This window comes from Dermacentor silvarum, chromosome 5 (assembly GCF_013339745.2).
Source record: "Dermacentor silvarum isolate Dsil-2018 chromosome 5, BIME_Dsil_1.4, whole genome shotgun sequence".
In the NCBI taxonomy this organism is placed as follows: Eukaryota; Metazoa; Arthropoda; class Arachnida; order Ixodida; family Ixodidae; genus Dermacentor; species Dermacentor silvarum.
The window spans coordinates 48,999,170-49,071,258 of NC_051158.1; the positions used below are offsets into that span (position 1 = coordinate 48,999,170).

General features: G+C 46.1%; 2 long non-coding RNA genes across 2 annotated transcripts; one reads left to right on the forward strand and one right to left on the reverse strand.

Annotated features, from left to right (window-relative positions):
• Positions 1-31,358: 31,358 nt before the first annotated feature.
• On the forward strand, positions 31,359-35,586 carry LOC125945629 (uncharacterized). The gene is made up of 3 exons (XR_007467095.1): positions 31,359-31,445; positions 33,346-33,411; positions 35,346-35,586. It is a non-coding gene; the product is annotated as an uncharacterized LOC125945629 (long non-coding RNA).
• A 31,823-nt stretch (positions 35,587-67,409) lies between these two features.
• On the reverse strand, positions 67,410-68,601 carry LOC125945628 (uncharacterized). Its single transcript, XR_007467094.1, has 3 exons — positions 68,569-68,601; positions 68,168-68,245; positions 67,410-67,504 (listed from the first exon to the last, which is right to left on the reverse strand). It is a non-coding gene; the product is annotated as an uncharacterized LOC125945628 (long non-coding RNA).
• Positions 68,602-72,089: the final 3,488 nt, after the last annotated feature.

Sequence of the window (72,089 nt, forward strand, 5' to 3'; positions counted from 1 at the left end):
TTCTCAACATTGTTGAACAAGTTACCTTGAAGAAGTAACCCAAACATGCCTTATGTGTAGTCGACAAGGAGGCGAAAATGAAAACGGAGCCTTACAATACGGGTCCCCATATCCAAGCTGTGTCATCCGTATATGTTAACCCAATTAGTAAATAATTAATTGTCCTCTAATTACAGTGTCAAACAGTAAGTAGCGCCAATTGAAACACATCGATCTTACATCATCCTAAAAATGGCCCTCCAATAATGCACCTACAGTATGTTCTCAGTATCTTACTTGGCCCGGACAAATGGACCTGATCAGGAGCCTTTTAGAAATAGTACAGGACATCCATAGGACGTGTGAATAGCTTAATGCCGACATCGCGGTGACTAACTGAGGGTGCCTGCGCGTTGTCTGGGTACGTGATGTCGCAGATTTTCCAGGAGAGATGGGTAGCGTATGCATATTGCGGTGTTGATCCCACGTACGGTGCATGTGGGTTGCTTCTCTAGACTTCCCAGACATCATTTCCGTTTCTATATTGCATGAGTAATTAAAGGAAAACTTAGACATCCACCCAATCGCGGAAATTACTACGAAGGAAACCCATACGAGTTCCTCGAAAGAAAAACCTCGCAGTTCAGGAAACATTCGTCCTGATCCGGGACTCGAACCCGGGACCATCGCCTTTCCGGGGCAGCCGCTCTACCATCTGAGCTAACCAGGCGGCTAGTAGATGGCAGGGCCAAGTCGAATTTATCAACAACTCAAAGCAAAGAGAAGTGTTTGACGTAATAGTTCAGCGGGGAGTTCCGCAACGGTTATTGTGTGGCGAAGGCCAGCGTGCGACGGCGCAAGGTCAATATCAAATTTAAGTGGTACGCGCAACATGTCTCGGAGCGACGAATTTGCTTCGGAACGTAATGTTTAATAATTATAAAAGTTACCTCGCGGTATATCTCATTGGAATAGATAACAACTCATGGCGCGCAATTTTTTCTAGAACCAATTAAATATTCCGTAATTGATATTGTTTCTCGCGTCGCCTATCGATTCAATAGGGATGCCAATATATCGTCGCATCAAAAATGGATTTACCCGCTCTTTGCTCGTGCTTAATTGAAAATCAGTCCGTGAGGGATAAAACCCCGCAAGTCTTCTGGTCCATTCGATTCACGCTTGTACACTTAATTGCTGACCAGGCTCGTAGCTCTCGATGACACTTGCCGACATAGCGGGCGCTTTCAGTGAGCGTGGAACGTTCCGAAACCTCTTCGACGAGATTTCAACGCAGCCGGAATAGAGTGGCACATTTTCTTTTTCACACCTACTGTCGCATTTTCTTGATTATTCGCACTACCAAACATGACCTTTGTTCACCCACCCCATCAGAGGACCAGGAAGCGTTCAGTGAAATGCAAATTAAAAGCCTGCGAGGTCTGTTGGCCCCGTCCCTGGAACCCACAGTGAGACGAACGGCGGAGTCCACGAAGCGGGCACCGCGGTAGGTTGACACTTCGACTGCATCGACAACGGTGCATATAGACTATTCCCTAGTTGCCGTTCGATCGCGATGATGCTCAGCCCAGTGCGATGTTGGCTGTCTGAGGTATACTGAAAGTACCGCTACACGCTGCCTCTTTGATAAAATTACGAACACTGCATTCGGCAAACAAAAATCGTATCCCAGGAATTTTGTAACATTGCCCCTGCAGGCCGTCTGCCGAGCTTCACTGAAGTGCACCAGCATAGCTGTATAGGCAGCATTTTCAAAAATAAAAGAAGAAAAAAATCGTTACAAAAACACCGCCACAACGAAGCAAGAACGATGCCACTAAGCGCCGTAAATACGCTTGGTAATAAACGGGGCGTATCCTCTCGGCGTTGCCAACTGCGAGTTGTTGAAATTCGGCCGGCCTTCCGAAATACGATTTTGTGAAAATGCTGCCCATTGGGTAATGCTGCTGTGCTACGTTCTGTCGCTGCGCGATTTGCGGTTCCTCTCCTGGAACGCGCTTGAATGTCATCACCCCGCAATTTCTTTCCTCTTTCGTCCCCAGGTAGCGAGCTAGCCTAGGGACGCGTCGGCGTGAGGTTGTTCACCTCGCCACTGGCGCTGATGTTAGAGCAGAGGTTTCTGGGAAATCTAAGAATCACGCCACTTCGGCTTCCCGGCTCCCAAAGGACCCTGTCTAGGGATAATTGGACACCCATTGAAACTGCCAAGCGCTGCGGCTTCGGGCCGCCATGCATGCAGGTGCCAGTTTGGGATTGTTGTCATGTGTGGGGCGAATACATATGGAATCGCGCACTCTTTCGCGCGTGCGTCACTCGAAGTTGTTCGACTGGCACGTTTGAAGACGTTTGGGCGGTGAAGTGACCGAGACGGTTCGGGCGGTGAAGTGGCCGAGACGGTTCGTCGTGGTTGAGAGACTCTTCGGAAGCGCGCGGAAGCTGTCGAGCGCCCGAAATTTACCGACGATGGGCCGTACTAGCCAGCCCCGATTAGCGGCGGACATTGTGACGCTGAGATCGAGCTGTGGGCCGGAGAGGCCCGAAATCTCAAGAAAAAGAAGAAGAAAAACGGACGGAGTTTTGGCGGGAAATACCAGGCGCGCGCTGAGCGATTGACTTCGACACAATGAAATCCCGCGCGCGCGTCGTTTGAAAGTGTGCTGGCCTGTTGGATATCGTTTTTCAATGAAGTTGCGTTCGTGAACAAGGACAGAGGCGAAGACGTGGGCCCGGCTGCGAGCTTCAACGCAGCCTAACGCGCAGGTGAGAGTGATCGAGCTGCGTTCGATGTTACCGCAGCTGGCATTTACTGGGTATCATCAATACACTTGCACACTACACGTGCTTAATTTGTGCGTCGAGCTATTTAATCACGCGCAAATGCGGTATTTCGTAGCGCGTCTAAAAAAAATTCGCGAGGTCTGGGAAAAAAGGAACGAAAGTCAAAGGAATTTTGAAAAAATAAAAAATAAATAACGGTTCAATAGTTCGGTCGTGTGTACGGATAAGCGCGTTATGCTAGTTGCTTGTCGTTATCAGCTGTTATGTACAGCCCCCCCCCCCCCCCCCTCCCCGCATTTTTAACTATATCGCGGGAGCGTCCATCACGCGCCATTTTAGCGCCTTTAAGCTGCGATAATTAGCGAGACCGGCAGAAGTGCTCTCACGTGCACTAAGCACTCTCCTGTGCAAGCGTCGTCTAATGCGATGTTCCCTTCAGGACGACGTACGACCATATTATAGTGTCCTCGCGCGATATCGTTAAAAATGCGGGAGGCTGTACGTGTATCACGTATTAATTGGCGTCTGCGCTAAAGTAGTTTGACGTACAACGGTTCAGTCGTGGGTTCGGATGAGCGCGTTATGCTAGTTGTTTGTCGTGATCAGCTGCTGAACGTACGTGTATTGCGTATTAATTAACGTCTGCGCTAGTGTAGTTTGTTTACTGCATGTTTTGTGTCGGCGCTTCGTGAAATCGGCTGCATTGCGCGATCGCCGACCAAGATGGCGGGCCTTCGGCGACGGCTCGCTCACACAATGGCTTCGTGCCTTGCACGTTCGGACACGGGCGCGCTAGATCGCGAGCGCCGTGGCTCGAATAACGCTTGTCAGTTAGTGAAATTGTGCGAACTTGACTCGTCGTCACTAATGTTCGAACATTTCGAGTTGTTTCATCGCGGTTTCAAAAAATGGTGGTCGGTCTCTTCAAGAGCCCTGTCGGCTTTCGCCATCTTGTATTTTTTTTTGCCGAGGGTCCTGCTTGCTCGTGATCAACGTAACCACGCCGCGTCTATCCGTGTCAAATGCAATCGAGTTTGCCGGCGTAAATATTTGCGCTGTCGCTTTGAGTCCAAATATGGGGGAACATTTGTGAATCTGTGACCAGCCGCGATTGCTTGTCGTTTATTACTGAACAATGTCCTTTCACCCGTAATAACTGCAGATCTGCATCATTCTCATAAAATCGCGCTCGCTTCCGAGTAAGGAAATCGCCGCCCGAATCCCGAAAAGCTTACCATCGTACTAAATTCGCGAGAAAGTTTAATTCGAGTGCTCGGAAAAATTCCGTTGCTCGGAAAATCACTAACGGACGCGCTGCTCTCCTGGGAACCTGTCGGCGTCAAGAGCTACTCGTCTGGGCACAAGCGCGCCCCAAGCTTTACACGATTCGAATCCGCGCCTTGGCATTGGCGGAGTTCAAAATCTCTGGTACCTATAACTGTCTGTCCTAGGGAGACACGCTTAAAAACCCGGCAAACGGGGGCCTCAGAGCGCCAGTTCACCGTTTACTTTTGTGGTGTGCAGACGTCGAGACGGACCGAACTTTTGTTGGCGGGAAAAGCTGGCTCCGTGCAACGAACTTTGTTCGAGACACCGTGATCGCTGGGCCCGTAAGGAACCCTGCTGGCCCGTTGACTGCCTGCGCGGAGAGATTCGAGCGATGAGCGGCTTCGACTCAGCGTAACGCAGGTGAGACGGCGAGCTCTGTTTTCGGGGGAACCGGTGTGTTGAAGTTTACTGCAGTTGGGCATTTATTCAGTATCTTCCGAAGCACTTATTAGCGTACTTGTATGTTTCTCAGCGTGAGCGCGAGGCTTTTTGAGTTCTCATTTTAGCTGATGAGTGACGGAAGCGTTGGAAGAATTGCTGCGCGTTGTTAGCGGAAGGTGTTTAGTGAAAAAATGTGATCTTCGGCGAGTGAAACGATAATGGATGGGCCGAGTTGGTTAACGGCATCGTGCGCGCTTTGCACTCGCGCTGTTGCGATAGGTAGAACAAACCGTTAGCGTTCCTGCTGCCGCATATCTTGGCGCGCCGGAGTTGTGAAGAGAGCGAATGGTCATCGAGTGACTTGTTCGTAGGTCGCAGTGTGGGGCGCGTATGTGACTCCGTGGTTGGTTAATTTATTTACTTTAACGATTTTTTACTGCGATTTACGCGACGTTTACGGAAGCTTGTTAATGCTTAGTGAAATTATAGAACTACGAACCGTACTTTGTGTAGATGTCTACTTTGCCGTCGCTAACGATTGATGCTCCGCCTTTCGTGCTAAACTCCGGCTTTTAGAGCGCTCTGTAAAGACAGCTGTCTTAATTCTCATGTCATGGTTTTAATGATGAATTACTTTATTTTTATTAGATGTTTTTTTGTGTAGCTCGCGGTTTGACGTCGTTAGAGTGACGTTGGCGTCAAGAGCCTCGAGTGCTTGTGGGACGATGAATATTCATATTTGAGTAACGAATTAGAGATTTTGGGATAGCCGGTTTTGACGTAGCCTATACGTCCCGATGCTTCTAAATGCTGTTTAGTTTTGAGAGTATCCTTGCTGCTTTTCATTTGTTATTTGTTTATTTGTTTATTAATTTGTTTATCGACCGCGATAGTATTTCTTCGTTATGCTATCAAAACTGACTTCATGTCTCCTTGATTATGGAGGCCGAGGGCGCATGTCATCTGTTACGATTTCCCTCATGTATTGTCTTTACTGCTTGTAATATATTAATACCGAAGCTGCCTAGGGTCGAGGTTGAAATCCCTACGGAGCGATGGTGTTCGCAGTTTCGAGTGAAGTGGAGCGAGTGGCTTGAGCGGTTACAGTGGCGTAGCCCGAAATTTTGTTCGGGGGGGGGGGGGGGGGGGTCACGTTGCAGCGCGGCTTCCTCCTTATAGAATTTGTCGAGGGATTAAATACATGAATAATAACTGCATTGCCACTGTCATTGTATATTAGATGCTGCAAACAAAATATTGAACGCTACGCACTGTCATGTAAAATGTGCATTTTTTTCATAAAAGAATATGTTCGTATGTCCCAAAAATTGTGGCAGAAATACCTGATTGTGTTAAAACGATCGAGACCGATGTCTTCTTGGAACATGAACGGTTTATTGAAGTGAAGTAGCGCTCGCTCGCGCCAAGGAGCCGTTCTCTTGCTCTTCGTCTTCGAGTATCTTGATGATATTTTACAAGCTCCCGCCCGCCCAACTGGCACCGAGATAGGCTTTGGCGGGTTATTTGAAGCACTCTTCAAGAGGGTAGATGTTCACAGATTTCCTGAGAAACACTTTGTTGCCTGTCCGAAGTAGGCGAGCTCTTGTTACTTCGTCGCGTCCAGGGTAACTTTTTTCAATTCGGCCCATTTTCCAAATTGTTCTTGTACCCCGGTCTTCAATTGAAACCACATCGCCTTGTGACAATGGTTTCGCTTGTCGTGTCTTGGCTTTGACAGTAGCTTCTATTTCTTTGAGATATTTGTGGTGCAATCTCTTCCACCAAGCTTTCACTAGTTTGCATCTACTTCGCCATGCTTCTTCAACGTCTCCGTTGTATGGTCTTGTTTGTCTTGAAACTGTTGGCGACCGCCTATGTCTGCAGGAGTCAGTGGCATAGGCCCATTAAGTTCACCATACACGTAAGTTAAGGGTCGATTGTTAAGCGCTCCTTCAACTTCTGTGTAGCTCCTCCTGTACGTAGCTCCTCCACCGGAAGTTGTTTTTTCGCATCGATGTCTTCGGGCTTCGTATGAGGCGTTCGTAGAATCCTCCCCACCACGGGGCGCCCTCGGCTATTGTTTTCCATTGTATTTGGAGTATACTGCAGTAATCCTTCACCCGTTCGTGCCCAACAGCATCAAGCATTCCGTTGATTTCCTTCTCGGCCTTTGTAAAGGTCCTGGCGTTGTCCGAGCAGATTACGTAGATCACGACAGGTATACCACGTTGTGCGGTGAATCGCCGGAAAGCTTGTAAAAAACTGGATGTCGACATGTCGTTAGTCATCCCTAAGTGTACTCCTCTCGTTACCGCGCAGGTGAAAATTACTGCGTATTGTTTTACAATCTCGTGTTTTCTTTTGGCATAAAGTGTTCCGGTGAAGTCAACTCCTGTGACTTGAAATGGTCCCTATTCGTTCACTCTGTCCGCCGGGAGGGGAGGCGTAGTTTGAGTGGCTGGTCGTGTGTTATGCTTGTTGCATACTATGCATTTGTTTAAAGCTCTTTTTGCAGCTTGGCGCCCTTGCAATATTCAGAACGTAGCCCGCAGTTGCGCTAGCGTGGCTTGAACTCCGCTGTGCAATATTATTTGATGAACGCGACGTATCAGTAGTTCCGTGAAATACTCGTCCTTTGGAAGTACGATGACGTGCCGGCTTGATTCTTGGCTGTAGTGCAAGCGTCCTTTCTGTCTTATGGGTACTTTGTCGTCACAGTATATACTTCTTGTCCATTTATTTTAAAGGGTTTAGTGCTTGACTTAGCATCGTCACTTGTCTTCCAGATACCTATTGGATACGACTTGTGTTTGTCGTATCCATTAGTTATCTGCAGTTATAATCTCTTTCCCTGTTAACGGCCCTTCGTGATGTTCTTTTCTCGCGTTTATAATATCCATGCTGTTACTCTGTTGATTCGGTGCAGCTTTGATATTGAGCTTCGTGTTGATCGTCCATCTGTATCTTCATGCGAATCACGCTTGCTCTTTCTGGCTTCACGGAGGTAACCCATTCGGGTCCATGCCACCCCATTTTCGAGTTCATTAACGTCCTTGCGCTGTGACCCCGTGTGAGTAAATCTGCCGGATTGTCTTCGCCTTAAATGAATGAGTAGCCCGTTTGCAGTGTTTTCTCTCTTATTTCTGCGACTGTGTTGGTAACAAATTAATCGCTTTTGCTTGTTCCTTTGATAAAACGAAGTAAAATCATTGAGTCGGTCCAGCAGGCAGCTTTTTGAATTTTTTCGGTGAATTGGCTTTTGATGCATTCATTTAGTCTTGATGCTATAACCGGTGTCATTAGCTCAAGACTTGCTAAACTTAGCTCTTTGATTGGAGCTACACGACTTTCCACTGTCAGTAGCCTTGACTCTTGTTCCATCGTTGTACACTAGTACTAAGTATGCTGCAGTTCCGTATGCTGTTGGACTCGCGTCTGCAAACACATGCAGCTTGTATGCCTGTACTACTTGATCCTTGCTTGCGTAGCATCGTAGAATTTCTAGAACTCGCCGCTCCTCCGCTTCGGACATCAGGTCCCTACACTTGTCGCATTCTTCATTAAGGAGTGGGTCATCCCACGTGACGTTCGTTTTCCAGTCTTTGAAAGCCTATTTTTACGCGTATCGTAAAATGTGACAGCAAACCAAGCGTATCAAATATCCTTGCTGCTGCTTGCAACACTGTCCTTTTGGTTAAGCACGTTTCTGCTGCTAAGGACGCCCACTTGTCCGCAGGGAAGGATAGCACGTCTTTTGAGTGCTTCCATATTATGCCGAGAAGCATTGTGGATCCTTTCGATCGAATCTCCATGTGAGCGCCGTCCTTTTCATTTTCATCTATTATTTTGTCTAATCTTTCTTCATTCGATGTCCGTTTTCTCAAGTTCATCGCCGCCTCTTTGAACACTTGTTTTGCCTCTATGTACGGCTTGGCAGCTCCATCAAACGTTGCTGATCCTAGGATTACGTCATCCACGTAAATTGCTTTCTGTAGTTTTTCTGTTGTATCGGGAAATCGCTCAGCCACTTCTTTCAAATGGTGCTTGATTGTAGCTGCCAGAAGAAACGTGCTCGGTGTTGCACCAAAAGTAACTCTAGTCATGCGCCAGGTTTGTACTTCATTTAACAGCTTTCCGTCAGCGTCATGCTTCCACCACAGAAATCTCATGACATCTCTCTCCTCTTTATGGATTGAAATTTGTAGGAATGCCTTCTCAACGTCTCCTACTAAGGCCACGTTTTCATTTCGAAAGTTGATTAGCAGCGACAGCATGTCTTCGTTTAAATTAGGTCGTGCCTTCAGATTGTCGTTTAATGACATGCCTTTCCGCGTGTGTGAAGAGGCGTCCAATACTACATGAACTTTTGTCGTCGCTCGGTCCTCTCGAATAACCGCGTGATGTGGCACGTAGTAACACAACGTAGTCAGTGGTTCTTCGGATTCCTGAACCTCTTCCGCGACTCCCAAGGTCATATAATCTGAGATAGCTTGATCGTGGCGACGCAGCATGTCTTCGTTTTTCTTTAACCTTTTCGTCAGTGGGAGGAGTCTCTTCATTGCATTGCCCTTGTTGATTTCCAAGTTGTTTTCTTTCCCGGGCAAGCTGACTTGATAACGACCGTTTAGTTGTACTATCTCATTCTCTAATTCTTCTACAATTTCAGCTTCTGTAGTAGTGCACGTATGTTGTTTATTCCCATTGATTCCAAGCTCCAAAACCTCTGCTCTTGCTGTAGTTTTGTTTCCGCAGCTTCAACCTTCAGAACCATGACTGCCTGACATGACATCGACTTGTTGAGCTTCGATCAACATGGCTGACTTGTTTTCTCGCGTCACTATAGTTACTTATAGTTCATTTGTTTGAATTTTTCGTCTTCTCCGAACGAACCAATTGTCAGCCTTTCCTTTCGTATTATCTTCGCACCTACTTCTTTTGCTAATCCAGCTTCAATAAATGTCCGCTGGCTTCCGCTGTCCATTACCAAACGGCCATGACGGCCACCTTCTTCGCCCCCTATCCAAGGTGCAGCTGTCTGCAAAAGCACAAAATTTTGCTTTAGGTTCTCAGTTGCATGTAGAGTAGACGTCGTCGCTTCCGCTTGCTTTGTTGTCACCTGATCTGCCTTGCCTCACCGTTCTACACAGTGATGTGACATGTCGTCCTTTGCATTGCTTGCATGTCACTCTTGCTCTACAAATTCGTGCGGTGTGTTTTGCCCGGACGCATCTGAAACATGCTCGGTTCTCGGTGAGAATGGCCTTGTTGTCTGTCATTGGAATGCTCCAACGACAGCCCGCAGTTGCGTGGTTGTTCTGCTGAGCTATAAAAGCGGGAAACTGTTCTAAGCTGTCTGCTGTTATCACTTGGCTTCTCAGTTATCCTCTCCTGTTCACTCTGCGTTTCTTCCCGAAACGATATTTGCTCTCGCAGAAATGACATAAACCTGTTCAGCTTTCCCTCACATTCTTTTCCTGTTGTGTTGCTTTGTGCGCTAGCTTCCATGTCTGAGCCGTTTCTCATTGCTTCTTTTTATTTGAACTGTAGCGATAACTCCGGTGGAACTGCTCTTTTCAACGCTGCCAATAACATCGTCGCGAAACTCTCGCTCTCCACCTTCAATGATTTGAGTGCCAATGTGTTGACCTGCACTCTGTTCACTAGCTTGCGTAGTTCATCAGTTTCTTGCACCGCCCTCACTTTCTCTAGGCTCAATAGCTCGGTCATGTGCAGCTCCACTGATTGTTCACGATTTCCGAACGTGTATTGTAGAATTTTTATCGATTCATCACAATTTTCTTCTACTTCAGAGTACTGAAGCCCTTCTATCGTATAGACGCTGCTTTTCCGGTTAGAGATGCTAATAAATAATTAAACTTTTGACCCTTGCTCAAATTAAGTCTGAGGTGAACTGCTGACTCGTATTGAGCCCAGAAGCTGTTCCACTCCAAACCTCTTCCGCCAAACTTTGTCATTTCTTGCTTAGGTAGTTTAACTAGTTCCTTTGCCTCTTGTTCTGTACTTGATGCGGTCTGCCTTGTTCCGTTATTCAAATTCTCTAATTCTGAACTCTATGGTAGACATCTTCGTTATTTTCATGTCATGCTTTGTTATTCTCTCGAATTCAGCTTCAGCAGTCTCCTATGTTAAAAATTTCCCCATTTGTTCGTTGGCGTTCTTGAGGCTTGCGCTTATTGCCTTAATCTGCGCAAGCGTTCAGAGCAACTCTTATGTGTTAGCTCCTTCATTAATTTGTTGTTCGGCAGAGTTGATGAGCTGCGTTATCTGGAAACGAAGTGCTTTCCTCTTCGTTACTACTTCTTTGCTCATTGCTAGGCGTGTAACAATGACGTCTTACTTGCCAGTCAGCCGTTCCGATGCTTAAGGTTTTCACTTCGGTCTCGTCGCTCGATCCAGGTCGATTCGCTGCTCCACCGCTGTTTTCTTCCCTGCTGCTTCTTTGCAAGTTCACCTTTTGTGGGCGGGGAGGTAGTAGTCCTGGTCACGGAAATATTGTTAAAACGATCGAGACCGGTGATTGCTTCGAACTTGAACGGTTTATTGAAGAAGTGAAGTAGCACGCGCTCAAACCAAGGAGCCGTTGCCTTGCTCTTCGTCTTCGAGTGTCTTGATGATAATTTACAGTTATCAATGGTTCCGCTTTTTTTGTCTATTTAATAATTAAAGAAAATAGCACACGAACTTAATAACTATATCAGTTCGAAACCAGCAAAGCAGTGAATGCAGCTGATAAGAAAAACGTAAAGTCCATGAAATGAACAAGTTGAGGACAAATATTTTGATGAATCTTGGTCATTCAAGAACCTTGTCTACATTTTTGGACAATACATATGCAACGCCCAGCGAAAAACCTCAATGACGCTGTCATTCTTTGGAATAGATTAAGCAGGAGCAGCTGTTACGGGTCGTGTATTGTAATTGCACCGAGCTTGTAGTCGCAAGAGTGCGTACATATAAGACGCAGTTCGGCGAAATATAAGTTAGAAATGCGAAGATACAACTTGCTAAAGGGCAAAAAAGTCGCTGGAAACAAAGTTCACTGCTTTGTAGATGTGGCTGGGTAGCCACATCTGTGGCTACCCAATATCCGAATCTGTTGGAAAACGCCTCGTGGACCGGGTTTTCAATGAGCAAGGTCGGTGAAAATTTGGGTTTTGATATCCTGGTAATTTTCGTATTCGCATGATAATTTTGATCATGATGCTAACTGTTACAATAAACGGCGAAAATTCCTGCGGTTTTAAAAGCTAATGAAGTCATGCGTTTTCATAATTACGAGTTTATGGACCTGAAGGAACAGAGGCTTTTTGCTTGAATTCATTTTTGCTGCTTCACTGGGCGGGGAAGTTTAGCGAAGTGGTCATTGACTTCGGACACATTGATGCCGACGTCTCTGTGGGCGTATAGTAGCGTCCAGCCTAACAGTGCGTTCCTCAGACATTGTAGAGCGCAAGTAGTTTTTTAGTAATCTCATGTTGAAAAATATTCTATCTGCGCTGGCAGTGGTCACTGGAAGGGTGATTAGAATCTGCAGCAGTTTGTACACATTTACATAGAACCTGCAGTCACTAATGAGAGAGGGCATCTATTCCGGTGCTAAAACTTAAAAACAATCCTTCGATGTCGTTGACATCCTTGTTTAGGTACCTTGCATGAACAGCAAGCAGTTCGATTCCAGCAATATCCGTCGTTTCTTCAGCAAGTATGGAGAAGCAGCCTGCAGCGTTTACTTTTGGATCTAGGCTTTCTTTGATAATTTTACCACAAATTTCTATAATTTGGTTTTGTACATCTGGGCTAACTTTCCATATGGTTCTTCAGATATGTATCTCCACAATCAGCTCGCATGCGAAGAAGCGCTCTGAAAGGACCAGTATTCTCAGCGGGGGCTTCGCTTAAATCCATAGGACCACTATCTCTATGGCCACGGAGAGCCAGACCTTGTCGGCCGCAAAAAAGAACTGCCTCAATAATAGGCCGTTAACTGTCTTCTGTTTTCTCTTATTAGGGGCGAAGCAACTTATGGCCGAGCCTTGTCCCTCGTCGTCTGTTGTCCGTAGCTCTGGTTTGCATGGAGACCGCTAGGGGGGCTGCGGTGCACAAGGGCTATATAAGTGCTGTATATAGTGTACACATGGTCAGTATGTGCGTATATATATATATATATATATATATAGCCCAGCGGTGGCGTGGAGCAGAGGTAGAATACACGGCCTCAAATCTGAAGGTCGTAAGTTCGAATCCTGCTCCTGTCCACTACATTTTCAGGCATGGCGTGGTGAGCAAAAATTATATTGCCGAGAGCTGGTGGGGCTATACTAGTTCAGGTGTAGCCAAACTAGGAAGGCCCACTAAGCTTCACCCATGGCCCTCAGTCCCCAGTGGCTGCGGAGCACCTGACCAAGGCGGCCGTCAGACCTGCTACGCGGCAGAGGGTGCTAAGGCCTCATTCACACAGCCGTCAAACGCTCCGTCACGTCATCGTCACGGCATCCGTTTTCGTCAAGGGAGAGGGTTTCCGAGAGGGTTTCCGTCACCGTGCTGGCGACGGAAACGTAGAGCACCGCTCTGCGTCGCCGGCGAGCCGCTTTTGAGGGGAAAACGACTCGGAAACCTTCTCCCCTGACGAAAACGGATGCCGTGACGGTGACGTGACGTGGCGTTTGACGGCTGTGTGAATGAGGCCTAAGAATCTCTGGGTCCGGACAAGGCCGCCAGTGGAAACTGAACCTGACAACGTTCAACACGCGCACCCTCTCGAGTGAGGTTAGCTTAGCAGGACTATTTGAAGAATTATCAGGCATTGCCTGGGATATTATTGACCTTAGTGAGGTTAGAACTGGTGAGGCTTACACAATGCTGACTAACGGCCACGTCCTCTGCTACAGAGGTCTCCCAGATAAGAGAGAATCAGGGGTAGGATTTCTAGTCCATAACAACATAGCGGGCAACATTGATGAACTCTACAGCATTAATGAGAGGGTAGCAGTCATCGTAATAAAGCTGAATAGAGGTACAAAGTGAAGGTAGTACAAGCCTACGCCCCAACCTCTAGTCACGATGATGAAGAAATAGAACAGTTTTATGAAGATGTTGAATTAGCAATGAGAAAGGTGCAAACTCAGTATACTGTAGTCATGGGCGACTTCAATGCAAAAGTGGGGAAAAAGCAGGTTGGTGAGCAAGCAATTGGCAACTACGGCATCGATTCTAGGAATGCAAGAGGAGAGATGTTAGTAGAATTCACCGAAAGGAATAGGCTCCGTATAATGAATACCTTCTTCGGGAAGCGCAGCAACAGGAAGTGCACCTGGAAAAGCCCTAATGGAGAAACAAGGAATGAAATAGACTTCATACTCTCTGCCGATCCAGGCATAGTGCAGGATGTAGAAGTGTTAGGTAAGGTTAAGTGCAGTGATCATAGGCTAGTGAGGTCTAGGATTTCTCTCAATTTGAAGAGAGAAAGAGCGAAATTGGTCAAGAGGAAACAGGCCAACCTAGAGGCACTAAGGGTAAAAGCAGACCAATTCAGGCTGGTGCTCGCAAACAAATATGCAGCTTTAGAAAAGGAAGATAAAGACAACATAGAGGTAATGAATCAAACTGTAACTAGGTTGATCTCAGAAGCAGCAGTTGAAGTGGGAGGTAATGCACCAAGGCAACCAGTAGGTAAGCTCTCCCAAGAAACAAAGGACCTAATAAAGAAACGACAAAACATGAAAATGTCCAACTCAAGAGATCAGATAGTATTCGCTGAACTGTGAAAACTGACCAAGAAGAAGAAAGTAAGGGATATTCGAAATTATAACGTGGGAAAGATTGAGGACGCAACATTAAATCAGTAAGAAAGCTTGGCATAGGACAAGGCAAGATGTACGCACTGAAAGATAAGCATGGTAATGTCATTAGTAATTTCGATGACATGTAAAAGCAGCAGAATTCTATACTGATTGGTACAGTGCCAAAAACAGCCAAGCTTTCATTCGAAATAGTGATGAACCGGATACAGAGGCTCCTTCTATAACTAGTGATGGAAGTTAGGAGGGCCTTGAAAGACATGACCAGGAAAAAAGCTGCTGTAGAAGATTCAATAACAGTAGATTTAATCAATAATGGAGGAGATATCATGCTTGAAAAGCTTGCTGCCCTTTATACTCAATGCCTCACAACTTCAAGTGTACCAGAGAGCTGGAAGAACGAACATTATAGTAATCCATAAGAAGGGAGACGTTAAATAATTGAATAATTATAGACCCATTAGATTGCTTTAACTATTGTAGAATATATTCACCAAGACAATTTCCAATAGAATCAGGGCAACACAGGCTGCCTTCAGGAAGGGATATTCTACGATGGATCATATCCTTGTCGTCAATCAGGTAATATAGAAATCTGCGGACTACAATGAACCTCTCTATATGGCTTTCATAGATTATGAAAAGGCATTTGATTCAGTAGAGATACCCACAGCCATAGAGGCATTGCGTAATCAAGGAGTACAGGAGGCATACGTAAATGTCTTAACAAACATCTACAAAGCTTCCACAGCTACCTTGGTTCTTCACAAGAAAAGTAGAAAGTTACCTATCAAGAAAGGGGTCAGGCAAGGAGACACAATCTCTCCAACATGTCGCATGTCAGCATGTCGAGCATACGCGAACGGCCATCTACATAAAATCGCATGCGATATTCTACAACGCCTCAACGAAATACCCCGCACCACGATAATTTGGACACTGGGACATGAAGGCGTCAGCGGAAACCATCGTGCACACACGATAGCCCGAGGTCACTGCAACCGGGCACTGCAAGAGACGCCAGAAGACCCAAGTCCAGACACACTACAAACTTACTACGATATAGTGCAGCACTACCGCCTTTCGAGAAGAACGATGCCGCCACCCCACCCATCCCTCACCAGAGCTGAAGCCACTACCTGGAGGCAACTCCAGACCAACACCTATCCTCACCTCACGCTCCTTCACGCGATCTTTATCAGCCCCTTTGTCCTTTCTGTACAGAGCGAGCTACCCTCTACCACACCACATGGGCTTGCCAAAATATCCCCAATAACTCCTCAAATCGAAACGCAACGCACGAGCAGTGGGAAATGGTGCTGACCAGCTCGGCACTGGAGGATCAGCGAAAGCTTATCGCCAGAGCCGAAAGTGCTGCCACCGCCGCTGGGGCCCTGGACTGAAGGCTCCACCCACCACGGAGATGGACGCTTCTCCGTGCCTCATCAAAATAAAGTTTTCTCTCTCTCTCTCCAATGCTATTCACTGCATGCTTAGAAGTATTCAAGCTCTTGGACTGGGAGGGACTTAGGAGTGAGGATCAACGGCGAATATCTCAGCAACCTTCGGTTTGCAGATGACATTGTCCTATTCAGCAACAATGGAGACGAATTACAACAAATTATTGAGGACCTTAATCGAGAAAGTGTAAGAATTGGGTTGAATATGAATATGCAGAATACAGAGATAATGTTCAATAGCCTGGCAAGGGAACAAGAATTCAGGATCGCCAGTCAGCCTCTAGAGTCTGTAAAGGATTACGTTTATCTAGGTCAATTACTCACAGGGGACCCTGATCACGAGAAAGAAATTTACAGAAGAATAAAATTGGGTTGGAGTGCATTACGGCAGGCATTACCAAATCCCGACTGGGAGCTTACCACTGTCGTTGAAAAGAAAAGTGTACAATCATCGCATTCTACCGGGGCCAACATATGGGGCAGAAACTTTGAGATTAACAAAGAAGCTCGAGAACAAGTTAAAGATCGCACAAAGAGCGATGGAACGCAAAATCGTAGGACTAACGTTAAGAGACAGGAAGAGAGCGGTGTGGATCAGAGAACAAACGGGGATAGCCGATATTCTAGTTGACATTAAGCGGAAGATATGGAGCTGGGCAGGCCATGTAATGCGTAGGATGGATCACCGGTGGACCATTAGGGTTACAGAATGGATACCAAGAGAAGGGAAGCGCAGTCGAGGTCGGCAGAAAACCAGATAGGATGTGAAGTTAGGAAATTTGCAGGCGCAAGTTGGAATACGCTAGCACAAGACGGGTAATTGGAGATCGCAGGGAGAGGCCTTCTTCCTACAGTGGACATAAAAAATATAGGCTGATGATATATATATATATATATATATATATATATATATATATATATATATATATATATACGTACATAGATGGGGGATTCACGGTTACCCGAGTGATCCCCCAGTGCTTCGCCCACTCATCATTCACTTCGTGGATATGCGGTGATTTTTTTTTACTTTGCCTGCCATGGCCCCGCTGATGAATCACACTGAGCGGGCTTCCTGAAAATGTTTGGAGAAAATTACCGGCTGCCAGCTGACAGTCACCGTTATATTTATTATTTTTCGTGTGTGTGGATGATTGTGAGCGCGTGCTTCCATTTCTAGGATGCCTTGGACACTAGGGCTCCAGTGCGCGCACGTTGGCCCAAGGTTATAAGAACATTAAACCCATAAAGTTGCAGAATTGAAAATGTAAAGCACGCCTTTGGAAATGTCAGTGCACCTTTCGCGTCAAAAGTTTACTACGAGAACTTTATACCCGTGAAGTTTCGGAATTATAATCCATGCGCTCCATAGATTCCGCGGCCACTGCGAGATGCCGCAACGCGCCCGCTTGCTATCGAAAAGCCCGTGAAAGTTTGTGCTCGGATGGGGCTCCTTGCGTTACGTGACTCCAGGTGCAAGGGCGTTGCCACGAAATCCAGTCCGAGTTCGCAATGTTCGTGGCGAAATGTCTTTTCGAGCGTGAAAAAGACATTGTAGACAAAATCCAGAATGATTCCCTGCGCAGGTGGTTGTTGGCCGGCCGTGCATGCCGGCACGAAAATATTTCGGGTGGGGGGCGCTGAAGCCCCATCAGCCCCCTGGCTGCGCCCCTGAGCGGTTCATAAGTGAACGTCATAACCACTGCCCTATACACCCACGCTTGCAGTGCATGCATTGCAACAAAACTTGCTGTGGGCGCGATAAAGAAAATGAGAGCGAGACAGAAAAAAAGAGAAAAAAGAGAAAGTGAAAGGTAACAGAAAGAGAGAAACACAAAGAGAGAGAGAGAGAGCTACAGAGAAAGAGACAGTCTTTATTACTGGCCATTTTGCTCCTCCACCTCTATTATTGCGATTCACAATGCGTTTTCTTTCGGCCGTTTTGTTAATCTCGCTCTTTCTGTTCTTGCGATGACATAGGCGCCGACTACGGAGGGGGGGGGGGGGGGGGCGGGCTCCGGGGCTCGAGCCCCCTCCGGAGTTTTCCGGGAGGGGGGGGGGAGGCCCGCACATAAAATGTCAGTACCAGAGTCCTGTTACCTAAACCGTTTATGGTTTCTTGAGTTGCCTCTACATTTTCCGTTAAAATGTTATTGTGGCTAAAAGCTCACTGCATCATTCTTGACGCGGATGTGCATGGCTTTTATTCCTACTTTCGCTTTATTTCTGACAATCCTGGCAATAGGAAAACAAGCGCATTAGAAGCACCAAGGGCGGCGTCCCTCATCCGTTTTTTAACTTCTTTTAAACTTTAAAATGTTATTTTAATTTCCAGTGTGAACACCATGCACAGACACATTATATTTCAATGTGTACACAGGACAAAATTATATTTTGAAAGAGAATATGGTAGCCAACTAACAGTTTCTAATGATATGGATAGCCTATGTCTAGGGAATCAATATGTTGCTGTATGTTCAACTCGCTACAGAGTGCACACTGAAAAAGACCTGCAGACTTCAGTGCCCCCTTCGGCAGAGTCTTTTATCAACGATGTGTGACGTACACGTGAATGATATGTGTCTCAGCATTGCTTCTCTTTTCAGTAGGTAATGCTAGCGACTCATGAAAAATAACTTATAATAATTTACAACATATATTGAGGATGGAAATATGGCAACGTGCATGCAGAGGCTATATATATATATATATATATATATATATATATATATATATATATATATATATATATATAATTATTTGTAACTGAAGTGAGGCCAAGCCGGTTCACTCGAAATCAATCAACAGCAGTCATACGCAGCCGAGCTTCTACTAGGACTCAGAAAAAAAAGAGGCTGCAGTTTTGCCGGAAAGGCGAAGCACTATTAATAATACCGAAGCATAAGACAATTGCAAGACACATGTGGGTCACGCGTTTCATTTTGGAGTTAGTTAATTAATTTAATTAATTATTAATTATTTAATTATTTATTAATTTTGGAGTTAATTAACTAGCATCATTGTCAGGACCGAAGTGTTTAGAAAGCATGTGTTTCGTATACACTAACATCAGAAGCGTTACGGCGAAAAGTGTTGCCCTCTCCTCCCTTATCGACTGAAACGTGGTTAAACGATTACATTACCGACGATAACATCCTTTCATGCGAATCAAGTTTCAATTTTTTTCGATGTGACAGAAAGAGTAGGAGAGGAGGTGGCGTTCCTTATTGCGGTTAAGCAAGAACTGATTACCGTACCAGTTGTTCCTTCTTTTCTGGAATGTATATTCATCTCTATAAAGTGCATTACTACCAATATTATTGCCAGTGTGTTGTACCGTCCACCAGACCTGTACGATAGGTTTGCTGACGAATTTTGTCGCCTATTGACTGATGTGTGTACGCGTTTTCCAAATTCTGTCCTCATTATCTTTGGTGATTTTAATTTCCCAAGTATCAATTGGGACACTCTGTCTGTCTCAGCAAGTGATAAGGATGCGCACGCTTTTCTGCAGTCTTGTGTAGATTTTCACCTAACTCAGCTCATTACAAAGCCCACGCGGTCCGCAGGTACCACGGCTAACATTCTTGACCTGATTCTAACTAATAATCCCGATGCTTTTTCTAAAATATTTCACCTTAATGGTCTTTCTGACCATGACATCATTACCGGGTGCATCGACCACCGTATGCTTGACAGGAAAACTACCTCCAAGCTGATCAGGTGTTATAACAGAGCTAATTTTGACCAGATGAATCTCGAATTAACCACTTTTTCTGGACGGTTCTTAGCTGAAAGTCCTTTCCGTTCCCTTGAAGCAGAACTGGACGCTGTTCAAAACAACCCTCATTAACCTCATTAGAAGATTTATACCAGTTATCTCAATTAGGTGCAGTAAAAGAGTGCCTTGGTTCAATGAGCGGCTGCGAAGAGCCAATAAAAAGAAAAGCGTTTGTATAGGCAGGCAGTTGCTAACAACCTATTAACTACATGGGAAACGTATAGAAAAGGCGACAAGGATTACCAAAGAATGCTGAAAGCCACCCGGCGCCAGTTTTACAGTGACGTCTTACCCACTATGCTGTCTAACAATCCTCGAAGATTTTGGAGCGTAATTAACCCACATTCACGTACTGATTCATCCTTAACAAATTCTAATGGTGATCAGCTGGACGATGCCCATTCTGCTCAACTCTTTAACAACGCTTTTTCGTCTGTTTTGACTCATGAAGTCATTACCTCTTCTCTAGATCTCAGTTCACTTCATGATTATTCAATGCCCTCTATAGTCATAAGTGATCATGGTATTCTTTCTTTCCTAAATAACCTTAAAGATACTACAAGCACGGACCCGCTTGGCTTTAACTACAAAATACTTAAAAATATATCTCGGAGTAGTTTTCAAGTCCTATCTGCACTTTTTTCTCAGTCTTTATCATCTGGCTCCATCCCTCATGACTGGCGGGTAGCTAAAGTAGTGCCAGTTTTCAAATCTGGCGTCCGCTCTGATCCCCCCTAAACTATAGACCCATTTCATTGACATGCACCTTCTCAAAGCTCCTTGAACATGTCATCCACACCCAGATCATTAATTATCTTGAAGATCACAACATCATATGCATGCAAGCGAGGTACCCAATATTGGTTTTGTCATTGGTGCTCATGCTGTGTTTGTAGCCGGTGCACATTGCAACGTCCGCAGCCGCGGTAGAAGCGAGCTCGACGCGTTTTCTATTTCTGCTTTTATTGCGACAGCAATTGTATCGACACCCCAGGCAAATTTTCGCTGTCGTCGACGCCGTGATATTCCGTATAAAGTCCAAAAGTCGTATGAGTGAGCGACCCTTACATTGTGGGTGCGAGAAAAAGCCCGTAACAATGATCCGGAAAAGATGGTGGCTTGATGGACATTATCTTCCCAGGCGCTCAATATTCGGGTTAGCTGTAGGTCACGTGATCAAATGCGCGCATGGGGAGGAGAGCACGCGTCTTCTCATGTAGCCATGCCGCAGCTGCGAATGACTGTGCGCGGTTGACGCTTACGCGGCGCGCGTGCCGTATCCAATTGTTGGTAATCATTGGGGGGTGCAATGATCAAGGACGATAAGGGATGGCTGCTAACTTCATGCGTGCTGTCCTGCTTCTTAGGCTGTTTTCCCGCGCCCCAAGTGTTGCAGATCGCATAGCCTAAGAGACAGGGGTAATGGGAGATCGCTCACAGAGGCCGTCCTGTAGTGGACATAAAAATATGCAGATGATGATGATGAATCTAATTTTCGGAGTCGCGGTGAATCACATGGCTGTACGGTTCGCCACCGCTGCCGGCGTTCATCGTAATGCCAGCGTTGTGATAGCTACTGCTCGTGGTCATCCAGCGGGATGACCACGAGCAGGTTTACATGGTTTACATGGTCCGTGCATTGCACGATGGTTGTTATTTTAATGAGTGAGTAAATGTTACTACAATTCATATAGGCGATATAACCAACGTACAGACTCTTGTGAGGGCCGCACTTGCCGCAATTTTGACGAGCCTTACAAGACACCAGGCCATTTTATTTAAATTTTCCAACTACTGGTATGAAATCCGCCGTAATCCCATCTATAGTCGTGCACAACGCTAGAAGGCAGCTGGATTTGCCCCTCAAAGGCGGATGCACACGAGCATCCACCAATGGGTGTGCACTCTAGACTGACGTCATGAGCCGAGCGGCCGGTGACACCCCCGACAGAGGGCTCGCCAGCCCGCGCTTCGAGCTGAGCCGAGTCGCGTCAGTGGGTCTATTTCTTTATTCGTGGTGGAAATCGGCTGCTGCGCTTCAGTGGTCAGGGCGGGGCGCCTCTCCTGTCTTCTTAAGTTATAACCGCCTTTTTTTATAGTTGCGTCGCGCGAAAGTACGCTGCGCGGGCAAATTCGCAGTGGAGCGCGATCGGAATCAGTGGTGAACGCGATTGCTTCTCGGCTGGATTAAAAAAAAATATTTGCTTTCAAGTTGAGGGTGCGGCTCTTGCACGGATTTATACGGGCAGAATCTTTTTCGTGTAATTGTCTTATGCTTCGCTACTATTAATACTGCTTCGCCTTTCCGGCAAAACTACAACCACTTTTTTTTCCCGAGTCCTATCTTCGAAGCTCTGCTGGGTATGACTGCTATTGATTATGATTTCGAATGAATCCAGCTTGGCTTCACTTCGGTTACTAAGTTAATTGTATATATTTATGGCGATGTTTCAATCCTCAATATATGTTGTAAATTAATATAATTTTTTTTCATGAGTCGCTAGCGTTCCCTACTGGAAAGAGAAGCAGTGCTGAGACACATATCGTTCACGTGTATTTCACACACAGTTGATAAAAGACTGCCGAAGGGTTCACTGAAGTCTGCAGGAGCGCATGGAAGATAATGCCCATTAAGTGCTACGGCTCAGCGTTACGGGATTTTTCTCGCAACCGTAGTGTATGGGTCGCTCACTCATATGACTTTTGGACTTTATACGGAATATCACGGCGACGACAGCGAAAATTTGCCTGGGGTGTCGAGACAATTGCTGACGCAATAAAAGGAGAAATGGAAAACAGGCGTCGAGCTCACTTCTACCACAGCTGCGGACGTTATGTGCACCAGCTACAAACACAGCATGGGCACCAACAACAAAACAAATAGTGGGCACCTCGCTTATCGGTACTTCGCCAGAACCCGTCTGACGCTGAAAAGGAAGCGTTCTGAAAAGGAAACATAACACTAGGCACGCGGGGAGACAGCGCACGCGAAGGGACCAGCCATCTGGGATGGCCCAAGCTTGAACTCGGCGCAGACTCCAAAATTAAGCGCGTGACCCACATATATACGGCAGAGGCCGGAAAAGTAGAAGCTGAGGACCCGTGTGATCTAGCCGCTGGGCGAAAGAAGACTCCACGCCGCTATCAAGAAGGTTCCTCAGCTCACGTGTTTCTATCGGCGCGTGCCATGCACCGCTGGAGGTTCTATGAAGTACTTGACACAGTGCTGTCTTCGTTAAACAACAGGTATCCACCTGATATGTGGCAGCATAAGTCCCACATTGAGCAGCTTGCCATAGGGAAGGAAGACGAAGCATATATAACATAGTTATAGGGTGACGACCTTGAACCAGGACGCCTGATTTTGCACAGATACGCTGATTGACATCTTAAGCCGGCAAAGGTCGGCATCATTGCACACATTTGGGGACGTCGTGCTCATTGACGGCGGGGGGGGGGGGGGGGGGGGGGGGGGCGGCGAACACCTGCGAAACATTTTGCCGGAAATGGCGAAGTGAAAAAAATTCCGTTGGCCATGCCAGTCTCGTCGACCACGTCCCAGAGGTCCTTTTCTTGCCTTCGGCGACTGAAAATGTACTTGCGGTCGGCGACTGGACAAGCCCGTTTGATCCATCTGGCAATTTTTTTCACGCCCACAAAGAATTCTCCCGCAAAATCAATTTAAGATTTCCGACGACTTCATTTCCATATAAAGTGCCCGAAAGAACACTTTTTCAATGATGGTTAAATCATCGCATCAGACAAGTCAAAGCAAACCACCTGGCTTAGAAAACAATGCAAAACGTTATACAATGGAACGAAAATGGGGTCCATAACAGCGCAGGCAGGGTTAGGGCGTTTGGGTAAGAAAGGACGCGTGTTGGCGCTTTTTGTAAAACTCCCTAGTCTATCTGTGCATTTGTCTTAATTTTTATTCGTCGTATGTTGCATTTGCCTCTGATTAACACAATCCACGTTGTTCCTATATTTGCTATCCAGTCCCTTCGCGCTTTTGAGATATCGCTGTCTTATTTATTTATTTGGTAATGTTTTTTGGGCACCTGATAATTTTCACTCTATAATCCTTTGTTCTGCCTCCGGAAAATAAACGAAACCAGTGGCATAAGGCATCTTTTGACATCTAATGAAACTATGGCGTTATGGAATCACATTGTACTTCTGCTAATAATTCTAGTCATAAGTTGTGTTAAGTAATTGTTATATATCGTTTAATGTTTATATGTTATGTCTTATCTTCTCAGTAACTGACCTTTCGTCAGGAAGATTTCTTGATTGTATCTTTTGTATTAAATGTTTTACAAGGCATTACATTGTTTGTCGCATGGCTTAACAAAGAGACGCCAGTCTGTTGGTGGTGGGAGGGGACTCAGGCTGTAAAACTGAATTGTAAATACTCATATCAGCTCTTCACTTCAGTTAACAATCTTGTGAGGTCACACGAAGTTTCCAGTGTAACTGCTACTAAAGGTAATATGCGTACATGGGTGAGGTTCGGAAAGCTGGTCAGGCCCCAGCCGCCCCCGAAAAAACGAAAGCATTCCGCCTATGCATCTCGGTCTCATTCTATTGCGCTTAACAGTCGTCCTATTCAGCCATTTTACTCCATCTCTTTCAATTGCGATTAACATTTCTTTTTTTTCATTTTTTGTTCATCTCGCTCTTCTGTTGAGCTTAACAGTCGTTGTCTTATTCAGCGATTTTGCTCCACCTTTCAATTGTTTTATACAGGTACATGAAGGTTTATACAGCAACTGCAGTCACCTTTATCATATAAGCATTCGTTTTTACCAGTGTCGCTTTTTGTTACTATTTAAATACTGACAAAAGTTCCGCATCTTTAACTTAGAACGTTTAGAGTAGTCGCGTCGTGTAGTATAAATTCTTTACTGCATTGTACCCTTGGTATTTGCTTGGGCACGTATTGGACGAAGCCAGAGGAGATTCTGGTGTTTTACGTGCCAAATTTACCATATTGTAATGAGGGACGCTGTAGTGCGGGACATCCAGAATTTTGTCCAGCTCAGGATTTTTACGGGACAAAGCAGGGCACACGTGTCTTCGTTTTCGACTCCAATTTAAATGCGGCCCCCACTGTTAGCAGCTGATCCCGCGAGCGTGCACTGGACCACCAGAGGTGATAAGCCACCATGGAGGGTGAAGTGATTGCATGAAATGCTCACTACCGTATATTGCGTAAAACATTTTTTGACTGCATTTCCTGATTCTTTTTCAGTTGCTGTCACATGCCATACGTACTGGAGATGGCAAAGGGCTGCTACACCAACGGGGTGGTCATTATTTTGAGGGCGGTGGCATCTTGAAAGTGAGTTACTTTTTGTTTAAGTCAGTTTCCGATATGACAAAACTTGTAGCGTTGCATAAAGCTATGTAGCCGCTGTTTTCCTCAATTTCAGGGTTGATAAAGCTTTGGCTTTGCCTAGATCTCTTCGAATTGACAATCTGAAATCTCTGACATGGGCTTTCCAGCTTCTTTTGTATTTGCGGGAATATTCGCATCTGACGATTTTTTTGTAGCAACATCCATTCTTTATTTCTTCGGCTGGTTTATGCTTTCACTTGTGTAGCTCTTGGGTATTTTCAAAATCAGGCTTAATATTTCTCTTCAGATAGAGCTGGTCGAATGTCTACAATCGGGAATGCGTTACAGCCTTTCTTGAGTGTCTTTTTTTGTAATTTCAGGATATCCCCATCTGACCATTTTTTTGGTACTGACAGCCATTCCTCGACATTGCTTTGGCTCGTTTAAGCTTTTACTGGTAGCATTTGGATTTCTTTTCCAGTTTCGTTAACACTTTTGCTTTAGGCAGCTGCTAATTCCTTGCCTGTCTGTAACTACCTTTCTATTAGTACTCCCGTCATTTTTGAACAACTTTGTCTTTTTGATTGTGATTAAACACTGACACACATCATGTTTCCTCTTCCTTCCTTCTGCCTGCTTGCATCTAGTATAAGGCGTATTATGGCGCGCTTGCTGCCTTCTTGGTGCTTGCCGCTAGTGAGCTCCTTGCAGCTCCCATAGCCGCTTGCTTGCTGTTTGCTGCAAGCGTGCCACATGTCAATCTCTAGATGCTTGCATGCTGCTTGCCTTTGTCCAGCCGCTAATTCCTCGCCTGGCTGTAACTACGTTTCTATTGGTAATATTGAACCATTTGCTAGTGCTGAACCTTGCATCAATTACATGTTCACACGTAGTGCTCAGTTTTTTACAAAGATAAGGTGTCTAGCCGAGATGGTTAACTACTATTCATGTGAAGATAACATGTGTTTCATTCAATTTCAGAGGTTTGTGGACTGAGCGTGGTTTGTGGCGTTCGACTGCTGCCATGGTTGCCAAGCCACACTGATTGCAAAACGTTTGAAAGAAATTGCTTCTGGAGCGACGGCTCGGTGGTGCAATCGGATGAGCACGTTATTCTAGTTAGGCGTCGTTGTCAGATGTTTTGTAGGCTCGTTAGTTGCATTACAGCGTTGCCTAAGTGCTGACGTAGTTCGGCATATGCATCAGGGTGTCGTGAAATCGCCTTTGTTCGGTGTCCACCAACTGCTCATCGAAACGATGTCGGGAACTGCGATCGCGGCCGTTTTCCTTCACGCCTGGACAACGACTTTTCCGGTGAGTGATAAATATAAGTACATTATCTTCCTTGAGTAATGACTGCATGTTTCGATTTTGTCCCTTATGAAGGGTGTTAACCGCGACAATTATAAGAGCTCAAGATCTGCCTTCAGGTTTATGCAGTCACTTTAACATATTTGCACGCGTGGTATTAGTGTTGCTTTTTTTACAGGGTTTTAGTGTTCTCGCATTATGTAGAATGAATTCTATCCTGTATTGTACCCTTGTATGTTTGGGCACGTACCGGACGATGCCAGAGCGGATTCTGGTGTTTTACGTGCCGAAACCATTATGAGAAGCCAAGTTTTTCTGCATGCGGACTTTTAGGGTAACTGTAGTCACTATATCATATTAGCACGCGTGGTTACCAGTGTTGCTTTTTTCAGTGTGGTAAATACATGTGTGTCGAACTTACAAGGCCGTGTAGTATGAACTCTTTTTTGAATTGAACCATTTTATGTTTAGGCACGTACAGGACGAAGCCAGAGCAGAATCTGGTGTTTTACGTGCCAAAACTACCATATTGTATTAAGGGAGGCTGTAATGCGGGATATGCAGAATTTTGTCCACCTTATGATTTTTACGGGACAAAGCATGCCATACGTGTTTTTCATTTTCGACTCCAACTTAAATGCGGCCTCCACTGATAGCAGATGATCCCGCGAACGTCGTGTGCTTACCACTGGACTACAGAGGTGATAAGCCGTCATAGCGGGTAAATTGATTGCATGAAAACTTTCAACTAGATTGCGTAATGCATTTTTAGACTGCATTTCCCGATTATTTTTCAGTTGCTGTCACATGCCATACGTTATGGAGATGCCAAGCTGCTGCTCTGCCAACGAAGTGGCTATTAATTTATAGGGCGAGGGGTATCTTGAAAGTGAGGTAATTTTTGTTTAAGTCATTTCCCGATATGACAAACATTGCAGCGTTAGGTAAAGCTATGTAACCAACGTTTCCCTGATTTCAGGGTTGATCGCGGCCGGTTTCCTGCACGCCTGGACAACACTTTTCCGGTGACTGATAAATATTGGTACATTATTACCCATGAGTAATGTCTGCATGTTTCAATTTTTTCCGTATGAAGGGTGTTAACAGCGACCATTATGAGAGGCCAAGCTCTTCTGCCTTGAGATTTATGCAGTCACTTTAACATATTTGCACGCCTGGTATTAGTGTTGCTTTTTAACTGTTATAAATACACGGTCTGCATCTCTAAGTTACAAGGTTTTAGAGGCTTGGCTGCCTGCTTGCATCTATAAGGCGTATTATTTCGCGCTTGCTGCTTTCTTGGTGCTTGCCGCTAGTGAGCTCCTTGCAGCTCCCATAGCTGCTTGCTTGCTGTTTGCTGCAAGCGTGCCGCCTGTCAATCTCTAGATGCTTGCATGCTGCTTGCCTTTGTCCAACCGCTAATTCCTTGCCTGCCTTTTTATTGATAACATTGAACCCTTTGCTTAGTGCTGAACCTTGCATCCATTACATGTTCACACGTAGTGCTCAGTTTTTTACAAAAGATTAAGGTGTCTTGCCGAGATGGTTAACTACTATTCATGTGAAGATAACATGTGTTTCATTCAATTTCAGAGGTTTGTGGACTCAGCTTGGTTTGTGGCGTTCAAGTGCTACAATGGTTGCCAAGCCACACTGAGTGCAACAAGTTTGAAAGAAATTGCTTCTGGAGCAACTGCTTGGTGGTGCAATCGGATGAGCACATTATTGTAGTTCGGCGTCGTCAGAGGTTCGTTAGTTGCATTACAGTGCTGACGTAGTTCTGCATATGCATCAGGGTGCGGTGAAATCGCCTTTGTTCGGTGGCCATCAACTGCTCATCGAAACGATGTCGGGAACTGCGATCGCGGCCGTTTTCCTGCACGCCTGGACAACGACTTTTCCGGTGAGTGATAAATATAAGTACATTATCTTCCATGAGTAATGACTGCATGTTTCGATTTTTTCCCGTATGAAGGGTGTTAACCGCGACAATTATAAGAGCTCAAGATCTGCCTTCAGGTTTATGCAGTCACTTTAACATATTTGCACGCGTGGTATTAGTGTTGCCTTTTTAACTGTTATAAATACACGGTCTGCATCTCTAAGTTACAGGGCTTTAGAGGCTTGGCTGCCTGCTTGCATCTAGTATAAGGCGCATTATGGCGCGCTTGCTGCATTCTTGGTGCTTGCCGCTAGTGAGCTCCTTGCTGCTCCCATAGCCGCTTGCTTGCTGTTTGCTGCAAGCGTGGCGCCAGTCATTCTCTAGATGCTTGCATGCTGCTTGCCTTTGTCCAGCCGCTAATTCCTTGCCTGGGTGTAACTACGTTTCTATTGGTAATATTGAACCCTTTGCCTAGTGCTGAACCTTGCATCAATTACATGTTCACACGTAGTGCTCAGTTTTTTACAGAAGATTAAGGTGTCTAGCCGAGATGGTTAACTACTATTCATGTGCAGATAACACGTGTTTCATTCAATTTCAGGGGTATGTGGACTGAGCGTGGTTTGTGGCGTTCAAGTGCTACAATGGTTGCCAAACCACACTGAGTGCAACAAGTTTGAAATAAATTGCTTCTAGAGCAACCGCTCGGTGGTGCAATCGGATGAGCACATTATTGTAGTTCGGCGTCGTCAGGGGTTCGTTAGTTGCATTACAGTGCTGACGTAGTTAGGCATATGCATCAGGGTGTCGTGAAATCGCCTTTGTTCGGTGTCCATCAACTGCTCATCGAAACGATGTCGGGAACTGCGATCGCGGCCGTTTTCCTGCACGCCTGGACAACGACATTTCCGATGAGTGATAAATATAAGTACATTATCTTCCTTGAGTAATGACTGCATGTTTCGATTTTGTCCCTTATGAAGGGTGTTAACCGCGACAATTATAAGAGCTCAAGATCTGCCTTCAGGTTTATGCAGTCACTTTAACATATTTGCACGCGTGGTATTAGTGTTGCTTTTTTTACAGGGTTTTAGTGTTCTCGCATTATGTAGAATGAATTCTATCCTGTATTGTACCCTTGTATGTTTGGGCACGTACCGGACGATGCCAGAGCGGATTCTGGTGTTTTACGTGCCGAAACCATTATGAGAAGCCAAGTTCTTCTGCATGCGGACTTTTAGTGTAACTTTAGTCACTATATCATATTAGCACGCGTGGTTACCAGTGTTGCTTTTTTCAGTGTTGTAAATACATGTGTGTCGAACTTACAAGGCGGTGTAGTATGAACTCTTTTTTGAATTGAACCATTTTATGTTTAGGCACGTACAGGACGAAGCCAGAGCAGAATCTGGTGTTTTACGTGCCAAAACTACCATATTGTATTAAGGGAGGCTGTAGTGCGGGATATGCAGAATTTTGTCCACCTTATGATTTTTACGGGACAAAGCATGCCATACGTGTTTTTCATTTTCGACTCCAACTTAAATGCGGCCTCCACTGATAGCAGATGATCCCGCGAACGTGTGCTTACCACTGGACCACAGAGGTGATAAGCCATCATAGCGGGTAAATTGATTGCATGAAAACTTTCAACTAGATTGCGTAATGCATTTTTAGACTGCATTTCCCGATTATTTTTCAGTTGCTGTCACATGCCATACGTTATGGAGATGCCAAGCTGCTGCTCTGCCAACGAAGTGGCTATTAATTTATAGGGCGAGGGGTATCTTGAAAGTGAGGTAATTTTTGTTTAAGTCATTTCCCGATATGACAAACATTGCAGCGTTAGGTAAAGCTATGTAACCAACGTTTCCCTGATTTCAGGGTTGATCGCGGCCGGTTTCCTGCACGCCTGGACAACACTTTTCCGGTGACTGATAAATATAAGTACATTATTATCCATGAGTAATGTCTGCATGTTTCAATTTTTTCCGTATGAAGGGTGTTAACAGCGACCATTATGAGAGGCCAAGCTCTTCTGCCTTCAGATTTATGCAGTCACTTTAACAACATATTTGCACGCCTGGTATTAGTGTTGCTTTTTAACTGTTATAAATACAGGTCTGCATCTCTAAGTTACAGGGCTTTAGAGGCTTGGCTGCCTGCTTGCATCTAGTATAAGGCGTATTATTTCGCGCTTGCTGCTTTCTTGGTGCTTGCCGCTAGTGAGCTCCTTGCAGCTCCCATAGCTGCTTGCTTGCTGTTTGCTGCAAGGCGTGCCGCCTGTCAATCTCTAGATGCTTGCATGCTGCTTGCCTTTGTCCAACCGCTAATTCCTTGCCTGCCTTTTTATTGATAACATTGAACCCTTTGCTTAGTGCTGAACCTTGCATCCATTACATGTTCACACGTAGTGCTCAGTTTTTTACAAAAGATTAAAGTGTCTAGCCGAGATGGTTAACTACTATTCATATGAAGATAATATGTGTTTCATTCAATTTCAGAGGTTTGTGGACTGAGCTTGGTTTGTGGCGTTCAAGTGCTACAATGGTTGCCAAGCCACACTGAGTGCAACAAGTTTGAAAGAAATTGCTTCTGGAGCGACGGCTCGGTGTTGGAATCGGATGAGCACGTTATTCTAGTTGGGCGTCGTTGTCAGATCTTTTGTAGGCTCGTTAGTTGCATTACAGTGTTGCCTAAGTTCTGACGTAGTTCGGCATATGCATCAGGGTGTCGTGAAATCGCCTTTGTTCGGTGTCCACCAACTGCTCATCGAAACGATGTCGGGAGCTGCGATCGAGGCCGTTTTCCTGTAGGCCTTTTCCACTCACTCACACTCACTTTTCCAGTGAGTGATAAATATAAGTACATTATCTTCCATGAGTAATGTATGCATGTTTAGATTTTTTTCCGTATGAAGGGTGTTAACCGCGACAATTATAAGAGCTCAAGATCTGCCTTCAGGTTTATGCAGTCACTTTAACATATTTGCACGCGTGGTATTAGTGTTGCCTTTTTAACTGTTATAAATACACGGTCTGCATCTCTAAGTTACAGGGCTTTAGAGGCTTGGCTGCCTGCTTGCATCTAGTATAAGGCGCATTATGGCGCGCTTGCTGCATTCTTGGTGCTTGCCGCTAGTGAGCTCCTTGCTGCTCCCATAGCCGCTTGCTTGCTGTTTGCTGCAAGCGTGGCGCCAGTCATTCTCTAGATGCTTGCATGCTGCTTGCCTTTGTCCAGCCGCTAATTACTTGCCTGGGTGTAACTACGTTTCTATTGGTAATATTGAACCCTTTGCCTAGTGCTGAACCTTGCATCAATTACATGTTCACACGTAGTGCTCAGTTTTTTACAGAAGATTAAGGTGTCTAGCCGAGATGGTTAACTACTATTCATGTGAAGATAACACGTGTTTCATTCAATTTCAGAGGTTTGTGGACTGAGCTTGGTTTGTGGCGTTCAAGTGCTACAATGGTTGCCAAGCCACACTGAGTGCAACAAGTTTGAAAGAAATTGCTTCTGGAGCAACCGCTCGGTGGTGCAATCGGATGAGCACATTATTGTAGTTCGGCGTCGTCAGGGGTTCGTTAGTTGCATTACAGGTCTGACGTAGTTCGGCATATGCATCAAGGTGTCGTGAAATCGCCTTTGTTCGGTGTCCATCAACTGCTCATCGAAACGATGTCGGGAACTGCGATCGCGGCCGTTTTCCTGCACGCCTGGACAACGACTTTTCCGGTGAGTGATAAATATAAGTACATTATCTTCCTTGAGTAATGACTGCATGTTTCGATTTTTTCCCTTATGAAGGGTGTTAACCGCGACAATTATAAGAGCTCAAGATCTGCCTTCAGGTTTATGCAGTCACTTTAACATATTTGCACGCGTGGTATTAGTGTTGCTTTTTTTACAGGGTTTTAGTGTTCTCGCATTATGTAGAATGAATTCTATCCTGTATTGTACCCTTGTACGTTTGGGCACGTACCGGACGATGCCAGAGCGGATTCTGGTGTTTTACGTGCCGAAACAATTATGAGAAGCCGAGTTTTCTGCATGGGGACTGTTAGTGCAACTGTAGCCACTTTAACATATTAGCACGCGTGGTTACCAGTGTTGCTTTTTCAGTGTTGTAAATACATGTGTGTCGAACTTACAAGGCCGTGTAGTATGAACTCTTTTTTGAATTGAACCATTTTATGTTTAGGCACGTACAGGACGAAGCCAGAGCAGAATCTGGTGTTTTACGTGCCAAAACTACCATATTGTATTAAGGGAGGCTGTAATGCGGGATATGCAGAATTTTGTCCACCTTATGATTTTTACGGGACAAAGCATGCCATACGTGTTTTTCATTTTCGACTCCAACTTAAATGCGGCCTCCACTGATAGCAGATGATCCCGCGAACGTCGTGTGCTTACCACTGGACTACAGAGGTGATAAGCCGTCATAGCGGGTAAATTGATTGCATGAAAACTTTCAACTAGATTGCGTAATGCATTTTTAGACTGCATTTCCCGATTATTTTTCAGTTGCTGTCACATGCCATACGTTATGGAGATGCCAAGCTGCTGCTCTGCCAACGAAGTGGCTATTAATTTATAGGGCGAGGGGTATCTTGAAAGTGAGGTAATTTTTGTTTAAGTCATTTCCCGATATGACAAACATTGCAGCGTTAGGTAAAGCTATGTAACCAACGTTTCCCTGATTTCAGGGTTGATCGCGGCCGGTTTCCTGCACGCCTGGACAACACTTTTCCGGTGACTGATAAATATAAGTACATTATTATCCATGAGTAATGTCTGCATGTTTCAATTTTTTCCGTATGAAGGGTGTTAACAGCGACCATTATGAGAGGCCAAGCTCTTCTGCCTTCAGATTTATGCAGTCACTTTAACATATTTGCACGCCTGGTATTAGTGTTGCTTTTTAAGTGTTATAAATACAGGTCTGCATCTCTAAGTTACAGGGCTTTAGAGGCTTGGCTGCCTGCTTGCATCTAGTGTAAGGCGTATTCTGGCGCGCTTGCTGCTTTCTTGGTGCTTGCCGCTAGTGAGCTCCTTGCAGCTCCCATAGCCGCTTGCTTGCTGTTTCCTGCAAGCGTGCCGCCTGTCAATCTCTAGATGCTTGCATGCTGCTTGCCTTTGTCCAGCCGCTAATTCCTTGCCTGCCTTTGTATTGGGAACATTGAACTCTTTGCTTAGTGCTGAACCTTGCATCAATTACATGTTCACACGTAGTGCTCAGTTGTTTACAAAATATAAAGGTGTCTAGCCGAGATGGTTAACCACTATTCATGTGAAGATAACATGTGTTTCATTCAATTTCAGAAGTTTCTGGACTGAGTTTGGTTTCTGGCGTTCAAGTGCTACAATGGTTGCCAAGCCACACTGACTGCAACAAGTTTAAAAGAGATTGCTTCTGGAGCAACTGCTCGGTGGTGGAATCGGATCAGCACGTTATTCTAGTTGGGCGTGGTTGTCAGATCTTTTGTAGGCTCGTTAGTTGCATTACAGCGTTGCCTAAGTTCTGATGTAGTTCGGCATATGCATCAGGGTGTCGTGAAATCGCCTTTGTTCGGTGTCCACCAACTGCTCATCGAAACGATGTCGGGAGCTGCGATCGAGGCCGTTTTCCTGCACGCCTTTTCCACTCACTCACACTCACTTTTCCAGTGAGTGATAAATATAAGTACATTATCTTCCGTGAGTAATGTATGCATGTTTCGATTTTTTCCCTTATGAAGGGTGTTAACCGCCGCAATTATAAGAGCTCAAGATCTGCCTTCAGGTTTATGCAGTCACTTTAACATATTTGCACGCGTGGTATTAGTGTTGCTTTTTTTACAGGGTTTTAGTGTTCTCGCATTATGTAGAATGAATTCTATCCTGTATTGTACCCTTGTATGTTTGGGCACGTACCGGACGATGCCAGAGCGGATTCTGGTGTTTTACGTGCCGAAACCATTATGAGAAGCCAAGTTTTTCTGCATGCGGACTTTTAGGGTAACTGTAGTCACTATATCATATTAGCACGCGTGGTTACCAGTGTTGCTTTTTTCAGTGTGGTAAATACATGTGTGTCGAACTTACAAGGCCGTGTAGTATGAACTCTTTTTTTGAATTGAACCATTTTATGTTTAGGCACGTACAGGACGAAGCCAGAGAAGAATCTGTTGTTTTACGTGCCAAAACTACCATATTGTATTAAGGGAGGCTGTAGTGTGGGATATGCAAAATTTTGTCCAACTTATGATTTTTACGGGACAAAGCATGCCATACGTGTTTTTCATTTTCGACTCCAACTTAAATGCGGCCTCCACTGATAGCAGATGATCCCGCGAACGTGTGATTACCACTGGACCACAGAGGTGATAAGCCATCATAGCGGGTAAATTGATTGCATGAAAACTTCCAACTAGATTGCGTAATGCATTTTTAGACTGCATTTTCCGATTATTTTTCAGTTGCTGTCACATGCCATACGTTATGGAGATGCCAAGCTGCTGCTCTGCCAACGAAGTGGCTATTAATTTTTAGGGCGAGGGGTATCTTGAAAGTGAGGTAATTTTTGTTTAAGTCATTTCCCGATATGACAAACATTGCAGCGTTAGGTAAAGCTATGTAACCAACGTTTCCCTGATTTCAGGGTTGATCACGGCCGGTTTCCTGCACGCCTGGACAACACTTTTCCGGTGACTGATAAATATAAGTACATTATTATCCATGAGTAATGTCTGCATGTTTCAATTTTTTCCGTATGAAGGGTGTTAACAGCGACCATTATGAGAGGCCAAGCTCTTCTGCCTTCAGATTTATGCAGTCACTTTAACATATTTGCACGCCTGGTATTAGTGTTGCTTTTTAACTGTTATAAATACAGGTCTGCATCTCTAAGTTACAGGGCTTTAGAGGCTTGGCTGCCTGCTTGCATCTAGTATAAGGCGTATTATTTCGCGCTTGCTGCTTTCTTGGTGCTTGCCGCTAGTGAGCTCCTTGCAGCTCCCATAGCTGCTTGCTTGCTGTTTGCTGCAGGCGTGCCGCCTGTCAATCTCTAGATGCTTGCATGCTGCTTGCCTTTGTCCAACCGCTAATTCCTTGCCTGCCTTTTTATTGATAACATTGAACCCTTTGCTTAGTGCTGAACCTTGCATCCATTACATGTTCACACGTAGTGCTCAGTTTTTTACAAAAGATTAAAGTGTCTAGCCGAGATGGTTAACTACTATTCATATGAAGATAATATGTGTTTCATTCAATTTCAGAGGTTTGTGGACTGAGCTTGGTTTGTGGCGTTCAAGTGCTACAATGGTTGCCAAGCCACACTGAGTGCAACAAGTTTGAAAGAAATTGCTTCTGGAGCGACGGCTCGGTGTTGGAATCGGATGAGCACGTTATTCTAGTTGGGCGTCGTTGTCAGATCTTTTGTAGGCTCGTTAGTTGCATTACAGTGTTGCCTAAGTTCTGACGTAGTTCGGCATATGCATCAGGGTGTCGTGAAATCGCCTTTGTTCGGTGTCCACCAACTGCTCATCGAAACGATGTCGGGAGCTGCGATCGAGGCCGTTTTCCTGTAGGCCTTTTCCACTCACTCACACTCACTTTTCCAGTGAGTGATAAATATAAGTACATTATCTTCCATGAGTAATGTATGCATGTTTAGATTTTTTTCCGTATGAAGGGTGTTAACCGCGACAATTATGAGAGGCCAAGCTCTTATGCCTTCACGTTTATGCAGACACTGTAGTCAGTTTGAGATATTAGCACGGGTGGTATTAGTGTTGCTTTTTATCTGTAATAAATACACGGTCTGCATCTCTAAGTTACAGGGCTTTAGAGGCTTGGCTGCCTGCTTGCATCTAGTATAAAGCGCATTATGGCGCGCTTGCTGCATTCTTGGTGCTTGCCGCTAGTGAGCTCCTTACTGCTCCCATAGCCGCTTGCTTTCTGTTTGCTGCAAGCGTGCCACCTGTCAATCTCTAGATGCTTGCATGCTGCTTGCCTTTGTCCAACTGCTAATTCCTTGCCTGCCTTTTTATTGGTAACATTGAACCCTTTGCTTAGTGCTGAACCTTGCATCCATTACATGTTCACACGTAGTGCTCAGTTTTTTACAAAAGATTAAGGTGTCTAGCCGAAATGGTGAACTACATGTGTTTCATTCAATTTCAGAGGTTTGTGGACTGAGCTTGGTTTGTGGCGTTCAAGTGCTACAATGGTTACCAAGCCACACTGAGTGCAACAAGTTTGAAAGAAATTGCTTCTGGAGCACAACCGCTCGGTGGTGCAATCGGATGAGCACATTATTGTAGTTCGGCGTCGTCAGGGGTTCGTTAGTTGCATTACAGGTCTGACGTAGTTCGGCATATGCATCAAGGTGTCGTGAAATCGCCTTTGTTCGGTGTCCATCAACTGCTCATCGAAACGATGTCGGGAACTGCGATCGCGGCCGTTTTCCTGCACGCCTGGACAACGACTTTTCCGGTGAGTGATAAATATAAGTACATTATCTTCCTTGAGTAATGACTGCATGTTTCGATTTTTTCCCTTATGAAGGGTGTTAACCGCGACAATTATAAGAGCTCAAGATCTGCCTTCAGGTTTATGCAGTCACTTTAACATATTTGCACGCGTGGTATTAGTGTTGCTTTTTTTACAGGGTTTTAGTGTTCTCGCATTATGTAGAATGAATTCTATCCTGTATTGTACCCTTGTATGTTTGGGCACGTACCGGACGATGCCAGAGCGGATTCTGGTGTTTTACGTGCCGAAACCATTATGAGAAGCCAAGTTTTTCTGCATGCGGACTTTTAGGGTAACTGTAGTCACTATATCATATTAGCACGCGTGGTTACCAGTGTTGCTTTTTTCAGTGTGGTAAATACATGTGTGTCGAACTTACAAGGCCGTGTAGTATGAACTCTTTTTTGAATTGAACCATTTTATGTTTAGGCACGTACAGGACGAAGCCAGAGCAGAATCTGGTGTTTTACGTGCCAAAACTACCATATTGTATTAAGGGAGGCTGTAATGCGGGATATGCAGAATTTTGTCCACCTTATGATTTTTACGGGACAAAGCATGCCATACGTGTTTTTCATTTTCGACTCCAACTTAAATGCGGCCTCCACTGATAGCAGATGATCCCGCGAACGTGTGCTTACCACTGGACCACAGAGGTGATAAGCCGTCATAGCGGGTAAATTGATTGCATGAAAACTTTCAACTAGATTGCGTAATGCATTTTTAGACTGCATTTCCCGATTATTTTTCAGTTGCTGTCACATGCCATACGTTATGGAGATGCCAAGCTGCTGCTCTGCCAACGAAGTGGCTATTAATTTATAGGGCGAGGGGTATCTTGAAAGTGAGGTAATTTTTGTTTAAGTCATTTCCCGATATGACAAACATTGCAGCGTTAGGTAAAGCTATGTAACCAACGTTTCCCTGATTTCAGGGTTGATCGCGGCCGGTTTCCTGCACGCCTGGACAACACTTTTCCGGTGACTGATAAATATAAGTACATTATTATCCATGAGTAATGTCTGCATGTTTCAATTTTTTCCGTATGAAGGGTGTTAACAGCGACCATTATGAGAGGCCAAGCTCTTCTGCCTTCAGATTTATGCAGTCACTTTAACATATTTGCACGCCTGGTATTAGTGTTGCTTTTTAAGTGTTATAAATACAGGTCTGCATCTCTAAGTTACAGGGCTTTAGAGGCTTGGCTGCCTGCTTGCATCTAGTGTAAGGCGTATTCTGGCGCGCTTGCTGCTTTCTTGGTGCTTGCCGCTAGTGAGCTCCTTGCAGCTCCCATAGCCGCTTGCTTGCTGTTTCCTGCAAGCGTGCCGCCTGTCAATCTCTAGATGCTTGCATGCTGCTTGCCTTTGTCCAACCGCTAATTCCTTGCCTGCCTTTTTATTGGTAACATTGAACCCTTTGCTTAGTGCTGAACCTTGCATCAATTACATGTTCACACGTAGTGCTCAGTTTACAAAATATAAAGGTGTCTAACCGAGATGGTTAACCACTATTCATGTGAAGATAACATGTGTTTCATTCAATTTCAGAAGTTTCTGGACTGAGTTTGGTTTCTGGCGTTCAAGTGCTACAATGGTTGCCAAGCCACACTGAGTGCAACAAGTTTGAAAGAAATTTCTTCTGGAGCAACTGCTCGGTTGTGGAATCGGATGAGCACGTTATTTTAGTTGGGCGTCGTTGTCAGATCTTTTGTAGGCTCGTTAGTTGCATTACAGCGTTGCCTAAGTTCTGACGTAGTTCGGCATATGCATCAGGGTGTCGTGAAATCGCCTTTGTTCGGTGTCCACCAACTGCTCATCGAAACGATGTCGGGAACTGCGATCGAGGCCGTTTTCCTGCACGCCTTTACAACGACTTTTCCGGTGAGTGATAAATATAAGTACATTATCTTCCATGAGTAATGTATGCATGTTTAGTTTATTTTTCCGTATGAAGGGTGTTAACCGCGACAATTATGAGAGGCCAAGCTCTTATGCCTTCAGGTTTATGCAGACACTGTAGTCAGTTTGAGATATTAGCACGGGTGGTATTAGTGTTGCTTTTTAACTGTAATAAATACACGGTCTGCATTAAGTTACAGGACTTTAGAGGCTTGGCTGCCTGCTTGCATCTAGTGTAAGGCGTATTCTGGCGCGCTTGCTGCTTTCTTGGTGCTTGCCGCTAGTAAGCTCCTTGCAGCTCCCATAGCCGCTTGCTTGCTGTTTCCTGCAAGCGTGCCGCCTGTCAATCTCTAGATGCTTGCATGCTGCTTGCCTTTGTCCAACCGCTAATTCCTTGCCTGCCTTTGTATTGGTAACATTGAACTCTTTGCTTAGTGCTGAACCTTGCATCAATTACATGTTCACACGTAGTGCTCAGTTTACAAAATATAAAGGTGTCTAACCGAGATGGTTAACCACTATTCATGTGAAGATAACATGTGTTTCATTCAATTTCAGAAGTTTCTGGACTGAGTTTGGTTTCTGGCGTTCAAGTGCTACAATGGTTGCCAAGCCACACTGAGTGCAACAAGTTTGAAAGAAATTTCTTCTGGAGCAACTGCTCGGTTGTGGAATCGGATGAGCACGTTATTTTAGTTGGGCGTCGTTGTCAGATCTTTTGTAGGCTCGTTAGTTGCATTACAGCGTTGCCTAAGTTCTGACGTAGTTCGGCATATGCATCAGGGTGTCGTGAAATCGCCTTTGTTCGGTGTCCACCAACTGCTCATCGAAACGATGTCGGGAACTGCGATCGAGGCCGTTTTCCTGCACGCCTTTACAACGACTTTTCCGGTGAGTGATAAATATAAGTACATTATCTTCCATGAGTAATGTATGCATGTTTCGATTTTTTCCGTATGAAGGGTGTTAACCGCGACAATTTTGAGAGGCCAAGCTCTTTTGCCTTCAGGATTATGGAGACACTGTAGTCAGTTCGAAATATTAGCACGCGTGGTATTAGTGTTGCTTTTTTAACTGTCATAAATACACGGTCTGCATCTCTAAGTTACAAGGATTTAGAGGCTTGGCTGCCTGCTTGCATCTAGTATAAGGCGTATTATTTCGCGCTTGCTGCTTTCTTGGTGCTTGCCGCTAGTGAGCTCCTTGCAGCTCCCATAGCTGCTTGCTTGCTGTTTGCTGCAAGCGTGCCGCCTGTCAATCTCTAGATGCTTGCATGCTGCTTGCCTTTGTCCAACCGCTAATTCCTTGCCTGCCTTTTTATTGGTAACATTGAACCCTTTGCTTAGTGCTGAACCTTGCATCCATTACATGTTCACACGTAGTGCTCAGTTTTTTACAAAAGATTAAGGTGTCTAGCCGAGATGGTTAACTACTATTCATGTGAAGATAACATGTGTTTCATTCAATTTCAGAGGTTTGTGGACTGAGCTTGGTTTGTGGCGTTCAAGTGCTACAATGGTTGCCAAGCCACACTGAGTGCAACAAGTTTGAAAGAAATTGCTTCTGGAGCAACTGCTCGGTGGTGCAATCGGATGAGCACATTATTGTAGTTCGGCGTCGTCAGAGGTTCGTTAGTTGCATTACAGTGCTGACGTAGTTCGGCATATGCATCAGGGTGCCGTGAAATCGCCTTTGTTCGGTGTCCATCAACTGCTCATCGAAACGATGTCGGGAACGGCGATCGCGGCCGTTTTCCTGCACGCCTGGACAACGACTTTTCCGGTGAGTGATAAATATAAGTACATTATCTTCCTTGAGTAATGACAGCATGTTTCGATTTTTTCCCTTATGAAGGGTGTTAACCGCGACAATTATAAGAGCTCAAGATCTGCCTTCAGGTTTATGCAGTCACTTTAACATATTTGCACGCGTGGTATTAGTGTTGCTTTTTTTACAGGGTTTTCTCGCATTATGTAGAATGAATTCTATCCTGTATTGTACCCTTGTATGTTTGGGCACGTACCGGACAATGCCAGAGCGGATTCTGGTGTTTTACGTGCCGAAACCATTACGAGAAGCCAAGTTCTTCCGCACGCGGACTTTTAGTGTAACTTTAGTCACTATATCATATTAGCACGCGTGGTTACCAGTGTTGCTTTTTTCAGTGTTGTAAATACATGTGTGTCGAACTTACAAGGCCGTGTAGTATGAACTCTTTTTTGAATTGAACCATTTTATGTTTAGGCACGTACAGGACGAAGCCAGAGCAGAATCTGGTGTTTTACGTGCCAAAACTACCATATTGTATTAAGGGAGGCTGTAGTGCGGGATATGCAAAATTTTGTCCATCTTATGATTTTTACGGGACAAAGCATGCCATACGTGTTTTTCAGTTTCGACCCCAACCTAAATGCGGCCTCCACTGATAGCAGATGATCCCGCGAACGTGTGCTTACCACTGGACCACAGAGGTTATAAGCCATCATAGCGGGTAAATTGATTGCATGAAAACTTTCAACTGGATTGCGTGATGCATTTTTAGACTGCATTTCCCGATTATTTTTCAGTTGCTGTCACATGCCATACGTTATGGAGATGCCAAGCTGCTGCTCTGCCAACGAAGTGGCTATTAATTTATAGGGCGAGGGGTATCTTGAAAGTGAGGTAATTTTTGTTTAAGTCATTTCCCGATATGACAAACATTGCAGCGTTAGGTAAAGCTATGTAACCAACGTTTCCCTGATTTTAGGGTTGATCGCGGCCGGTTTCCTGCACGCCTGGACAACACTTTTCCGGTGACTGATAAATATAAGTACATTATTATCCATGAGTAATGTCTGCATGTTTCAATTTTTTCCGTATGACAGCGACCATTATGAGAGGCCAAGCTCTTCTGCCTTCAGATTTATGCAGTCACTTTAACATATTTGCACGCCTGGTATTAGTGTTGCTTTTTAACTGTTATAAATACAGGTCTGCATCTCTAAGTTACAGGGCTTTAGATGCTTGGCTGCCTGCTTGCATCTAGTAATCCAAAATAAAAAATGATGGCTGACTAATGGAGTAGCACACGAGGAATAAGGATTATAAACAGGGATAAGGTGCCTCAGAAAGGCTGGCCAACGTTTCGATAGGAGGACCTATCTTGGCCAGAAAACTTACCAAGAAACGTGTGAGTTACACTTTTCATCTGAAAACGTACACAGACTGCACACAGAACAATATAATCCCCAAGGGACTAACCCTGAAGGCTATACCAGCTCTAGGAACACTCCCACCCCATCATCGTGCAAACTGGCAGACAACATTAAACAATGCCTCCTTCTCACTTTTGAATATACTCACGGAACACTGCGAAGAACAACTGGAAAGTTTTAACCATAGACTTCAGAACATAGCTCTGACACCAGATGAGACGAAAGATTTAGAACAGTACCACGAAGCACAGTCTCGAAAACTGGTTCAAAAACGGAGGAAGAAAGCGAACTTCAATCAGAAAACAACCTTCCAGGCAAACGGCTACCTCACGCCAACAAAAGGGAGCTCGAATCTACAAATAGCAGACGTGGCTGAAGGCTCCCCAAAATTAAATCAGTCTAATGTTGTAGATATTTCAAAAACATTAAGTAGGGAGGAAATAGACGTACTTAGAAAGGGCCTAAACTTTTGTCCCACGAACAACACAATAAATGAATTTGAGCTTCACAAGGATCTTTCGGAATTTTCCCGATGAATGCGGATAAGACATTTTTTCGTCGACAACAACGCGCCAGACACCGGGACGACCCCACTTAGAGCCCAATCTACTTGGACTCCTGAACCAGAACAAGCCATAGAACTCTACCTATACCTCAAAACTGTTACTAAAGAAATTATAAGCCAATCCAAGACAGCTAAGCGACCTAAAAACATAACTTCATCAGAGAATCGTATCATTTCAAATCTTAGTTGCCGGAACGAAATTGTCATTAAGGAAGCAGATAAGGGTGGTTAATAAGTAATAAATAAGTACAAGCACGAGGCTTACAGACAGCTAAACAACCCTGAACATTACCGTAAGCTAGACAATGATCCGACGTTACCATACACACTGAAAATTACCAACAGGCTGAAATCACTTTTAGATGATGAATTGATAACACCGTCAGAATTCAGATTTCTTAAACCAAGCAACAAAGCTGCAGGACGCTTCTACCTCCTTCCGAAAATTCATAAAATTCCACCCACTGAACTTCACACCGCTAATATCCCAGGGCGTCCGATAGTATCGAACAACACCCCGACAGAAAGCCTCCACATTTCTTAACCACTTCCTTGGTGACTTTCCGAAAACACTTGCGTCATTTGTACAAGATACCCCCCATCTACTCAGAATTATAGAGGACATTAATACAAAAGGCACACTACCGCAAAACATAATTCTCGCAACACTAGACGTCACGGCCCTGTACACCAACATTCCAATCCCTGATGGTTTAAACTCGATAAAAGAAACGCTGTCCAAACACAATGCACAACACTCTATTGAAGTATACTTGTCTCTTCTTGAACTAGTTCTGACATATAATTACTTCGAACTTGAGGAAAATTACTATCTACAAATACATGGGACAAGTATGGGCACACCTTTTGCACCAACCTACGCCAACATATTTATGGGTACTCTAGAAATGGATTTCCTATCTCGTTGCACGCACAAGCCCCACACATACCTACGATACATAGACGATATATTCATAATATGGGAACATGGTCAGGAAAGTTTGGATAAATTTGTAACTTTCCTAAATTTTTTTCACACAACAATAAAATTCACATCGGAATCTTCAAATGAGCGCATAAACTTTCTGGACACAACAATATATATAGATAATGGGTCACTAAAGACAACGCTGTATAGAAAACCTTTTGATAAACAACAGTACCTAGACTATACAAGCCACCATCCCAGACATTGCAAACAAGGTATCTTTAAAGGCCAAGCCACACGACTTCGTCGCATTTGCGTTGAAAACCATAGACAGACTCGATCACCTTAAGGAAACCCTATCAAGCAGGAACTACCCGAACACTGCCCTTCAGAAAGCCTACACCGCTGCAACCAAGCTTGATCGAGCCAAGTTCCTCAAACCCCGCCCTAAGATCACAAGGACAACAACGCCTCTTCTTACTACTAAATTCTCAAACGCACTCCCCAACGTGAACAATATCCTCAGGAAATACCACCCAATTCTCACCAGCAACCAGAAACTTGTAGCCTACAGACGGAACAGTAATTTCAAGGACATTCTTGTACACGCCAAACTAAGGACAAAGACGAAGCCAACAACTGGTCCCTGTGGCCGCTCCAGGTGTTCCACATGCAAACATATTCAATCTACTACTACAGTAAAAAGTACAGCGTCAGATTACATTCACAAGGTAACTGCGAATTTCACCTGCACGTCAAGCAACGTAGTCTACTGTCTAGAATGTGCCACTTGTAACAAGCAATACATAGGCGAGACTGGACAAGAAATGCACACGAGACTCAACGGCCATCGCGCAGATACAAAACACAATTTACCTAAAGCAGTAGCCAGCCACTTCAATGAGCACGGCCATATATTTGATGAAGCAAGACTATATACTACAAACAAATTTTCGTTCACCTCGCGAGAGAAAATATACAGAATCATACCTCATACACAAGTTTGAATGCCTGCACCCCACGGGGATGAATTTCTCGCGTGGCAACTTAGAATCGCTAAAAGCAGTAACATAAACCTTAAATTGTTATACCATTAACAAAGGCGCAAAACAAGTTAAACCTCCAGCTAATCTCGATGCTCAACCTCACCTATTCTTCCATTTCCAGTTCACTGTATCTCCCCTACCACTCAATTTATTATCCTCCTCCATGCTTTTACTCATTGATAAACCATACGAACGCTTTTCCAGGTACACCTGTCCCCTCAGTGTTCATGTTTCAAGTTATATTTCTTCCGCTGTCACTCACCTGTGCCGGTTTTCTTCTTTTTTTTTTCTTCTCTCAACCTCACCTATTCTTCCATTTCCAGTTCTTCCCTGCATCTCCCCTACCACTCAATTGATTATCGTCCTCCATGCTTTTACGCATTGATCAACCATACGAGCGCTTTTCCAGGTACACCTGTCTCCCCCCCAGGTTTAAATTTCTAATTATATTTTTTCTACACTGTCACCCTCCTGCGCCGGTTTTTTTTCCCCTTTTTTTTCCACACGAGATCCACACCGAGACAGTCCAAAATCCGAGACGCCAGGATACCTTTTTCGGCGCCTTGACCACACTAGGTCTCGCCAATTCTGTATACCGCCGCGACGACGCCTAGGGCGAACTAGTGAGGCTAACGTCCCTTGACGGGCCAAGCTGCTCCCTGTCAACCACAAAATTACCCGATGCCTTGGTGCTACGCTACTCAAGTCATGCTTTCAACTCGTATTGTGACCTGCACACTGACCGGCTCTTCAGGGACCCCAAACGCACGCCGACCACGACTCCTCCGAACGCTCACTCGCCTCTCGATCCCCCAACCCCCTCTGACGGTGTTTTTTTTTATATATATAATTTTTTTTGCCACTTTCTCGCTCTCCCGCTGTTGTCCCCTCGTCTTAGAAGCCGCGCCTAGCCAGTCAAGCGCCGGCGCTCATTTTCTTTTCAGTCTCTCCCTTTACAGACAGCCACAGCGGACATCGACGTGACGTCACTCCACTAACCCTTTAAAACTAACCCGCCGAGGATGACGAGGCCGCCTTTGACGAAGATAGGTCCTCCTATCGAAACGTTGGCCAGCCTTTCTGAGGCACCTTATCCCTGTTTATGATCCTTATTCCTCGTGTGCTTGCATCTAGTATAAGGTGTATTATTTCGCGCTTGCTGCTTTCTTGGTGCTTGCCGCTAGTGAGCTCCTTGCAGCTCCCATAGCTGCTTGCTTGCTGTTTGCTGCAAGCGTGCCGCCTGTCAATCTCTAGATGCTTGCTCTTCTGCCTTCAGGTTTATGCAGTCACTTTAACACATTTGCGCGCGTGGTATTAGTGTTGCTTTTTTCACTTAAAAATACACGGTCTGCATCTCTTACAGGGCTTTAGTGTTCTCGCATTATGTAGAATGAATTCTATCCTGTATTGTGCCCTTGTATGTTTGGGCATGTACTGGACGATGCCAGAGCGGATTCTGGTGTTTTACGTGCCGAAACAATTATGAGAAGCCGAGTTCTTCTGCATGCGGACTTTTAGTGCAACTCTAGTCACTTTACCATATTAGCACGCGTGGTTAACAGCGTTGCTTTTTTCACTGTTGTAAATACATTATTGTTGTTGTGTGTCGAACTTACAGTGCCGTGTAATATAAACTCTTTTTTGAATTGAACCATTTTATGTTTAGGCACGTACTGGATGAAGCCAGAGCAGATTCTGGTGTTTTACGTGCCAAAACTACCATATTGTAATAAGGGAGGCTGTAGTGCGGGACATGCAGAATTTTGTCCACCTTAGGATTTTTACCGGACAAAGCATGCCATACGTGTTTTTCGTTTTCGACTCCAACTTAAATGCGGCCTGATAGCAGATGTTACTGCGAACTTGTGTTTACCGCTGGAGCACAGAGGTGACAGCCACCGTTGATGGCATGCAAACTTACCAGATTGCGTAATACATTTTTTGTTTAAGTGAGTTCCCGATATGACAAACATATCAGCCTCAGTTTTCCTCAATTTGAGGGTTGATAAAACTTTGGCTATGCCTAGATCTCTTCGAATCGACAGTCTGAAATCTCTGAGCGGGGCTTTCCAGCTTCTTTTGTATTTACGGGAATATTCGCATCTGACGAATTTTTTTGTAGCGACATCCATTCTTCATTTCCTTGGCTGCTTTATGCTTTCTTGGGGATTTTCAAAATCAGTCTTAATATTTCCCTTGAGATAGAGCCGGTCGAATATCTACAATCGGGAGTGTTTTTTGTAATTTCAGGGATATTCCCATCGACAGCCATTCCTCGATATTGGTTTGGCTCGCTTATGCTGGTAGTGTTTGGATTTCTTTTTCACTTTCTTTAATACTTTTGCTTTAGCCAGCCGCTAACTTCTTGCCGCCACTTTTGAACAAATTTGTCTTACAGGACCTACAGAACGCTGGAGCAAACTGGAGCTAGTAAACCAAGCTGACATGGCTGTGATGCATCTGGGAAGCTTCTGGGACTGCTGTGAAGTGTAAGTGAACATTCACCTCATTTAAGAAACTTGACTGTGAAAGTTATCTGTACACACATTCAAAAGAAATGCCACAGAAAGAATGATGCGAGTGCCTACATATGTCTTTTTCTTAAGCCGTATATGATATAGCAGCATAGGATACTTGCGAGATATTGGTTTCTTGCGAAAGCTGTCCGCAGTTTCTCTATAATCGGTTTCAATGACATGCAATCAAGAAAGTCAGGTGGCTACATGTGCCTTATTCGAGCATAAAGATAAAGAAAGAATGGCACAAAGCGTGGCATTCCATTAGTGGCATGTACGCCTTATATAGGGATACTTGAGCTTGTCCTGTGTGAAGCTTCCTATAAATTTTCATGCCTGTCAACATTGCCCCCCAAAAATCAAGTTAAATATCAGAGTTCCAGGACTAGCGGCGAGCCAATGTTTTTCTGCACAGTTTCAATTGTTTTATGAATTAAGTGCCGGTGTATATAAACAGTATATCAAAGTGTATCAACAGTCTTCTCTGCAAATAGTTTGCTGCTAAAATGGTTTTTAGGAACAAACGCTTTGTATTGCTTGCTTTGTATTTTAAGATGCTTCCTTAGGCTTTTTTATATTGAAGATGTAGGCTAGCTTAGCAAGAAAGCTATATGGGGTTTTAAAGGGCCCCTAAACCCCCTAGAGGTTGAAATTTAGCTCTGGCGTTGCACTCGTGCACGAGTCTACAACGAACACGTTGCCGCGAGAATTTTTCGAAATGGTGCCGTAATAGCGGAGTTACGCGCGTTTGATGATTGAAAAACGGCCCTCCCTCGTTTCGCTCTTTCCTTCGCTACTCTCCTCGTCGGCTGGTCTCCCCTCCTCGCCGAGTGCTGCTAGAAATGTCACGTAACAAACGTCATCGCCAACGCGCTTCTCAAAACGGTGCCTACTTCCGGTTAAGGCACGTCCACTCTAGTCGGACGACGAACCGGCCTTGAGTCTACCGCGCGAGAGGTGTCCAAAGTAGACGGCAGTTCGGCCGGCCAATCGACAACAGTCAACAGGCCAATCGACGACCGCGAAGCTGCGCGCCTCCGCCACCGGCAACGAAAACATCGGCTGCAGCTGAGTGCACGGCTACCGACGGGAGACGACCGAGACGACCGGCTCGGCTGGGCTCGCATCGTAGCCGACGGCGCGGCTAATATCAGCGTATTTTTATTGCGATAGCAATTATATGGACACTTCAACCGGATTTCTGCCGTCGTCCTCGCCGTCGTCGTCGCCGTGAGGTTCCGTATGGATTCCAAGTGCGATAAAATCGTCGCCGCGCGCCGTATGCGCGAGCGAAAGAGCGCGGGGGACACGCGCTATCACGGAGGGCGAACTCCCCCGCGCGCTATCACGGAGAGCGAACGCTTGGTGGAAAGCAAACGCAACCGTCGCCCGAAAGGCTGATGGGGTATGGGAGGGAGGGAGGCGGGGCGGCGCTGTGCTCCGGCATCAAAGGCGTATCTAGCCACTCAATCTCCCACGCGACAGCAAGAAACGGAAAGAGGGGGCAGCTTCTCTGCTTCTCTGCATTTGCCCGGCGCTGCCCGTCGCCCGCACCGTCTCTTATCTCCACACGGCTCTGACCTCTATGCTCTGTGCATTCGCCGCTCAGTTTCCGTTGAAGCGATAGACCGCGCGAACCTGCGCTTGCTGCCAGCGTTTTGACAGTGGCTGGCTGCGGTCAGTGTGATCTATTCATGTTTGCTTGTGCGCGCTGACACCACGATTGTTAATTCAGTTTGTAAGCCAATGTGTATAAGTTTATGCAGCCGATAAAACTATCCCTACTCCGAATTGCCCTCTACTAATTTGCAATCGATGCTTCGCCTTTCGGGCGAAACTGCGACAATTTTTCTTCTTTGTACAATTATTGCAAGAGCGATAACAACGATAATAAAATATTGCGGCCTGTGAGCGTCGGTAATTCATTTCGAAGCGCCGTCCGCTTTAGCTTTGAAGGGAACGTTAAAGGCCTAGCGACGATATCGGCGCCGTCTAGCGATCAGCGGACGTGATCAGCTGCCGCACAAATGAGTCCCGGTCTCATCCTCTCTACGTACGGCAAGGAAATCTCGCCGCTCGCGAGCAAAACCGCTGTCGACCGGCGGCCCGCGAATGGCAAACGGCGTGCGGCGAGTTATGCCAAGTACACACTAGCGGCAAAACGCGCCGGCGGCAAGACGCGCGCCGCGAAAGCAGCCGCGAAACAGGTTTTTCTTGCCGCGGCAGGGATCGCTCCTGGACCGATTTTTTGCGGTTTGCCGCGTGCCGCGGATGAAGGAGACCAATGAGAGTGGCCCGCTTCCGTGACGTGGCGCGGGAAACTGGTTACATGCGGACCCGCCCGACCGCCCGTTTTGTACTCGCGTCCGCTGTTAGCAGGAAACTCGTTTCGCACTATCATCTGCACGCATCAGCTCCCGGACCGAGCTGACGGATAGTTCGAGAAGGGGGGAGAGAGTCTAGTCTGTCAAGTGATTGCCGCAGCGGCGCGTCGCCGGTTGGTGTGGCCGCCCTGCCGCTACTGCGTTTTGCCGCGGCGGCGCGCCGCGCGCGTTTCCCCGCTAGTGTGTGCGTTTCCCCGCTAGCGTGCCGGTAACGTGGACGTAGACTCGGCGCTTCTCGGCTACCCGCTGTTGCTGCGGTGCCGGCGCGTGTTATGCTAACCGTGCCGCTATAGACCATGTGTAGCGCGCACGTCTTGTCGTAAGTTCTTGTTCCACCAATGGACATCGTTTCCACCGTTGACATCACCAGATTCACCCTGCTGACATCATGACGACCGCTGGGGATACCGGAAAGGCGAGGGGAGGAGGACGGCATTGTTTTTTAACACGAAAGTGTTTTATGCCGGGGTCCACCAAGACTTCACTGACGTATTTCCGTCACGGAAATACGTCATAGAACATAATACAAAGAAAGAAACCAGAAGAAAAAGTTCCACAAACATGCAAAATTTGGAAATCGAACCCACGACCTCTCGGTCCGCGACGATAGATCGCCGAGCGTTTAACCCATTGCGCCACAAACGCATTAGCAGAGAGCTACACAGACGCGCCTTATATATCTAACCAATGCCTCCTAAAAAAAACTATGCCTGGGACGTGAGCGGGAGACGCGGCGCCCTACCCTTTCCGTTTTCCTCCTCTCCACATAGTACAACCCCTAGAGCCTCTCGCGGCGAACGCTTGCAACACACCTGCGGCGGCGGAGCGTCGCCGTGCCATGGTAACTCGAGCAGACGACGCACGCCCGCCTTTGCCTACCGTGACCTTTGCTTCACCAGACGACATTCATGCTACATATTGTCGCGTTGAAGTGACGGTTGGCAAAGAGAGGAGGTGACTTGGGATAACAGTAGCTTTTATTTGGACGAACTTGTGCCCATAAGCGAGCTTCTGGCGAAACTATTCGGCAGCGGCGAACACAGCATGCACGGTTGACCGTCTGCAGAAAGAATGCCAGCGTTCTTCAAACGCATCTCCAACGCGCTAGCGACGCGGCGCTGTACACGAGTTAATGACGAGATAAATTTTGAGCGTAGCTCTCTTCGCCACGCGTTTTTTTTACCACGATTTTACCAATCTTGATAAAGTTTTAACTCTTCTTCGAAAATCTGCCAAGTGACTGTAATGCTCAAAACTTCAAAACTTATTTCACAGCATTGTCGATAAACGGCCGAAAAAAGCTTATAAAAAAGCTAGGACTTGGACTCGGCCGGCATCTTCTGCCGGACGGCCCAGAGCTGATCTTCCTTCGAAGAAAAATTTTGTCACGCAGCAGGCGCGTGCTCTACGCCGCACCTCAAATGCACGCCACGAGTGCGCAAGCAACCGCCTGCACAACGCGTAGTTACAGTGATTCTGGCCACTGTAGCGTACTTTCTGTACCGTAGTCAGCTGCGCCGACACAGCGTTGCCGACAGCGTCACTCCGGCAGTACAGTCGCTAGCGCCAACACGCGGCGCTCGCTCGCAACGCACGGCAGCGTACCTCCAATGACAAAGCAAGCGACGTCCCAGGCATTGTTTTTTTAGGAGGCATTGATCTAACACTCCTCCGTGTACCCGCGCTCTTGCTCGGGGCGGTGCCGCCGCCTACGAGCAGAAAAGAGAAGTACTGCATTATGACACTAACGCGCACCGACAGTGAACGCTTCGGTGGTCTCAGCACTACGACGCCTCGATGCCAGCATTCGAAGGGACGCTGGCATCAAGAAGCACTACCAACGCCACCTAGGTGGCGTTCACCGTACTCAGCACAGCGGAGCGTGGCCTCCGCAATTAGCTCTGAAAATGTTTCTGAAGTTGATCGCGGAGGCTGCAATTACGACGCGCTGTACGCGCTGATTTGACTCGGTGACGATTCAGTTACGTGCTTTGTCTTGCGCGTTGTATTAGTGTGTCAGTTACGTGCTTCGTCTTTCGCGTTGTGCTAGCGTGTGCAGCGTAGTGCAGCTTCCATATGCACGACGGTTGCTCATGGTCATCGACGTTGGTAGTCGTGATGGAGGAGACGTGCCACCAGGCGTCAGCGTGGGTGCATCAACGCCTAAGGGCGCTTTAGCCACAAAACACCAATAGACATTATATATCAATGTGCAATAAACATTACACTACTTCTGTGAAGACACGTTTCACTTTCGTGTTCTATACCGATTCCTATATAAGAGGGATCAACCACATTTTTTTTTATTTTGTGGCGCTCCCGCGGCACGTAGCGCTGCAGCGTTTGGCATCGTTGATCGTGACGGCATGCTGAACTCGATAAGCGTGTTTACTTGAAATGTTCAAAAAAATATCTGAGGTGGTTTAGGGGCCCTTTAAAAGAACACTAAAAACATTGGCTGCCATCATTGCAGCTAAATAAGACATGGAAAGCAGCTATGACTATGGCTTGTACGTAAAAAAGTTATGCCTACATGCTAAAGTAACGCTGCTGAGATTACACCTGCTCACCTGCTGCATGAGATTACAGGCCGCGGCTAATGGTAGCAAATGAAAGAGCTAGCACCTACGTCTGCATGCGTTAGAGACAGTCTAGGGAAGTCGTGGCTCTCGAAACCTGACAGAAATTTGGGTGGTTGAAGAGCAGACAAATTAAGCGAAATCGGAAGCAAAAAGTCCGCCTGACTGGGCTTCGAGTGCGACTGCCGTATGACTAAACTTTGCAGTAAAGCAAGCCTCCTGATGAGAAGAGGCGTGGCTTTGGCAATCGCCTACGAAAATCCCATGCAACTCAGCAAAACAGTGTGATGCATGTGTATGCACTGCTCTGCCATGCCCGCTGGGTAGCATGTTTGTGTGTAATATCTGCTGCATTGTATTATTTGAAACTTGTTGAATCTTTTGCAGCAGCTTTCCTTCATGGTTTCAAAAACAATTTATTTCTATATTTATTGCACTCTTCTTTTAGACTGCCTGGAGAATATTTTAGACTGCCATCGGGGAATATCCGATGGGGCCACCAGCACCACCTCCAGAGCACCTTTGGAACTTCTTCAAAGAAGCCTGCGCGAGGGCAAGCTGGTACGGAAGACGTGAATCGCCTAAACCCATTGAATTTTTTCAATAAAGTGTGAGGATATGGAACATATTATGGTGAACATTGGCATATTATGGTGAACATAAATGTAATTTTCATGGCTTATGGCATGAAAATGTAGCGGACTGCACACGCAAGCCATCATGAGCTTCCCAAGTTAGTAAAGGCCATTTACTCAAAAGATCGCTAGATCGCTCGCTACTACACAACTTGCATTTGACCTGATGTGCCCACCCAGCATCCCACCCATCGCGTGCCACCCAGCATGTCCATTACCATAATCCACCGGTATGATTACGAAGAACGGCCCACAACAACTCGAGCAAGCACGTGAGCTCCTCGAGCACGTGTTCTGTGTTCTGTGAAAAACAGCAGCGGTGCACGCCACGTAGGCATATAAAGCAAAAAATTTTATGGCATTCCCACAATGCGTGGGATTCGCATAAATTTTTGTTGTGTTGTGCGTCTTGAGCAAGACGGTCATAATTCGTCTTTTTTAACAAAACTTGAACGGTTGAACGGACAGAAAGTCCAGGAGACAAAGTAGAACGTTAATACAATGGCAGATGCAAAGAAAGAACACATTAACTTCTCGAACGCGCCTGATGCTGTGAAATAAGGTACACCTCATGAACGGACCGACTACCGAACGTCCCATGAGTTTTGTTGTTGTCAATCGCTTTAAAAAAAAATCAAGTTAACTCTTGAGCGGACCGCACCTGTCGCGTTGGTCTTGGTGCGCCTGATAAACCAATATTACGTATGTGACATATTACGCCAACCTTTCATGGCTCCAAATCATTAACTTGCCCGTTCGGTGTAAAAAGGCGTACACAGTACACAGTCAAGTGTACACAGTACACTTGCTTGTTGTTAATTATGTAGCAATGTACATCAAGTTCTATGAATTTAGAGAGGCTCCGGTTACGTCGAGCCCACACACGCACACGCAGGCTGCCTGCGTCAGTGTTGGTGCTGTTGTTTCGCCTCGAGATCACGTCCTAAACTTAGTGCGCTTGCCGCACTTTGTGCATCCTTCAGCATTCTGTCCCTTCAAAATGTGTCCAGTGCTACATTTTAAAACAGCCACGTGAGTGAAACGTTCATAACATTCATTGGTGTTTTCTCGTATCGTAAAACAGACTTCTCAGGAAATACGTAGCAACAAAATTCTGAACAAAGATAGCTTGATCCCCTGTGAGGTGTCCAGGTTTGAGGTGTCAACACTGCGAAGGGTACGGCGTAGACTGGTGGTGCCTACAGAACGTCTCAAGCGTCTCAAAGCAAGACATTTACAGACACACACACACACACACACACACACACACACACACACACACACACACACACACACACACACACACACACACACACACACACACACACACACGCGACAATGCCTGTTGCAAGCGTGTCTCACTGCTGTGTCTTAACACCAGACTTCGTGCATATTGTCAGTTCTGTTGAGGGGCTCGGTTAGTCCATTAGTTTGTGGATTATTATTCCGATTATTGGTGTGGGTCAGCATCACGGGGCCCCTGATAGAAGGGGCCCCGTGACGTAGTACGATTTCGTGGACAAAAACGTCGCGACTTCTGTAGCGGTGAGTGAGCGGGCAACCAGCACCACCTCCAGAGCACCTTTGGAGCTTCTTCACAGAAGCGGGCCCACATGCAACCAGGGTTGGAGAAGGCCAGCAGATTTCAAAGGTCGGACCTTGCGCCGTTGACAATGACGTAGTGCTGAACGGACGAGAATAGTTGTGGCTTGTAATACGGCGTATGCGCGCTACGCCGTCCTGGCGTCGTGACACGCCAAGAAGGAACGACAAGAACTACGACAAGAAGGAACGTTTCTTGGCTGTTTTCGAAGATATACCACTGTGAAGTCGTACTCCTGAAGGCGGAGGCTCCAACGAGCAAGGCGGGCTGAAGGGTTCCTAAGACTCGCGAAAAGGTTGGCAGTAAAGGTAGGTAGGTACCCATGGCCCAAACGACCGCTTTTCAGTCGTGGAATAGTTGACCTCTGCCTGCGGCTTGCGGCTGGCGTAGGCGCCGTCTTGCCACTGAACGATTACACAGAAATCCCCACCAAGCCCCCACGTTGCTGGCGTCTGTGTGGATTTCTGTGTCAACCATGTCGTCGAAATGCGCGAGTACCGGGACTTTTTGCAGTCGCTTCCGCAATTCTGTAAAGGCGTGTTAGTCTCTAATGGTTCGGCGATCCTTAAAAATGGTTCTAAGCGCTGAGACCAAGAACTCGGCGACGGCAGCTAGCTTCTCGGGGTCGGGACCGCGACCAGTCTCCAATGTGGCAGAAAGCCAATTTGTCCACCTTCCTTCAACTGATGCACTGATGAGATAGCATTTTAGTTTACTGTGTTGAACCGGCTGCGTGTTGCGAAGTCGTTCGCGAACTTGTATCTGAACCGGAACTGAACCGGAGCGATAACAGAGCGTGCTGAGTGCAAAGCCGAAGAAAGCCGGTATTGTGCGAAGTTTGAAATTCTTATTTCTGTACATTCAGGGTCCTTTATTCACATATCCGCGAAACCGATCTTTATTGGCTGTGTCACGTGCCAATTGTGGATCGCGTTCGTGCAGAATTCAGATGGAACTTCGTGTTCGCGATCGACAGTGATGGCTGCTACAGGGTCCAACAATCTCGATCGAGCTTCGGTGAGAGCTCATCGTGGTGAGCTCATCGCGCGTCTAAATCATTTATCAAATTTTGCTTGATAGCACAAGTCTGAATAAAGTGAATAAGGTAAGTTAAGGCGTGAATATAGGTGATTGGTAGAAATTCAAATTGGTCAAATCACTAAGGATACTTGCGTTCTGTCACGTAGTGACAGAACTGTTAATTGGGCGAACTTGTGGCCGGAAAAGCAAATATTACTCATGCGGTTGCATTGCACAGTCACTCGCTAGATTCCTCAGATGCCATCAGGTTTGGCAAGATTCTCGCCCTCTCTGTGGGCGACAATATTCCTGATAGATACGCGAAAACGTGTTGCGGCGATATATCTTTCTCATCGCAAAAGTGGTTAGCAGGTGAGAAACGGTCAACGCAAAAAAAAAAGATTAAAAATGTATTTGAAATCAGAGCAAAAAATATTTGTAGAAAAAGAGTATAAAAACAAAAAATGGCCATAGAGTTATTAAGCGCACCTGGACTTTTTTTATAAGATAAGACGTAATAAACCAGTAAAGCCACGATTCCAGAAAGTCAATTGAAATTTGTCTCTTGCTGCCTGGTACATTTTAGCATTTTTTGGTCGACATTTCTTTCTCTCTTTTATCCTTCGAGTATTTGTTTTATGTTTCGTCCTGCCAATGATCTCATCAAAGTTATCATCATCGTCAACCACGGTTATCATCAAGGGATTGAGTGAAATACTTCAAGAGAAGCAGCAGCATGGCCGTCCCATGTTTTGTTTATTAAATGTATTTGCACTGCGTCTTGCATCAGCGCATCGTTTCTGGTAGTTTTACCTAGAAAAATCAACTAACCTAAGTTAGGAAATAAGCACGTCACCACTACAGTGCGCGTCATTCATACGGCTTCACTGTAGTGGCGTCACAGGCGGACATCAGTGCCCCATTTTATTATACTTTGTGTTATTTAGACAACACTCTGGGTCGCTCAGGAGCGAGCCGGATCTTGAGAGCGGCTCTTTTTTTACAGAGCGAGTGAAATTGAGCGGCGGTTCTGTTGAAGAAAGGGAGCCGGTTCTCTCGCGTTCAGAGAGCCGTGACGATGCGTTCCGTCAGAGCTGGGTGCGACTTCCGCGCCATCGGTACGAGAAAGCAACTGCCCTCCCGCCCTTCCTTGCAAGAGTCGCCTTCACCCCCTCGCCTTCGGCTGAAGAACGAAAGAACCGCCGCTCACTTACTGAACGACGGCCAGTAGTAAATTTCGACAAAATGTGACCAGAAAGATCATATGAACTTTTGAAAAGCAGTAGGAACGCTGCCGTCGCCAACGTTTTTAAATGCGAAGCATTTAAAACGAACATTTGCTACTTTGACGGTATCTATCTTTCTATAGATGTTTCTATCGATATAGATCTATCTGTCGTTTACCAAACGGTAGTTTGGTACATTCCAATTTCAGTTTCAGTTTGGTACACATGACATCAACATCATGTGATGACGTCATGTTGTCTCTATCATGCGTTATCGAGAGACGTAAAGGGGGATTTCTTGTCTAACAGGCTTCGCAAAATGTTTCATTTATTATTTTAGAAATGGCAAATATTTCATTATTTTTTCCACTATGGACGTTCATTTTTTTCCAAATACTCAAATTTGATGAGAACAAAAATATTTCCTATTCGATACTGCGCACTGCGTACTCAGTATTGATGACAATATGGCACCAAACACGGGAAAGGGAGAAGGCGCGTCGAGGCACCACGCGTGCACCGCACACTCTTGCGACAACAATGCCTAGGTTTCCGCACTTCCGCACAATTTCCGCACTTCCATGTTCAGCTTCATTTATTCCCATATCCGGATGTAAAAGAGGATCGAATTTCTTGATCGCGATCGAAATGACCGCTGCTACGTGGTTCTGGATCGTGTTTCGGTGAGGTCAAGATCACGTGGGTCTAGATCACTTATATTTGTGTAATGTGCTGTCAAAATTGTAATTTAAACCTTTCTTTAAAGAAGCTATTTCCTTTAACTTCAGCAACTCTTGTCTGGATTCGGATGAAGCTAGATTGTAATCCGATTCAAATTGAGCTGATCGGGCTGTTGCTCTTGCTCTTTTCAAGGGTCGTTCCCTGCTCTGTAGTAGCCACCTCTAGTTTATGAATTGCTCCGTATATGCATATGTATATATATGTATAGTATAACCGGAAGCCGACTTCCGTTTCCACTTCCAGTTCCGCTTCCACTTCCGGTGCCGCTTCCTGTTCTGGAATCCAGCTTCCGGAGACCGCTTCCGACGTATCGCACCTAGCTCGTCCGTAGCTAGGTGCACTGCGGTGCGCAAGGGCGTTCGTTCCCGACGCGCGCTCTCTTTATCTCTCGTCCGTAGCTGTGGTTTACCCGAATCATCCCCCGGAGCTTCGCCCCACTCATCATCATTGCTAGATATGCTGTGATTTTCTTCGAAGAAACACAGATTCCTTAAAAAAGCGGTCTCGGTGCAGAATTTGTGTTCGCGAGCCAACTTATCTAGCATATTGTTTAACACCGCCACCATTTAACACTGCCACTCTGCTGCATGTTTACAAGAAGCATTCTTGTAAATATGCCAAAGTTAGTCAAAGTTAGCACTTCACAAAATAAAAGCAATGATTCCAATTTTTGTTTGCGAATATGGGCACCCCGATATACGAAACGCAACACAGCACACGCTTGCGTTGTGCTGCGAAGGCGTGAGAAGCAAAATAAATCGCCGGCAGAACCAAATTTGAGTGACGCCGAAGAATGACACTGCGAGTTGCGAGTCCAGTTGCGAGTTGTGACAAAATGTTGTGACATGCGTGTCATGTAGCGAAACTCCAAAACCACTCAAATGGGTGGAAGTCATAGTCATGAGCATGACTCAGGGAAAAAATTGTCGCAGTTTCGCCCGAAAGGCGAAGCATCGATTGCGATAGCAAATTAGTAGAGGGCAATTCGGAGTAGTTTTATCGGCTGCATAAACTTATACACATTGGCTTACAAACTGAATTAACAATCGTGGTGTCAGCGCGCACTAGCAAACATGAATAGATCACACTGCACGACTGTCAAAACGCTGGCAGAAGCAGGTTCGCGCGGTCTATCGCTTCAACGGATACTGAGCGGCGAGTGCACAGAGCATACAGAGGTCAGAGCCGTGTGGAGATAAGAGACGGTGCGGGCGACCGGCACCGCCGGGCAAAGGAGAAGTTGGCAGAGGAGAAGCTTCCCCCTCTTTCCGTTTCTTGCTGTCGCGTGGGAGACAGCCTTTCGGGCGACGGTTGCGTTTGCTTTCCACCGTGCGTTCGCTCGCCGCCGTGATAGCGCGCGGGTACAGTGGCTATTCTAGCCACTTTAGCGCGGGGGAGTTCGCTGTCCATGATAGCGCGCGTCCCCCGCGCTCTTTCGCTCGCGCATAGGGCGCGCGGCGACGATTTTATCGCCCTTGGAATCTATACGGAACCTCACGACGACGGCGACGCCGACGGCAGAAATCCGGTTAATGTGTCCATATAATTGCCATCGCAATAAAATGATTAACACTCAAAAACCACTGAAATGGGTTCGGACGTGGGTACTAAGCTCAAAGGATGGTGGTGAGTCACGCGTATGACGAGTAGGACTGAATGACATGAATGTCGTGACATGCGTGTCATGTAGGTCCTGTCATTTCGTTAACTTGGTTGGCTTCGCATAACATCGATTCCCACAGGGCGTGGGATCTGCTTACTTTTTTATCTGCCACCCAATTTACTCTCACTTATGCTTTCATATTGTAATTTATTAATTTACTAGTAATTTACTATTTGATTTAAATTGTTAGGGTTGTGGGTCTGCGCCATTGCTTTACGAGCAGGAAGCCACATAAAGCCAACAGACGTCAGCCCGTCATTTCATTGTAGTGGTGCACGCAAAATGGCGGAACTCGCGTCTCGTTGACCTGATCCAAAATGGGCATTGAAGGGAACGAATGTATGATTAACATGACTGATAGGTAATGAAATCAACTTGTCAGGCACGTCCCAGTTAACGATAATAAAATTGCGTGTGGCGCATACGCGTATTGGATAAGCGACAAGAGAGAGAGAGAGAAATGGAAACAGAAAGATAGACGGAAAGAAAAATCACGTGTGGCTCATACCCGCGTTGGATATGTGGGTAGGAGCTGCCGAAAACAGGATCGGCGTCACGCTAACGCCTATGGCGTGACGGCCCGCGAAGCGGAGGGCAAGCGGCAATGTCGGGCCGAACTGGACATATACGTGAATTGAATCAGGATTATACGTGAATCAGGATTAACACCAGGGCCGCACATTTCAGCTTCGCTGAAAAGGGGTGGATGGGCGGTGAGCGGGAGGTGTGAAGCCTCTTGTCGTCGTGGTCACGGTACTCGGGCTGTCGGCGTCTCCTGTCGTCGTCGTCACGGCCCGTGTGCACGAGCGCGTACCGAGCGTCCCGCGTGCCGAGCCGAGCGCTCCCGCGTTAGTCGTCCACAGCTTGATTCGTTGTCGCTCATCATTCCAGCGTAGAATTTCACTTCTCTTCTGTCGTAATGGGGAGGGCGCGTAAGGCAGTATGAGCCCATTAGCGAGCTTCACTGCATGCTTCGCACCTCCCCAGGTTTCACGCCTTTCGGTCTAATAAGTTTAATAATAAAGCAGTGATTCCACTCCTGCGCCGACTGCGCCTAAGTGCGCCAAATGGGATTTACTGCGCCATCCTGATACAATCGACGAAAATTGCGCCTAACTGCGCCAAACAGTCTCGGATTTGACGGCGTCTATCGCTGACAATTGCACCACCGGGGAATTAAAACGTGCAACGTGATGATAGGGCGAGCCTTAGTTGCCATCTTAGTTGCGAACAGGAGACGAAACAGCGCTAGCGCGTGTGTCCCGATTAAGCCACAGCGCCACGCTCGGCGCCGACGCGGCGTCTGCCTCAATTGCAAGGCGCCTCGACGGCAAAGTGCGGTTTCTGCTGAGGCTCGTGGCTTCAAGGTCAATTGGCGATTCATCGGCGGATGTTATCTACTCCGGAAACGCAGCTAGTATCGTAGAACCCTGCTGATAAGTTTTTCATGGGACCGTTAAAAAAACAAAAAAAACAAAAAATCAGAATCCGGGAAACGCAAGAGCTGAAAAACAGGCAAACTTGAGAAATGAGAGTAGTGTTAAACTGAATTCAATATTATTTTAATTCTTATGTGTGAAAGAAAGTCATAGTTTCGCCCAAAAGCCGAAGCATCGATTGCATCTGCAAATTAGTAGACAGCTATAGAAAGTAAGGATAGTAGTTCTTTCGTCCGTGTAAACTGGTAAATATTCGCTTATTAACTATATTAACAAGCATGGTGTCAGAGCGCACAGGCAAACATGGGCCGTATTCTGAAACGTTCGCCTAGGCGAAATTTCTTTTTTCGCTTTCAGGGTGCGCGCTGATTGGCTGGATGAGCAAAATTGAATGACGTCGGGCTCAATCACCCAATCAGCTGATCCAATTTTGCTAAAAGAGCCAATCAGCGCACGCCTGAAAGCGAAAAACGAAATTTTGCCTAGGGGGGAACGTTTCAGAATACGGCCCATGAACACATCACACTTGATTAGCGCGGACACGCGCTGTCAAATGCTGGCGTGAGGAAGCATGGCAACAGCAGCGAGCGAAGTGACCTTCGTGCTGCTGTCTATCGCTTCAATGGAAACTGATCGGCGAAAGCACAGCGCATACAAAGGTAGGAACCCTGTTGCAGATTGCTTTGAAGATACGGTGCGCGCGACCGCCTGGCGCCGCGCAAAGTGCAAGTTGGAGCGCCGAGAACACACTGTACGCACAAAGCTACGAGCCGCCGACGCACCTACACTGCTAGACTCTGCCCCCAACGTAGATCGCTGTCACGAGCTGAAGTGGAAGAAAAAGAAAGAGAAGAAGGAAGAAGAAGAAGGCTGACGTGGTCTGGAAGGAGCAAGAAGACGGCGAGAAGAAAAGAAGGAAGTAGTCGGCTAGGAGACTGGGCGAAGAGAGCAACAACAAGTCGATGAACGAATGGCGTCGAGATCGAAGAGTTGAGTAGGAGGAGGACACCAGTGGCCCTGCACCAGCCGGGCTTTATCCTCCACGTCCCGCGGCTGTGCACCGCGGTTGCCAGCAAAGGCTTGGTCTGAGGACAACGGCCCCGTCCTATGCTACGGGGACAACCTCGCCCTCACCGACGACATCGCTCGACAAGCCAGGCCAATTCTAGGGAGACAACCCTCATCAGAGAAGCCAGCATTCCACCGGGCCATGCGCAAGAAGCACATCAAAGCAGACACGTAAGCGCCACATCGCACGTGACTCATTAGGACCTTTTGAGAAGTAGATGTCGAACTGAGTGTAACGATTCTTGCGGTTGTGTGTAGATTTGACATAGACTTATCGCTGTGGTACATCATAAATCTGTTTTGTGTGTCTTTGTCCTGATTCCTGTCTCGTGCACCGGTAACCGTGACAATCGCTTTCAAGATACAGCCCGCGCGCCGCCGCGCAGTACGCAGTTAATGCCAGAGTACAACGCCGCCCGCTGTCCCTCCCTCCCCTTGCTCCCTCTTTCTAGAATCTCCATCCGATTCCTCCCCGCTTTTCTTTCTTGCACGCGCGAGATTTGTCCGCGGTCGTCTGCTCCCCTCACACGCTTTCACTCACACATACAGCGCATTACGGCGCTCGGAGTTGGCGTTATCACCTTTGGACTTTATACCGAACATCTATGCGCCATAGCCAATTTTAGAGCCCCAACGCGTCATTGACACGATCTTTAACCTCAAAAGCCATGTTTTTGCTGGCGTAAACCGAAAATACGTCATATTTGTCGGCCCTGGCACTTTGGGCAACCAATCTTATCGTCAAGCCAAGTGACATGAAAAGTCAAAATGGCTGGGAAAACGCAGCACCCAGGAACGTAACAGCGGGATTCTATTGTAGCTTGTTTAAAGCGCAGCATGACATGTGAATATAATAACTGCATGCCGCCAATGTGTCCGTCGTTTCTGTTCCTGATAAACCGAATGACATCTGGGAAAACTAGCATTATATAAAACGATATCAATTTGTTTGTGTGTCGCGTGCACAGAAGAGCATTTTTTTCTCCACGAGATCTGCAATGGATGGAAATGTTTACCAAGCTTCTTGTAAGAACGTACAAATTATTCAGGTCTTTGAATGTAAATTGCAACTCGCATTTTCGAAATACTTCAGGATGTGCAAAATCAGCGGCTCCCAAATGCCAAATTGCCTGCTCCAAAGTGCTCCAAAATGAAATTTCGGGTGCTCCAAAAATTGCTCCAAATCAGAAGTCCACAGTAGCATCACTGATAAAGTAATAATAAAGTTTAATTAATCGCTGAAATCGAGCACTTAACTCGTGCTAAACTAATAACTATAACTAATAAAATGTAAAACAGTAAGAAAGGCGTCCAGAATGGCCATTTTTTGTAGGATACTTTATTATCATGTACACACCCCTGTAGCGGAAAAACACTGCGATATTTTAAATAAAGATGACTGGGAACAAAGCATTTGGTTTTGATATAAAGCTCTGTTTTCATTTTGCATGGCGAATTCAGTGCAGAATTTCAGGTTCTAAAAATTGAGAACTTTAGGTGGCGCCAGAAATATTAAACATTGCAAGACATACAAATTAGGCAAGACAAAGAAAAATTGACGCAGTAACTCCAGTGGAGTTGTCTAAGTATGCGTAAGCATTGTGCCACTTGCTCGTGGCACACTCCTCAAGCTTTATCGGTCGTTATCCCCCTTATCCGACTCGATCCGACGGTCGTTATGAACCTACGAAAGTGGATGTCCATCGAAGCTGTTGCAAAACCACCATTACAACAGCTGAGGGTACGGGTTCTTGTTTTTAGCTTGTTCTTTATTAAAATTTATGTATATTTGAGTACAATGTATGCAGTGTTGACCTCTAGTTTGAGTGCTCTTAAGGCAATTCACGACTACAATGGGAAAAATGTGCACTGAATGTTCGTAAAGAACGAATTTAATACAGGGTGTTGAGATAAATTCAGACCAAAAGAAAACAAGCTCAAATATGCGGCAGGGGGCTTGCTTGTTCAATAGCTCAATAGCAGAAGGAATGTATCTTCAAAAGAACATTTTTCTAAGCGGCAGATTCCCAGTGACACATGGTTATCCAAGAAGGCGTCAGAGACGTTCATTGAAGAGCGCCACAGAGCTACATGCGCATAGTCATTGAATTAAATTGACTAAACGCACATATAGTTGGTATGAAAAAGTTTAATTCAACAGCTCCTTGTCAGTCCGGCCTCTACAGTAATCGATGTCGGCGTGAGAGTTGTCGGCGCCGCGCGACATCAGCGCGAAGCGCTACCGATTTGTCCATGAACTGCCAGTGACTTAGTCCAGTGACTTAGTACCAGTGACTTAGACTAAGTCCATGACAATTCATGGACTTAGAGACTAACATACAAAGTTTGCCCCTGGAAAGCGCGCGTAAGAAGCTAACGCCATAAAAGGTCCTTTAAATCTCTGCGATGCTGTGCGGAATCGAACCAACGTCATACAGGCTCCTCAAGGACAGCAACTCGAGGTGTGAGCAGGCCGCGCCACAAACGCACTAAGTATGTGTGGCTTTTCATTTAACTATTTCCATGCCAACGCTTCAGCGGGCTGCGCCATAAATGCACTGGAGGTGTAGCACTCTTCAATGGACATCTCGACAGCTTGGGTCACTGAGTCTGGTACAATTCTCAGCGTTCGCACGCACCGACGCTCCATGCTTCTCGTTTCGGAGGCAAAGCGCGGTCATTCCAGCGACTATATGCGGCGCGACGGTAGGTCAAAATGGCTGCCGATCTTAGCCCTTTCAGCCCTGGATTTTCTATTTCTTGCATATATTTTTTTGCTTTGCATATTTTACACCACAAGCCTGAACAAAAAATAAGTCATTTGTGTCATTATTTGCCGATTTACAGTCATGTCGTCAAAACCGCACATCAGGCAGGGCTCAGTGGTTGCGAAACGCAGTGAAAAGCTAATTTATTCAGAGGTGGAAAACACAATCATTGCAGACACAAACTTCACTAATTGTTCATGTGGAAGCCTCTGAAGCAGTTTCGAGCCTTGGCAAGACACAGGAGCATGTTACATTTTTCGCACATGATACGGGTTTGTCCTGTGCATCCCTCAAGCTTACAACGCTGTTCCCAGCTGTCGGTACGAAGAGGCCAGTGTCCCACCTGATTTGATGGCCTATTTTCAGCATATCTTGCTTTTTTCGAAGTAACCAGAGGGGAGAGTGACGGCCTTTCTCGCTTTTGCACCTTTGGCCGGCTGTCGGCTCGTGCAAGTGCTTCAGTAATATGGAGGGTTGCTTGCCAGGCATGCCTCGTGCAGCTGCATCACTTCTGTATCACAACTGAGGCATTGATAACGTGAATCTGGCTCAGGCTGCTCAAGCTCATCACCGCTGTCTGAAGATCCGTCGATTTCTCCCTCCACATCAGGCAAGTTTCCATTATCAAGTTCTCGAAAAATTGCATCCGTGCATTCTTCCAGATGCCTAGAACGCAAGTTCTGGCGGGAATAGGATGAATCTGTCGGTATACACGGTGTAGCGCCCACCAACGACGCAACGCTGCGCGTTTTGGTCGGCGCTCAGCCGGTGCCTTGGCGCCGGCTGTCAAAGAAGTGAAAAATAAGGAAGCGCAGCGCGTGATCGAGGCGCAAGCTCGGCACGCACAGTGTCGTTCCAGAAGCTTGCCACGCTGGTCGTCGCAGCCGCCGCTCGGCTCGCCGCCTTCGCCCTTCTGAGTAGGAATGACGGCATGGCTCGTACAGCCGTTGTACTACCCTCTTCCAGTGGCTGACCGCATGGTGCGCGAATCGCTGCCTGCATCTCGTCCTCTGCCCGTCAGCCATCAGACAAGCCTTCCTCTCTCGACTTGGCCCGATACCGTCTCGTCGACCACCCGATGCGCTACCGCCCCGTCGCCGGCCTCCGGCTCTCTCCAGGGGTCTCTTTCGTGCGAGTACGCGCACGATGTCCTCTACACGACCATGATACCGGCCACGTCATCGCCTTCACGTCCCTCTTACAACGGTATAGGCGTGCCTGAAAAAAAGGAAAAAAAAAACATCCAATGAAATCGGACGCAATGGCAAGGCGCACACCATATACAACCGCAAAGCCCTGCTCTCGTCAAAACCGCACACGGAAAAAACATCAAGTAATATCACCATGCAATGACGCTTATTCAAGTACATGCGTTCTCTGCAATCTGTTTAGACACTATAAAAAACCGCAACGTAAACTGCGCAGGGGTTATTTAATTATAAAAGAAAAAAAGTGCACGTACCTGACGGCGCGTCTGCCATGTTTGTTGGCATTTCTTCTTTCTCGTTCGACATGTCTCCGTAGAGTCACGTAACTAACCATGGCGATGGCACTAGCACTTTCAATAGTACGATGCGGGAAAAATACAAGCAGTTTCGATTCTTTTTTCATGCTGAAAATTCCGATTCTAAGTCATGTCGTCATTTGACGACGCCAGGGCTGAAAGGGTTAAATGGTCAAATGGAAGACGATCTCGCAAGCGTGCGCATCTCGAGCAGCAAAGCACGTCAGGCCCTCTAGTTTCGCTGCAGACCATACTTTCTCTCGCTAAAGAGACGCAAGGGTGCGTAAATGAAGGAGAAGCTACGTTCAACGCCGCTCACATCATATGCTGCGGCATCAAGTCCATTACAGACACCGAGGTCAGCGTCGAATCGCTCTGCCTGCAGACGAGTGCAATCAAGGGCCCGCCGCACTGCGTGAACGTCGCAGTACGTCAAGATACAGGCTCTGTAAAGGTCAGTATGTCGTTACTAGCCTTGAAAATGCGCACGGGCTTGAAGTCATATGTTTGTGTTTTAGCAAACAGTAAACGCAAGCGCATACCGGTAACAGATGTGAGCTGTTTTCAAGTGCTCCTGTTTTCAACAAATTGATCCTGTGCACTAAGAAACAAAGTTAAGTGCATTTCGCAATGTAAACTTTAAAAATAAAGGCTGTAAAATACAACAATTTACGAAACTCGTAACGTGCATGGGTGATCACGCTCGTCTAGAGCCTCGAGCAGCGTACGGCGGAGCAAATGAACTAAAATTTAGCGTAGCTGTTTGACTAGGGACAAAGTACTTGTGCCTGAACGGGTTTCACCTTTTTCCGTGCGTTTCGAGTTGTTGACCACGTAACCTGCTTTAAAATTTATTTATTTCTTGCGCAGAGCTCGCTCGCTGTAGACAAGTGGGATCACCGTCTTGAAGTACATTTTGTAGATACCTTAGCAGTGAACACTAGCCAGTTAGGTAGTTCCCTTCCCGAAATCAACACTGCAACCTCGTTTGACGCAACCCGTATTTTTTTTGTTTTTTAGGGAACATGTACGTGCAAGGCAGGCCTTTCAGGCCAATGCAAGCATTTTTTGCCACCCTGATTTACTTGAACCGGTAAGTAGTTTTTTTGCCTACATTGTCAAAACCATGTTCCCAGCAACTAAGAGTAAAAAAGAGCAAAAGAAAATGCCTACCTTATCAATAATAGGTTTTCCCTTGAGAAATTTTTTTAACTATACCAGTTAGTATAAGTGTGTCTGCAGTAGTGCATAAGCCACTCTGATTTGGTTGCTTACATAAAAATAGCAGAAGTCTGAGTTTTGTTTATCATTTTGTTTTCCATGTTTTATTTTCCTCTTGTACCGACGTCCAGCAGCAGTGGGGACGTGCTGCCACATCAAGCTTGTATGAGCCACAACCTGTAAACACATTTTGCCACGTTCAACGACCAACACAGCAAGAGTTTCCTAAAGACGTTCAAAAGGAAATTCTGAAAGAACTGATTGAAGCTGCGCCAAACTCTGCGCTAGCTAAACACAAGACACGCGCTCGAAAGCAGCACACTCTACAAGCAAGCAATGATTTAGTTGTTCCTCGCATTTTTGACACTTTATTTACACAGGACCATGCAAACTCTCCTCTGAGTGACTATGCAAAGTTCCTGTTTTTTGAATGTGTGTGCAGTGGCATGACAACTTCACTGAAGAGGTTGTCTCTAGACATGTTAACAACAAAAGAAAGAGCATTTTACGAGAATGAGGTGTGTGTAACTGATGACAGAGCAAAACACAGTAAATCAGCAGTGCACACTGTGGCAAAGTGAAGGAAAAAAAAGAATAACTGGTAGCATATTCAGAGAGCTGTACACTTTTAAAGAAACAGCGAGTCACACATGGTCGGCAAAAATTGAAAGAATCTATCAAAACCGCTCTTTTGCTGGCAATAAAGCAACAGCTTATGGTAAAGAAATTGAACCTCTTGCTCTCCACGAGTACGAACAACTGCAAAATGCTACAGTTAGCAGGCTGGGCCTGAGGTACCATGGTTAGGCTACAGTCCTGATGGTGTTGTAATTCAGGATAAAAAGAAATACCTTGTTGAGGTTAAGTGCCCCATGTTGGGTAAAGAGCAGAGCATCGCTGAGCTGGTAAAAGAAAAAAAAAACTGACATACATAGTCAAAAATGGAGAGAACTATGCATTGAAACTTAAGCACAGTTCAGCTGGACTCGCAAGTTCAGCTGGACCTCTTGCTTTTAAACCTCGACATGTGCCACTTGGTTGTGTATTCCAAGGTAGAAAGGTGATGAAAGATGAAAGTTAATATTGGCAATGTTAGTGTATGTAATTAACCTAATTTGGTGCCCAATTAAGCACCCAGGAGGCTTGACGTACCAAGCGGGTAATACGTGTTAGCGGGTAATACCAAGAGGCGGGAAGGGTAAAGGGGGATTGGATAGCAAAAGGACAACGAAGAGCCAGCGTTCCATTTTAGCATAGAGGCAAGGACAGTTGGGGCAAGATTGTTCTAGACGCAAGTGATATAGATAGAGATGCCAGGGTGGAGATAGCATTTGTCGGGATTTGGCGAAGAAGGCAGGACTGGTGACGGAGAGGAAGGATGCAGCTCCGGAGCATGGGTAACGCAATGCTAGCATACTGGTCGGCATACTGGTCGAACTGCTAGCATACCGCTCGGACAAAATGGCGGCGATGGACGACAACTTCGCGGAGTTTGTTAACTATCTCGACCGCCACGAAGAAATATTGAGCGGGGCAACAATTATGGTAATATTTACAAATCTTACCTGTTGGCATCTCTTCATTTCCTACATGGCTGCTTGTACAGGAGCTTACTGCAGAAAGCCAGGTTTGGACAGGTTGATCTGCGGTACACAAACAAGGAGAAACACATGGATCAACAGTTTTGTCAGAAAAGCATGTGAACTTGTTTACAAATTATCCATGGAATGACGAACACAAAAACAGCACAACCATGCAGCAATTGATATTTCATGTGATGCGTCTTTCGTATGTCAACACGTAAAAACCGCGTCGCCTCTCACCATGAACACAAGTTCTCGGCATTCTGTGCTGCTGACGCAGTTATAAACAGGTTGTTGAAGCAGTTGAAGCAGTTGAAGCAGGCTCGCAGGCAGAAAAAATAAAGATAAGAAATCCTGTAACGCTTTCCAGAATGAGTACTCACCACAGTTTTCGGCTGCACATGGAACGACGGGGGCACGCAGGCGCACACCTTCTCCCGAGACACAGCTGGCGGCAAATCGTCTGGTTTCATACCAGCAAATTCATAATCCAGTCTCAGCCGCGTTTGACATACGAACAGCGATACTTGGACATTTGTGACAGCTTTGCAATACGTCAGCGGAATCAATGAAACAGGTAAGCGCCGCGTACCAAGCGCACGAATGCAATGACTCGGGAAACTATCGAATGTCGGCACCGCGAATTAAGAGATTAAGGAACAGAAGGGAATTATTTTTCTAAATTATAAACACAGGATTACAGTACGTACCATGGCTGGCCTCTGTCACTTTCCTTCTGCTTGGTCTGGGTTTTACTTGTGTTTCGTGCGTCCGAACAGGTATATTTAGTGAAGGCACGGCCCCCTTCTTCAGCCGCGGCAGACGAGGCTTTAGGCTCCCATCTTGAGAAAAACCACAGCACCGCCAAACAAGGTTAACAACATAAGCACTGAACAACTGGATGGGCAAAAAAGGTCACAGTTTCGCCCTAAGGGCGAAGCAATGAATGCGATAGCAACACAGCAATGTCATACGAAGTACGGTGAGCAGCTTTGGTAGCAATATGAATTGTAGTGAGCTGATTAAGTAAGCAGGTGTGCTGTGCCGTAAGTAGACCGGCATGAAGAAAGACTCGATGACCACGAGAAGGCGCCTGTGAAATGGTGGTGTTGATGAGAAGCGCTTCCCGTGGGCAGCGCGTGCGAAGGGACACACCTGTAGCGCTGCACTGCCGATCCGGCAGTGCAGCGTAGCGTGCGTTGGAAAATGTGGCCCGACTATTACTAACTGAATGAACAAGCGTGGTCTGAACGCGCACAAACAAACATGAATAGATCACACTGAATGACTGCAGACAATGACTGTCAAAACGCTGGCAGCAAGCAGCGGGCGAAGGTACGTGCGGTCTATCGCTTCAATGGAAACTGAGCGGCGAATGCACGGCGCATAAAGGTCAGAGCCGTGTGGAGATAAGCGACGGTGCGAGCGAGCGACGAGAGCGGTTGCTGGCAGAGTAGAAGTGCGCCCTCCCCCCCCCCCCCCCCAGCTCCCTCCGGCGCTGGCTTCCAGCTTCCTTGCTTGCGCGTGGGAGATTGACCGCCGTATTCACAAACCAAACTTATCCTTATACTTATGACTTAAGTCACCGAACAGCCCTTAACGCGTTTATACTTATCGCAGATCTTTTCTCGTACTTATTGCCGTGATAAGTAAGGCTTGGATAAGGTAGCCTCCGACCTACCTTATCGGTCACTTGTAAGCAAACAAAATGGCGGCGATGGACGACAACTTCGCGGAGTTTGTTAACTATCTCGACCGCCACGAAGAAATATTGAGCGGGGCAGCGTTTTCATACGCGTCACCGCCACGGCGAGTGCCCAGGGATCGCTTGAATCCCATGGAAGTGTACGACGAGTCCACTTCCGATGGTCGCTTCCGCGTCAGCAAAAGTGCCGTCCAGCAGCTGCTCGCTATACTGCCTCTGCGGGATAACACCGATGGACGTGGGCTCTCTGTGCCGCCTCTCGCTACGTTTCTATGGAGCCGGCACATTTCAAATTGTGACCGGCGACCTAGTGAATGTTTCCCAGCCGACGGTGTCGCGGGTGATCGAGCGCGTATCCATTATGATCGCCAGGAGTCTCTTTCCTGCGCTTGTGAAGTTCCCCAGCGCTTCACCAAAATTGCGGATTCACCAAAAACGGCGAGCGCTTACCACGTTTTATCAAACATTCATACAATATCAATGTAAAGTAGCTTGCGTCCATGTAATTGTTGCTTTTGTGTATTAAAGGTAGTTTTTATTTTGTCAAAGTTAATATTTCGTAGAACAACTGCATCTAGCCTCGCTCCCAGGTACAACCCCTAACGAGTAAAGGGTGCCTTTCATAAGGCGCACTTATGGCGCGTTAAAGGGACACTAAAGAGAAACAGGAAGTTCAGCTGGAATAAAAGAGGGACCTTCAGGAATGCATGCCGTTTTTGTTGGGTGCAAAAATATGAGTTATTAGCGGAGAAATTCGTAAACAAAGACCAAATATCTCTTCCTCAATTTCTCTCACCCTAGATTTGGCGCTGAAGCAGTGTCGTCACAGATTGCATTGCTCTCAGCGAATCAGAATGCGCCATGATACGTCACCGCTTGCGTAAACGGCCGAGGCGCTGGGCTGGATGCATCATGGCTGCATGCATGGTCGCTGCGTTTGCGTTCGCCGCGATGGATACCGTAGCTGCCGCTGAACCTTGCAACGAAGAGCTCGCCAGGAAAGCAGGACTGCATTTCAGCGATATTCAGTGAAACGGAGCGCGAAATGATCCTCTGTGCTCGAGCGGTAGGTGTTTCCGCGTGCGATGGCGGTGAGCCGCCGGCCGCGCCGGCGGAATGCAGAGCTTCGTTTTCGTCGATGGGAGGCGAAGCGTCCGGTCCGCCAGGCGACGGTGTTCCCGACAGAACAAGCGTAGAAAGTTGTGCACGTACTCGGTATGGTTATTTCGTGGCTTTATTTAATGACATTCAGCACTCACCGAGCCGCCAGTTTGCTGCTGCAGCCCCACCGGTAGGAGGTTTGATGAAGGCCGCATTGAGGGAACAGCTGCTCGAGAAAGGACTGGCCTCTGGGGCACGCCAAGATACTTTCCGAGGGCAAGATTATACACATAATCCTAGGGCGAGAAATGCAGAGAGCACACCATCGGTTTCTCTGGCTCTTTTGCCGTTTTATCATCGGCAGAGCACTGAGCCATTGCGAACGCCGGGGAGCCGGGGCTCTCCGAGCGACGCCACATGAAAGGACACAATCGAGTCAACACTGCCGCTGCCCCTGATCAAGCGCCTTGGGCCATTTATACAGCCCTCAACACTACACACACGAGGCATTTTCTGGCTGTTTCCCGCGAAGTCAACGTTTTTCGAGCCACGCAACACGCAACCAAACACCGTAGAGCGGAACAGGCGCGCGCGACAATGCATTGACCAAAAACGAAACTACGAAACTATCACGACCGCATGTTTCGCCATGCCATTTTTTCGTATTTATTTAATTTTGTGCTAAACTTGTACTTCCTCGCTTGAAACGGTTTAAAAATTTGGAAAATGCTGTTTATGTACGTTTAAGGTGTATTTCATTTTGCATTTTATTAACAGCGATAAATCGCTCTCGACCAATCGCGACCGGCCTGCGTTTGTAATCTCCGACGTCACATCACGTAGTGCGGGAATTTCGAAGGGGCGTCAGCACCTATTCTTCAGTTTTTCGCTATTTTCTCGCTTATTAAACATCTGTTTGCAGTAAGAATGGTATGGCTGTGATCGTGAAAGGATAATCTACCATTTAAGCTCAACTTCCGGTTTCTCTTTAGTGTCCCTTTAAGGTGCGTTTTCGAAACTCACCTTGCTCTTTTCTTATACTTTTCTCGTCCTTTCGTAAGTAGCCTTATAGCGAAAAGTTAAGTTTGGTTTGTGAAT